This window comes from Heterodontus francisci, chromosome 9 (assembly GCF_036365525.1).
Source record: "Heterodontus francisci isolate sHetFra1 chromosome 9, sHetFra1.hap1, whole genome shotgun sequence".
Classification (NCBI taxonomy): Eukaryota; Metazoa; Chordata; class Chondrichthyes; order Heterodontiformes; family Heterodontidae; genus Heterodontus; species Heterodontus francisci.
The window spans coordinates 35,800,820-35,872,908 of NC_090379.1; the positions used below are offsets into that span (position 1 = coordinate 35,800,820).

Sequence of the window (72,089 nt, forward strand, 5' to 3'; positions counted from 1 at the left end):
CGAAGTCCAAAGTACTGAAAGTCCTCATCAGGGAACTCCTCCTTGCTGACGATGCTGCATTAACATCTCACACTGAAGAGTGTCTGCAGAGTCTCATCGACAGGTTTGCGGCTGCCTGCAATGAATTTGGCCTAACCATCAGCCTCAAGAAAACGAACATCATGGGACAGGACGTCGGAAATGCTCCATCCATCAATATCGGCGACCATGCTCTGGAAGTGGTTCAAGAGTTCACCTACCTAGGCTCAACTATCACCAGTAACCTGTCTCTTGATGCAGAAATCAACAAGCGCATGGGAAAGGCTTCCACTGCTATGTCCAGACTGGCCAAGAGAGTGTGGGAAAATGGTGCACTAACACAGAACACAAAAGTCCGAGTGTATCAAGCCTGTGTCCTCAGTACCTTGCTGTACGGCAGCGAGGCCTGGACAACGTATGTCAGCCAAGAGCGACGTCTCAATTCATTCCATCTTCGCTGCCTCCGGAGAATCCTTGGCATCAGGTGGCAGGACTGCATCTCCAACACAGAAGTCCTCGAGGCGGCCAACATCCCCAGCTTATACACACTACTGAGTCAGCGGCGCTTGAGATGGCTTGGCCATGTGAGCTGCATGGAAGATGGCAGGATCCCCAAAGACACATTGTACAGCGAGCTCGCCACTGGTATCAGACCTACCGGCCATCCATGTCTATGCTTTAAAGACGTCTGCAAACGCGACATGAAGTCCTGTGACATTGATCACAAGTCGTGGGAGTCAGTTGCCAGCGATCGTCAGAGCTGGCGGGCAGCCATAAAGGCGGAGCTAAAGTGTGGCGAGTCGAAGAGACTTAGCAGTTGGCAGGAAAAAAGACCGAAGCGCAAGGAGAGAGCCAACTGTGTAGCAGCCCCGACAACCAATTTTTTTCTGCAGCACCTGTGGAAGACTCTGTCACTCTAGCATTGGCCTTTATAGCCACTCCAGGCGCTGTTCCACACACCACTGACCACCTCTAGGCGCTTACCCATTGTCTCCCGAGACAGGGAACCAAAGAAGAAGAAGGATAATGATGCTTTTGGAAGAATGCAAGCACTTGACAAAATACAATGAACTATTAACTATTTCATATACTGGTAACTACATTTGTAATTCCGTTAACACCATTCTAAGTTTCATTCAATGATAACAGTGAAAGAAACTGGTACTTAGTGTAAATCCACACAATCTAAGTCATGCAGTACTAGCATTGGCTGCAGTACATAATGCTAATAAAATTCAGTTCCTAACATTTCAGCATGGATAGTTAGTTTCTAACATAGAATCGCAATTGCAAAAATACAATGTCTTCTAGAAGAGGATCAGTTGGAGTAATGAACAATTCAATTAGATTTGATGATTTGTTGGTTTTAGTTTCATTAAGAGTTGCCTTTGTTGTTATCATCTTTTCCCTATAATCTTTCTTAGCTGAATTGCTACTATTACTTCAGGCATTTAGACCTATGTAGCAAATAAATCCATTGTCATTAATGAGATGATTCAGGTAGAAAAACACTTGTAAAATTATAGATACCAAACTTTTAAATGTTCACCCGTGTACCCAGATCCTTTTGCTCTTCTATCCCATTCAGATTTTTTTTATTTTCTAAGGTGTAGGTGATGTTTCTGTTTTTCCCTACCGAAGAGAATCACCTTACATTTATCTATATAAAAGTTAATTTGCTACTTAACTGCCTTGACTGCGAGTTTTCTATTGTCGTCTTGAATTATGTTGCATTCTTCCTCAGTGTTAACTATACCCCACAGTTTAGTTTCATCTGCAATTTTTGCTATTAGTTGTTGTTCCTAAATACGAATCATTAATATGAATAATAGGGGTCCCAGCACTGATCATTGTGGAACACTACTTTCTACCTTCCTCCAATCTGAATAGCTACCCTTTACCCCTACACTCTGCTTTCTTTTATTTTAGCCAATTTGCTATCTGTTGAGTTATTTGTCCCCCAACTACGTATGCCCAAACCTTTTTTCATAAGCCTACTTTCTTGTACCATATAGAAAGCATTTGCTAAGAAGGGAAAGTGAGTGAAGGGGAAATGGAAGGTAAGTTACCAAAGGTATCGCAAATACCTCTTTGCACTACTCTTTAAACTTACTTGTACTTACATGTACTTGGATTGTCAAAAGACCTTCTATATGGTACAAGAAAGTAGGCTTATTATTCATATTAATGATTCGTATTTAGGAACAACAACTAATAGCAAAAATTGCAGATGAAACTAAACTGTGGGGTATAGTTAACACTGAGGAAGAATGCAACATAATTCAAGACGACAATAGAAAACTCACAGTCAAGGCAGTTAAGTAGCAAATTAACTTTTATATAGATAAATGTAAGGTGATGCTCTTCGGTAGGGAAAAACAGAAACATCACCTACACCTTAGAAAATAAAAAAAATCTGAATGGGATAGAAGAGCAAAAGGATCTGGGTACACGGGTGAACATTTAAAAGTTTGGTATCTATAATTTTACAAGTGTTTTTCTACCTGAATCATCTCATTAATGACAATGGATTTATTTGCTACATAGGTCTAAATGCCTGAAGTAATAGTAGCAATTCAGCTAAGAAAGATTATAGGGAAAAGATGATAACAACAAAGGCAACTCTTAATGAAACTAAAACCAACAAATCATCAAATCTAATTGAATTGTTCATTACTCCAACTGATCCTCTTCTAGAAGACATTGTATTTTTGCAATTGCGATTCTATGTTAGAAACTAACTATCCATGCTGAAATGTTAGGAACTGAATTTTATTAGCATTATGTACTGCAGCCAATGCTAGTACTGCATGACTTAGATTGTGTGGATTTACACTAAGTACCAGTTTCTTTCACTGTTATCATTGAATGAAACTTAGAATGGTGTTAACGGAATTACAAATGTAGTTACCAGTATATGAAATAGTTAATAGTTCATTGTATTTTGTCAAGTGCTTGCATTCTTCCAAAAGCATCATTATCCTTCTTCTTCTTTGGTTCCCTGTCTCGGGAGACAATGGGTAAGCGCCTAGAGGTGGTCAGTGGTGTGTGGAACAGCGCCTGGAGTGGCTATAAAGGCCAATGCTAGAGTGACAGAGTCTTCCACAGGTGCTGCAGAAAAAAATTGGTTGTCGGGGCTGCTACACAGTTGGCTCTCTCCTTGCGCTTCGGTCTTTTTTCCTGCCAACTGCTAAGTCTCTTCGACTCGCCACACTTTAGCTCCGCCTTTATGGCTGCCCGCCAGCTCTGACGATCGCTGGCAACTGACTCCCACGACTTGTGATCAATGTCACAGGACTTCATGTCGCGTTTGCAGACGTCTTTAAAGCATAGACATGGATGGCCGGTAGGTCTGATACCAGTGGCGAGCTCGCTGTACAATGTGTCTTTGGGGATCCTGCCATCTTCCATGCAGCTCACATGGCCAAGCCATCTCAAGCGCCGCTGACTCAGTAGTGTGTATAAGCTGGGGATGTTGGCCGCCTCGAGGACTTCTGTGTTGGAGATGCAGTCCTGCCACCTGATGCCAAGGATTCTCCGGAGGCAGCGAAGATGGAATGAATTGAGACGTCGCTCTTGGCTGACATACGTTGTCCAGGCCTCGCTGCCGTACAGCAAGGTACTGAGGACACAGGCTTGATACACTCGGACTTTTGTGTTCTGTGTTAGTGCACCATTTTCCCACACTCTCTTGGCCAGTCTGGACATAGCAGTGGAAGCCTTTCCCATGCGCTTGTTGATTTCTGCATCAAGAGACAGGTTACTGGTGATAGTTGAGCCTAGGTAGGTGAACTCTTGAACCACTTCCAGAGCATGGTCGCCGATATTGATGGATGGAGCATTTCCGACGTCCTGTCCCATGATGTTCGTTTTCTTGAGGCTGATGGTTAGGCCAAATTCATTGCAGGCAGCCGCAAACCTGTCGATGAGACTCTGCAGACACTCTTCAGTGTGAGATGTTAATGCAGCATCGTCAGCAAGGAGGAGTTCCCTGATGAGGACTTTCAGTACTTTGGACTTCGCTCTTAGATGGGCAAGGTTGAACAACCTGCCACCTGATCTTGTGTGGAGGAAAATTCCTTCTTCTGAAGACTTGAACGCATGAGAGCAGTAGGGAGAAGAAAATCCCAAACAGTCTAGGTGCGAGAACACAGCCCTGTTTCACACCATTCAGGATAGGAAAGGGGTCTGATGAGGTGCCGCTATGTTGAACTGTGCCTTTCATATTGTCATGGAATGAGGTGATGATACTTAGTAGCTTTGGTGGACATGCAATCTTTTTTAGTAGTCTGAAGAGACCAGGTCTGCTGACGAGGTCAAAGATTTGGTGAGATCAATGAAAGCAATGTAGAGGGGCATCTGTTGTTCGCGGCATTTCTCCTGTATCTGACGAAGGGAGAACAGCATGTCAATGGTCGATCTCTCTGCACGAAAGCCACACTGTGCCTCAGGGTAGATGCGCTCGGCCAGCTTCTGGAGCCTGTTTAAAGCGACTCGAGCAAAGACTTTCCCCACGAAGCTGAGCAGGGAGATTCCACGGTAGTTGTTGCAGTCACCGCGGTCACCTTTGTTTTTACAGAGGGTGATGATATTGGCATCGCGCATGTCCTGTGGTACTGCTCCCTCATCCCAGCACAGGCAAAGTAGTTCATGTAGTGCTGAGAGTATAGCAGGCTTGGCACTCTTGATTATTTCAGGGGTAATGCTGTCCTTCCCAGGGGCATTTCCGCTGGCTAGAGAATCAATGGCATCACTGAGTTCCGATTTTGTTGGCTGTACGTCCAGCTCATCGATGACTGGTAGAGGCTGGGCTGCATTGAGGGCAGTCTCAGTGATAACACTGTCTCTAATACACAGAATGACATATAACTTACAGCACAGAAAGAGGCCATTTGTTTATGCTGCCAATGAGGCTCCCCCCACTCTATTTATTTCCTTTCATCCTAAAAACTTATTCTCCTATTCCTTTCACTTTCATTTCTAATCTAGCTTCTCCTTAAATGCATCGGTGCTATTTGCCTCAACCACTCCATGAGGTAGTGACGGTCAGACAGATTGCATGGAAAAGCTGGTCATCACAAAAAAAACCTCACTCATCATAGTTGGCAGAAACACAAAAAGGTATATTTCAATGCATTGAGGTCACCTAGAGTTTATGATAGTAGATGAATGAGACACCTGGACAGATTGCACCATAATGACTTTGGTTAAAACCAGCTGCCATTTTTTATTATTACAGCGATGAGATGACATTTCCTTTCCTCCATACAGTGGTGATGAAGAATTTAAATTCTTCAGAGATTTCAGACATGTTGACATGGAACTCACCCAACCAATGTACTGTGATTGGTTGAAAACAAAGTTCTGTTCACTTTAACTTTGTTCTGTCATCCCACAGAATGTACGTATGGAAACCTAAAGTGCCGTACCCCTCCTTTCACACACACAAATGAAAATTCAGGCGATAAACATTGGGTAAGTTATAGCCGGTGGACTATTGAAGTTCAGGGTGTTGGTCGATAACAGCCTCTGCAATGCAATAACAGAAAGCCTGCCATTTATTTTTAGTCTTAGGTCATCCTATCACTACACACAACTATTTGGTTTCGTCGTCCTTTCACACATAGCTTCAGGACAAAGTGCCTGGCGCTCCAGTATCGATAATTTGCCCAATATGAAATCAAATTATCGGCTCAGCCAACCAGTTTCTAAAACGAGCTCCCAAGAAAACAAGCTCTTACCAGCAGTTGCATTGTCTCAATTGCAAGCTCTCCATATTCAAATGCAATAAAATGGATATTCACGTACAATAAAATGGGCATGCATATCCGTTCAAATAATAGCTTCAGGGGTTTCTCTAATAGTCGCTGTAATCTTCAAAGTGTTTCCTAGAACCCAACACCTATCTGATTCGCTTTTACGGTGGCATTTGTTTTAATCACAACTTACGATGGATGTTTGCAAGCATCAGATAGCAGCTACAGCCCACTTGTGTTGAACATTTATAGACATTTGTACACAGCTCACTTACTATCTGTCGCCATAATGTGGGCACCTTTGCAGGAGAGTGAGCCCAGCTGGTCCACCCAATGGAAATTCCTCAGTCAGATCCCAGGCACACACCACTTTCCACCAGCTTCTCTGAGCAGTAACACTGCGATCTCTGCAATGTCTCAAACTCCGCCTCCCACTCTAGTCAGCACCAATCCCTTCCATCTGCTCGCCTTTCTCTCTTCATTGATATTCTCGTGTGACGAATAGTAATACAAGGAATAAGGGCTGATTTTAGATGGTCATCTTACCCTTTAGTGAGCCACGGTTGCAGGAAACCCATTTCCCAGCAAAGGATAGCATTTACATCCATATGTACACAAAGCAACAGTGGATATACTTCAAAGCAATAAAGAGCTTTGCGATGTCCTGGGGATATGAAAGACATTAACTACAAGCCTTTTTATTCTAAACCCAATTAAAATTATTTGATTGTATTGTTGGATAAGTAGTATCTCACAGGCACTCGGTAACCAGAATTGCCATCTGTTGGTCGGCAATTTAAATGTATTCCATTCTCATACATGTTATTCACAGCAATAGTTCCGTTCCGAGACATGCATTGGCACCTGCATATTGTATTCATGAAACGTATGAGGACTCCCACACATTCCACGCTGCCTGACCTGCTGCATGTTTCCAGCATTTTCTTTTAACTCCTTTAATCATCATAAACTCCTCAAAAAATGTTTCATCCAGTGGTCGGAACCTGTTACTGCACCATTTCACTTCCCAGTTCCTGCAGGCGGTCTGAAAGCCTAATCATTCCCTTTACCATCCAATAAAAAGTACAGATTTAGGAAATGTGCAATACTCTATTTTTCAAAAACTATCCGCTATCCAGATTAGCTTTATATTTTAATATATTTTGCTGTCAGTTCAGATATATTTGAGATAGGAAGCTACCTCATGCCTGTAGTGCGGCTAAAGGTATCTTTGTATCCTTGAATGAACGTTGCCTTTAATTTCATCTGAATGATCAGCTGATGGTACAAGGACGAGGGGACAGAGATTTAGGGCTTTGGGCAAGAGATACGGGGAGATTTGAGGAAGAACTTTTTTATGCAGCGAGTGGTAGTGATCTGGAACTTGCTGTCTACCAGGGTGGTGGAAATAGAGATGATCAATGATTTCAAGAGGAAAGTAAATGGGCACTTGAGGGAAATAACTTTGCAGGACAATGGGGATAGAGCGGGGGAATGGGACTAATTGGATTGCTCTACAGAGAGCCAGCATGAATTTGATGGGCCGAATGGCCTCCATCTGTGTTCTATGATTAGCTGCTTCTTTTATGTACACAGTGGCTCACATCTACATCAGAATCTCTTAAGTGTCTTAGTGCACTCCTGCTGAGAAAGCCAACATGGATTTTTATAGTGAACATCAACGCAAGCTCGAGGAACAGCATCTCATCTACCGATTAGGCACACTTCAGCCTGCCGGACTGAACATTGAGTTCAATAATTTCAGAGCATGACAGCCCCCCATTTTACTTTCATTTTTAGTTAGTTTTTCTTCCTTTTTTCTTTTTTTACATTCTTTTTTACAATCCTTTTTTTTGCATTTATTTCATTTCATCTTAGTTTGTTCAGTTTGCTTACCCACTGTTTTTTTCAGGTTTGCACTTGCTGCTGTTCAATAATCCGTGTCTTTCCACCTAATCTGTACTAATGCTTTGTCTTTCAACACACCATTAACATATTGTTTGCCTTTGCTCTGTGACCTTTTGGTCAGCTATGTGGCCTGGTCCAATCTGCACCTTCTCCTTTGTTATCTCTTGCCCCACCCCACCTCACTTGCTTATAATCTGTGACTTTTCTAATATTTGTCAGTTCCGAAGAAGGGTCACTGACCCGAAACGTTAACTCTGCTTCTCTTGCCACAGATGCTGCCAGACCTGCTGAGTGATTCCAACATTTCTTGTTTTTGTTTCAGATTTCCAGCATCCGCAGTATTTTGCTTTTATTATTATGGATTTTTATAGGTAGGTCATGTCCAACAATCAATTGAATTTTTTGATAAGCATCTAAAGTAGTAGACAGGGGAATGTCTATGGATGTAGTTCATTTCGACTTCCAGGAGGCAGTTAGATTCCATATAACAGGCTGTAGCTAAAATGAAAGCTGAAGCAATTGAAGGCAAATTATTGACCTGGTGAGGAAATTGGTTAAGTGGTGGAAGACAGAGTGTAAGTGTGTAAGTGCTAATGGATATGTACCTGAATTGGAAGGAAGTGATTAGTACTGTCCCACAAGGAAGCTGGATCTTCAATTATTCCTTATATTTATGAATGACTTAGATAACACAGTAAAATGCTACATATCCAAGTTTGCTGATGACACAAAGATTGGTGGCATAGTAAGTAGTACAGACATAAGCGTAAAATTACAAAGAGACATTGGTAGATTAAATGAATGGGCAAAACCGTGGCATGGATTTCAACACAGATAAATGTGAGGTCATCCATTTTGGACCAAAAAAGGATAGCTCGGAGTATTATTTAAATGGTGAAAAGCTAGGGACAGAGGATGGCTGAAGAGATTTAAGGGTCCATGTTTGCAAATTAAAATGGAGTAGACAGGTACAAAATTTTTTTAAAAAGGCTAATAGAATGTTCATCTTCGTAAATAGAGGGCTAGAATATAATGTTAGGACCAGGTGAGAACGGTATCTAGGGGTCCCACTTAGCCTTCACCTGGTTTTATTGTAACAGAGTTTTGTTTTTAAACAGTGCTTTGAGCTCCCTCTTGGAAAGTGGTGAACAAGGATTCACCAATTATAAAGCAAAGAAATGAGCATAAACAGGCTTTCTTAGGCTTAAAGAAGAAAAGTGAAATTTTATTAAAACTTAAACTCTAATTTGGTTAACGCCAACGGATACACACCGCGCCCCACACTAGTATGCATATGCGATACACACATGCAAATAGGGACAGAAAAAATAATAATAAAATGGAGAAGTTGGAGGAGGTTTTTACTGTGCTTTGAGCTCTCTGTAGCCCTTGATTGTAGATGGTCTTTTCATCGTGGCCAAGTACTCTTCTTAAACCTTGTTCACTGTAGGAGACTTTTCTCTCTTGGAGTTCATTTGTCTTCAATGGGTCTTCAACTCCATAAGAGACGGGAGCAGACAGGAGAGAGATTTTCTCAATCGAGGAGCAAACAGCTTTCTGAGTTTTAAAACCCTGTGGCAAGTTCAAATTCAAAAAACTCCAACAGTTAGTCATGTGACTAAACTGGGCTGATCATGACAATCTATTTGGCCATTTTAGCAGTTAACATGGAATGCTAACCTCTCCACCTTCAACATCTGGTAATCAAAAGTCCATTGTGAATTAAATTAGAGCAGGGAGTGGCCCCTTTGTCCATTCCAAGTACTGTGTTACTATTGCAAATGTCTTTCCAGTCAGGGGCTTGGCAACCTCTTGTAATAACCTTTTTTTTCCAGCAGCAATTTTAAGTTTTAATGTTCATGTGGCGAAATAACACGTGCCTCATTCTTGGCAGGTGGGGGCCTGCATGACAATAAAGAGGAGGGAGTTTTGCTAAAGCTATACAAAGCCCTGGTTATCCCACATCTGGGAATACTGTGTACAGTTCTGGGCTTGGCTTGAGAAGGAGTGCAGTGCAAACTGAACAGAACGCTACCAAGGCTCCAAGGGTTAGATTACGATGAGAGATTGCATAAACCAGGCTTGTATTCCCTGGAGCATACAAGGTTAAGGGGTGATTTGATTGAGGTTTTTAGGATCTTGAGAGGAATTGATAGGGTCGAGAGAGATAAACTTTTTCCGCTTGTAGGGGAGTCTAGGACAGGGGTCATAACCTTAAAAGCAGAGCAAGGCCATTCAGGAGAGAAGTTAAGAAACACTTCTTCACGCAAAAGGGTGGTAGAAGTGTTGAACTCTAACATAAAATGCAGTAGATACTAACTCAGCTAATAATTTTAAATCGAGATCAATAAATGTTTGCTAGACAAAGTATAAAAGGATATAGAGCCAAGGCAGGTGGATGGAGTTAGGATAGAGCAGCCATGATCTCACTGAATGGCAGCAAGGGGCTGAATGGCCTACTTCTGTTCCTATAATTTCAGGAATGGCACAAATCCAGAGCTTGATTCTAGTACCTAGATATGTTGAGATAGGACCTAGCTTTTATTCTACAGTGTTTGCTATCTATGATAGAAAATGTTGTCCCACACCTAGAAAAAGCTGGTCCACAAGCCTTTGGGACAGCTGAGTCTTCAGTGACTTAGACGTAGAGAAGATTTTTCTACTGGTGGGGGAGTCCCATAACTAAGGATCATAAATATAAAATAGTCACCAAAAAATCCAATGCGAAATTCAGGAGAAACTTCATTATGCAGAGAATGATGAGAATGTGGAACTCTCTATCAGAAGGAATAATTATGCAAATAGCTTAGATGTATTTATGGGAAGACTAGATAAGCAGGAGGGAGAAAGGAATAGAGGGATATGTTTATGGGGTTAGATAAAGTAGGGTGTGAGGAGCATAAACACCAGCAAAAAACAAGTTGGGCTAAATAGCTTTTGTGCCATAAAATTCTATTTAATTCCCATGCAATATAAATTTCATGCTAGTATAATATGTTGAACAACTGCTCTGACAAATATTTTTCAGCAACATGATGTTTGATGTCTATTTCTATAACTGAAGCTAACAGCTCGCCAAGATCTCTGACTTCTTGTGCATCTCTGATTTCCATCGCTGTGCCATTGACAGCCGTGCCTTCAACTACCTAGGCTCAAAGCTCGGGTATTTCCTTCTTAAACCTCTGCCTCGGTACCATTCTCTCCTTTGAGAGGCTCCTTAAAATTTACCTCCTTGAGCAAGCTTTTTGTCACCGGTCCTAATATTTGTTTATGTGGTTCAATGTCAAATTTTGTTTGAATACACTCCTGTGAAGAGCCTTGGGACATTTTACTATGTTAAGAGCACTGTATAAATGTAAGTTGCTGTTGAATACTTTTAATTTATTGGGCACACACAGTATAGTAAATCCATTCTCACCAGGATTTTTAAGTTGGAAATACATGGGTCCATCAGTATATGAAAACAGAAAGACAAGTTGTTTTTTTTCCAGAAAAGACCTTCATCAGAACTGGATAGAATAATTTATTTGGTGTAGAGAAGGTTGGGTGAGTCAGATATAGCAGAGCCAAATCTGTTCTAAAATACATACTAAATTCCAGTTGAAGTGGTTGCTGTAGAAGCTGCACCCACTGCCAACCTCCCTCTCCATCTACAAGTGGAGGCTGTAGAAAAATGACAAGACAAAGAGAGCTAGGTTTAGGCTAGAATTTCACCAGAATTAACTGAAGTCTGTGAAAAAGGGGAATCCACTACCTGCAAGCGTTCTCAAACCAGGGAGTGACTGAGGCCACTGGTTCTGACTGTCCATAATCCTTTTTTGGAATATCGGCTTTGACTAATTTTTCTCCTGTGCTGTTTAAATCAGTTTTGCAAGCTATCTTTCAGAAGTTTCAGGCAGGGAAACTTTTTCTTCCCACCTTTCTGACATGGAGCCCTTACCATGGGCTCATTCTGCACTTTCCTGTATATCTCATGATGGAGGAAGAGGAAATGAGAAAGGCATACATGGCAAAGCTACACCAATGGAGAACAACTAAATGTCTCCCTTCCACCAGAACCTGCAGACCACACAGCTCCATCCAGAATGTCTCAGAAGGGGTGTGCTTAAGGAAGCAGCAGGAAAGGCAGGGGAATGGGACTAGGTGAGTTGCTCTTGCAGAGAGTCAGCACTCAAGCAAGGCCAAATGGCCTCCTTCTGTGCTGTAACCATTCTATGATTTCTGATATGTAAGGAGCCAGAAAAGGATATCTGTCCCACTGTAAACTGACCTCCAACCATCTTCTCAAAAATATAGAGCAAACTTTCGAGCAATGAATTTCATATCACAAAGTGGTTTTACACAAAGGGAGCTTTACTCTGTATCTAACCCCCCTGTTTTTTTTTTTTTTGTTTTTTTTTCTTTCTTTTTTTTTTAAATAAACAAAACTCAAATTAAAATGCCATTCTCGGCCCGGGCTGTACCTGTCCTGGGAGTGTTTGATGGGGACGTTTGATGGGGACAGTGTAGAGGGAGCTTTACTCTGTATCTAACCCCCCCGTGCTGTACCTGTCCTGGGAGTGTTTGATGGGGACAGTGTAGAGGGAGCTTTCCTCTGTATCTAACCCTGTGCTGTACCTGTCCTGGGGAGTGTTTGATGGGTGACAGTGTGGAGGGAGCTTTACTCTGTATCTAACCCCTGTATCAGTTAGTGATAATCAGCATGTTTTGACTAACCCAAGAATTTTTTTCACCCACCCTCCACACAGGAATCAGAAATGGATCCTAACTGGAGTTATATTGTCACCTTTGCATTGCTGTGAAGTGGCAACCACTTTGCAGTAACACAAAAGTGGCAAAACAACTGTTGGTTCTGCTCGACTAAACACAAAATTATTGCACCTAAATTTATCCTTCTACATACCTTGCCACACTATGTGTAGGAGTATTGCACTGAATAGCATTACAGCATTCAAAGGCATGTCACATCTGTTTAAATACCAACACTAATAAAACACAAAGAGACAAAGAACAGAAATCACAAACACATTAAATCATTTGGAAGCTAATCACAATTGCCATTATTTTAGAGAATGATTAAGAATCCAGATACACTCTTATGCATACACACACACAATGCTCAATTCTATATGCTTCAGCAAAGATGTACATTATAGGCGACCTCTTATTCCTATTTAAAAATACAAGTAATGCTATTAGGTATAATGGCATATAGCAGGAAAATATTTCTTTAAAATATCAGAAGATGTAGTAAATGAGATTTTTAAAGCAACAATATTTTTTATTTTTATTTATTTAGAGATACATCACTGAAACAGGCCCTTCGGCCCACCGAGTCTGTGCTGACCAACAACCACCCATTTATACTAATCCTACATTAACCCCATATTCTTACCACATCCCCACCACCTACCTACACTAGGGGCAATTTACAACGGCCAATTTACCTATCAACCTGCAAGTCTTTGGCTGTGGGAGGAAACCGGAGCACCCGGCGGAAACCCACGCAGACACGGGGAGAACTTGCAAATTCCGCACAGGTAGTACCCAGAACTGAACCCGGGTCGCTGGAGCTGTGAGGCTGCAGTGCTAACCACTGCGCCGCCCATATCTATTGTAACAATTTGCATGTTACATGAGGTGCAGCAAAGGGGCTGGAGATCTGTGCTGATTAAGTTCCTCTAATATATAGAAAGACATTGAAATATATCACTGTTCCTTCATTGTCACTGGGTCAAAATCGTAGAAGCCCCTACCTAACAGCACAATCAAACAGATTACAGCAGTTCAAGGCGGCTGCTCACCACCATCTTCTTGAGGGCAATTAGGGATGGGTAATTGCCAGTGACTCCCACATCCTATGATATGATGTCTCCATGGCCACAAATCACCAAAAGGTGAACTGCTGAATGGTAAATTCAGCCACAGGGAAGGCATGTGTTAGCTCAATGGCAAGATCAATGCAAGAGTCAACCCAGTATCCTCATGAATGCTGCTTCATGATTAGTTAAGGAATTTTATTACCAAAGGTACTAAAAGGTTTGTTACCATGCCATTTAACTACAATGACTTACTGAATAAACAGTAAATAGCAAACCATTATTAAAGTGTTTTCTGTGATGTACTGGAACAGCACCAGAATAATTACTCAGGTTTCGCTGTACTGTTCACAACCTCAGTGTCCTATTTTATCCAGAGCTGAATTTCTATCCTTATATCCACTCCATTACAAAGACCACTGACTTACACCTCTAACATTGCCCACTTCCACACCTACTTCAGCCTGTTACTGCAACCCTCATCCTTGCCTTTGTTTCTTGGCTCAACGATTCCTATACTTTTTTGGCCAGCCTCTCATCCAGTTCACCCAAAATCTCACTGCCCATATTTTATACTGCACCAAGTCCCACTCACCCATCACCTCTGTCCTCACTGGACTTCTTTGGGTCATGGTCACCCAGTGTCTCAAATTTAAAATTCTCATCCACATTTAATTTTTATTGATAGCCTCATCCCTTCATACCTCAGTAACCACCTTCTACTCCAGAATCAATCCCTCCCCAAATTCTCCATTTATCTGACTCTGGCCCCTTTTGCTTCCTTTACCATTTGTAGATGCACCTTCAGTGTCTAAACCTACACTCAGCAATTCCCACTCTCAATCCCTCTGTTTCTCCATCTCCCTCTCTTCCTTTAAACCCACCTCTTTGACTAAGCTTTAGGTCATTCTGCTTTGGCCCAGTGTCCATTTTTGGCTCTGTAAAGCACATTAGGGCATGCTAAAGATGCTATATAAATGCAAGTCATCATTGCCTTACTTAAGACAGACCTCCATGTTTATGCCAGGAACAAGAGCTACTACAGGTGCACCTCAACCTTCTGCATTAACCCATAATAGTCTGCACAGAATAGCAGCAGCTCAACTGTACAGTTATCACCCACACGGTGCTGTCACCTGAAATACTGTCCTTTGTCAACTGAAAATCTTAATGCAAGTTTAACCATCACTTGTTGCTCTAGTAGTCCTGGTGCATTCATTAAGCTATGGATATCCTCCAATATCCTAGTACAATTGTTCCAAATCTTTGCGCTTCCAGCAACCAATAGGGCCAAATTTAAAAGGCACCTGGTTTTGCTTCTGTGATCACCGACTGCACCTAGTTGTACCACTCAATATATAAATACACCAATTGAAAGTGGTTAAGGAAGATTACTTTATTAAATGCTGCTGGAAGAGGCAGAGGAAAATAGTTAAAAACTAAAATCCTATATGCTACAACATTCTCATTCAACTGCAAAAAAATCTTAGATAATTTAGGTTACAACATATAAAAAGATCAACTTTGTAAAAAAAGTACCTTGTCGGATCATCACAAAACTAATCTGTAAATGCTGCAAATGTAAACATTTTCAGAAATTCAAACTTAAGGAGGCAGTCAAAATTGTGCATTGAAATATTTGATAGTATAGGAATAGCAGGGACTAGAGTGAATTAGAACAGGATTAGGGTTTGAATCCAGAGCAAACAGATGGGATGGACAGCTCTGGTAACAGCAAAATTCTACAGCAGTCTCCATTCACTTCTCATTAAGCAGGAAAACACAGCACAATAACTACTTTAGTTCTGCACCAATAGTCAATCTAACTCAAAAAAGTTGGATTTAGGAAGAAAAATATCACACTAGCACTGTTGAAGATGCTCTTCCGACGCAGAGGTTGTTGCAGCATAGAACAGGGAGTTTTACTCTGCATCTGATTGTATGATAGTGTCTGATTAAGTGTCTTTAAGTGTCTGATGCGTTCAAAAGGAAAGTTCTATTTTTCCTAACCCACTATCTCTAACCTGATGGATATAATTCCATCCAACAAAAGTTCAAGAGGCTGTTAGCTTTTTTTAAAAAAAAGTCATGCATTCTGCTGATTTTATTAAAAGATGGCCATTCAATTTTGCTTCAGTCTCAAAAGTTTTACCACTTTGTGTGTTCCTTCTGTAGCACTTACAGCCACTAGAACCGGAAGGAAAATGAATTCTGTTGCAACATATAATTTCAAGTGAATTATTTACATTTTTCTTCAAGAGGTCAGTGCTAATTGCACTGACAAGAATACATCTCAGAAAGGTCTAAGTTTGACTTGTGGTCAGCCTTGAGTTGCCATTTCTGTGTCAGGGCAGTCCTATGGGGAGGTTGCTAATAAGTAGCCTTTGAACACAAAGCCAAGTTTCCCAACACTAATCATAACACAAGCAACTACATTTTGTAAGTAAGTATATGAATGTCAAGTGAGGATAGGATGGGCAATGACCTCTCACAATTATCTGCCAATACTCACTTTTCAGCATCGCATCTGAAAGATTACTTTAGCTAAATGACAGAGGACCACCACCAAACATGGAGCTGAAACCTAGGTGGAGAAGTGGGGATAGTGGAAACATGGCAAGACAAGCCACGTGTCTATCACTGTTAAAGACGCATTACAATCATGGCAACAGCTGCTCTCTGCAAAGACATCTAGCACAATTATTTTTTTTTTTAAACAAGTAATAAAAGTACAGTGGAATACAGTAGCAAATGGGTTGCAACAGCATTGGAAAATGTGTGCCATTTACATTATCTCAATATTACCAGCTCATCATGCAGCCCAATAACTACAGATTCAGTAGGTATAAATGTGCAATATTAATCTGAATTTTGACTAAAGCGATTGAAAATCAACATTTTGCATCACATATCTCATAATGACACACTGACTCCTACATAGCAAATTGTATGAAGGGGCTAGTACTTAGAAGAGGGATGTCATTTAAAAAATATTAAGCTGCTGATACTGATAATTTTTTTTTAAAATGTATGTCAGTGAGCTAGCCCACCTGCATGTGTTGAGGGTTAACTATAAGAGGTGGTAATACAGCTGAGCACAGCACTGTATGCAAAGGGTGGAACAACACTAAAGTGAGCAAAGATACAGGACTAAAAAGTGACCCTGTAGGGTCAGCTAGAATGACATTTTAGTTTTGATTTTGAAGTATCAGCTTGGAGACACTGGCTTGAAACACACTAAAAACAAAGTTACACACATCCAAAATAGAGGGCAGGATTATCCTGCAGGCTTCGGGACCCCAACGTTGGAACCAAATGGGTGTCCTCGAACCTGCAACTACTGTGAGTCAGACTGGGGGGTGGGGAGAGTTCCTTTCCAGGAGGTGGCATCCTAATTGGCTGCCTGGGGGGAGTTCCTTTCCAGGAGGTGGCATCCTAATTGGCTGCCTGGGGGGAGTTCCTTTCCAGGAGGTGGCATCCTAATTGGCTGCCTCTGCACTCACTATCCTATTAAGGACGACAGGTGGGCTCTCGATGCCACCGGCCCAATAACAGATCTAGAGCCTCGGTAGCCCCAAGAGAGATGGGCACTGCTTTGACAGGTAGGAGAACGTGGGGGTGCTTCAAAATAGAGGCGCCCTTGGAGAAGTAAAACAAATTAATTTTTTTTTGGGAGGGGTAAGGCGGCAGGCTCCGGGGAATGGAAGGGAAAGCACCTCCGGGGGGGGTGAAGGGGGGAGGATCATTGGGGCCATGAGGTGGCCTTTCCTTTCTGCAGCCCTGTCAATGACTCACTCATGTTGCTGCATGGAGGCCGCCTCCATTAAGCTGCAGCCTCCCAACGTGGCAGGGGGCTGTTCTGTCACCAGCAAATGATGGCAGGCCCTCCAGATCACCACTAATTGGGGGTTTAAATATTTAAAAAGACAGCCTGCCTCCACTCAGTAGGTGGCCAATCTGCATCCCAGCCCACCCCTGGGAAACTCTTCCCCAGCTGTGTGGAACATGTGGGGAAATGCACCCCCAGATCCAAGCCCCCCACCCCAGGACTGGGAAAATTCAGCCCAGAGTTTCTAAAAGCCTTGTATTAACCAGCTAGTAGAAATGCATTGATACGTATAATACTACAGAAACAGAAAAATAGAAATAACACTTTCCCAAAAGGTTAAAAGAGTATGCCAATCATACTCTTCTTATATTTAATACTGAACAGAAACAATGCACAACATACAGGGCTTATAAACAAATAAAGCACCTTTTTACAACTCAAAACTTGAACACAATTCAAGGCTTGTTGCCAAATGCCAACAGCGTTCAGAACCAGAAAACAAATGGAAATGGTATTTATCCATTTTCACCAAAGAAAAAGCGTAGCATTTTAATGTGCATTACTGAATCAGACAATCACTGTTTGCAGGCTTGGTGCTATGATCCATTTGGTTTTACAGAGGTTAGCTTTGCTTTTGGCCACACCACTGGAACTGCAGAGATTACTTGTAGGAGGTCATTCTTCTACATCCATTTCAACGCTGTTGTCGTCTCCTTTTGGACGGTGGAGAATCTGCAAACAGAACATAAAGCACCTGTGATCCAGCTAGAACAAATAATCTACTTAAATGCTATCAATTGACAGGTTGACTTCTATGTCTAAGTTTAGTTTGGTTTAGAGATACAGCACTGAAACAGGCCCTTCGGCCCGAGTCTGTGCCGACTATCAACCACCCATTTATACTAATTCTACACTAATCTCATATTCCTACCACATCCCCACCTGCCGACTTAGTAGTTGGCAGGAAAAAAGACAGAGGTGCAAGGGGAGAGCCAACTGTGCAACAGCCCCGACAAACAAATTTCTCTGCAGCACCTGTGGAAGAGCCCGTCACTCTAGAATTGGCCTTTATAGCCACTCCAGGCGCTGCTTCACAAACCACTGACTGCCTCCAGGCGCGTATCCATTGTCTCTCGAGATAAGGAGGCCCAAAAGAAAAGAAAAAGAAGACACTAATCTCGTATTCCTACCACATCCCCACCTGTCCCTATATTTCCCTACCACCTACCTATACTAGGGGCAATTGCTAATGGCCAATTTACCTATCAACCTGCAAGTCTTTGGCATGTGGGAGGAAACCGGAGCACCCGGAGGAAACCCACGCAGACACAGGGAGAACTTGCAAACTCCACACAGGCAGTACCCAAAATTGAACCCGGGTCGCTGGAGCTGTGAGGCTGCAGTGCTAACCACTGCGCCACTGTGCTTATTGCAGTGAAAACCATAAAAAGCTTATTTCCTAAATAAATAATCTCAGCAGTGACCTAACAATGTGTGCAGTCCTCCAGAATTGGATTTTCAGTACATAAACCCAAAATCACACATCCCTGAACAATTGTCATTGTGTGGGAAATAAACAAGTATATTTTTAGGGTTTCTGAACTCAAATTGAGGTGAACGTGTTGTAAGGTTAAAACAGAAGCCAATAAATGAAGAGCAGGTAACTGTCATTAAGGATACAGCAGCTAACCGACTGAAAAGAGCAGCACAATGGAGCACCAAGAATGGGGAAAGACAGACCCATCTGCTCACACACATCTTTTGGTAACTGGTGTCACAGCGGTGATCTGGGAGCAGATTTGCAGACTCTTTCAGCCAGGGATGGTAGGTAACTGAGATGGAGCAAACAAAACATACATGCCACATGTCCATATTTCCATGCTGAGCTATCTTGTATCCAGTACTAAACCAAGTATCAATGAAGTGCCACTTTGGCTCAGAAGGTTATGGATTCCATCAGAGACTTGGGCACTTAATCCAGGTTAACACTGCAGTGCAGTACTGAAGGAATGCGGCACTGTCGGAGGTGCCATCTTTCAGATGAGACGTAATACTGAGGCCCTGTCTGCCTCTCAGATAGATGTAAAAGATCACATGGCGCTACTCAAAGAGCAGTGAATTCCCCCTAGTGTTCGGGTCAAAATTTATTTCTCAACCAACATAAAGGGGAAAAAAAAAGAGATGATCCAGTCATTGCTGTTTGTGGGACCTCGCTGTGAAAAACTGGCTGCCATATTTCCCTATATTACAACAGTGGCTACACTTCAAAAATATTTCCTTGGCTGTGAAGTACTTTGGCATCTGATGTCGTGAATGGTACTTAACAGTCAAGTCTATTTTTTTTTTATTTGACAAGGAACAGCTCTGTAAACTACTGTATTGTTTTTGCTACTGCTTATTTGCTACTTTCAATAAACCTGCTCCATGGTTTATAGCTTAAGTCACTATCTGGTTGAATATTTATTCAGACACTTTCCAAGATTCAGAAGGTTCGCGAGAACAAAGAACAAAGATAATTACAGCACAGGAACAGGCCCTTCGGCCCTCCAAGCCTGCGCCGATCCAGATCCTCTCTCTAAACATGTCGCCTATTTTCTAAGGTTCTGTATCTCTTTTCTTCCTGCCCATTCATGTATCTGTCTAGATACATCTTAAAAGACTCCATCGTGCCCGCATCTACCACCTCCGCTGGCAATGCGTTCCAGGTGCCCACCACCCTCTGCGTAAAGAACTTTCCACGCATATCCCCCCGAAACTTTTCCCCTTTCACTTTGAACTCGTGTCCTCTAGTAATTGAAACCCCCACTCTGGGAAAAAGCCTCTTGCTATCCACCCTGTCTGTACCTCTCATGATTTTGTACACCTCAATCAGGTCCCCCCTCAACCTCCGTCTTTCTAATGAAAATAATCCTAATCTGCTCAACCTCTCTTCATAGCTAGCGCCCTCCATACCAGGCAACATCCTGGTGAACCTCCTCTGCACCCTCTCCAAAGCATCCACATCCTTTTGATAATGTGGCGACCAGAACTGTACGCAGTATTCCAAATGTGGCCGAACCAAAGTCCTATACAACTGTAACATGACCTGCCAACTCTTGTACTCAATGCCCCGTCCGATGAAGGAAAGCATGCCGTATGCCTTCTTGACCACTCTATTTACCTGCGTTGCCACCTTCAGGGAACAGTGGACCTGAACACCCAAATCTCTCTGGACATCAATTTTCCCCAGGACTTTTCCATTTACTGTATAGTTCACTCTTGAATTGGATCTTCCAAAATGCATCACCTCGCATTTGCCCTGATTGAACTCCATCTGCCATTTCTCTGCCCAACTCTCCAATCTATCTATATTCTGCTGTATTCTCGGACAGTCCCCTTCACTATCTGCTACTCCACCAATCTTAGTGTCGTCTGCAAATTTGCTAATCAGTCCACCTATACTTTCCTCCAAATCATTAATGTATATCACAAACAACAGTGGTCCCAGCACGGATCCCTGTGGAACACCACTGGTCACACGTCTCCATTTTGAGAAACTCCCTTCTACTGCTACTCTCTGTCTCCTGTTGCCCAGCCAGTTCTTTATCCATCTAGCTAGTACACCTTGGACCCCAAGCGCCTTCACTTTCTCCATCAGCCTGCCATGGGGAACCTTATCAAACGCCTTACTGAAGTCCATGCATATGACATCTACAGCCCTTCCCTCATCAATCAACTTTGTCACTTCCTCAAAGAATTCTATTAAGTTGGTAAGACATGACCTTCCCTGCACAAAACCATGTTGCCTATCACTGATGAGCCCATTTTCTTCCAAATGGGAATAGATCCTATCCCTCAGTATCTTCTCCAGCAGCTTCCCTACCACTGACGTCAGGCTCACCGGTCTATAATTACCTGGATTATCCCTGCTACCCTTCTTAAACAAGGGGACAACATTAGCAATTCTCCAGTCCTCCGGGACCTCACCCGTGTTTAAGGATGCTGCAAAGATATCTGTTAAGGCCCCAGCTATTTCCTCTCTCGCTTCCCTCAGTAACCTGGGATAGATCCCATCCGGACCTGGGGACTTGTCCACCTTAATGCCCTTTAGAATACCCAACACTTCCTCCCTCAGGACATATTCCGCACGCTAAATCCAGTTCCAAGAATGTCTATTCAACCCTTAAGCGTGGTATATCACCAGATATCGGGCATAAAAACACACAGCGGCTCCCAGAAAGCCAGGACTCTCTGGTGCTGAATATGAGAGAAATTGCTGAAGAAGAGCCTAAGAAATAATTCTTTTTTTGGTGGGGTGGGAGAAGAAAAGGAACATGAAAGTGGGGAAGAATGGTGAATACATAACAACGATACCAAACATGTACTTGTTCTCCTGATCTTCCCCCTCCGAAATAACATTCCATATCTTTCTTAGGGTCTGTACTTATTACTGGCATGCTGAGCTTGCTGGTCCTAGTTTCCAAGGTAACCACTCGATTTTCCTCAACTGCATTTTGTCAGACGATGTCTTACTTCAATGGAATCTTCAATGACTCCTTCTTTGGCCTCCTTATCTCGAGAGACAATGGGTAAGCGCCTGGAGGTGGTCAGTGGTGTGTGGAGCAGCGCCTGGAGTGGCTATAAAGGCCAATTCTAGAGTGACAGGCTCTTCCACAGGTGCTGCAGAAAAATTTGATTGTCGGGGCTGTTGCACAGTTGGCTCTTCCCTTGCGCCTCTGTCTTTTTTCCTGCCAACTAAGTCTCTTCGACTCGCCACACTCGCCACAGCCTTTATGGCTGCCCGCCAGCTCTGGCGATCGCTGGCAACTGACTCCCACGACTTGTGATCAACGTCACAGGATTTCATGTCACGTTTGCAGACGTCTTTAAAGCGGAGACATGGACGGCCGATGGGTCTGATACCAGTGGCGAGCTCGCTGTACAATGTGCCTTTGGGGATCCTGCCATCTTCCATGCGGCTCACATGGCAAAGCCATCTCAAGCGCCGCTGACTCAGTAGTGTGTATAAGCTGGGGATGTTGGCCGCCTCGAGGACTTCTGTGTTGGAGATACGGTCCTGCCACCTGATGCCAAGTATTCTCCGGAGGCAGCGAAGATGGAATGAATTGAGACGTCGCTCTTGGCTGACATACGTTGTCCAGGCCTCGCTGCCATAGAGCAAGGTACTGAGGACACAGGCTTGATACACTCGGACTTTTGTGTTCCGTGTCAGTGCGCCATTTTCCCACACTCTCTTGGCCAGTCTGGACATAGCAGTGGAAGCCTTTCCCATGCACTTGTTGATTTCTGCATCTTGAGACAGGTTACTGGTGACAGTTAAGCCTAAGTAGGTGAACTCTTGAACCACTTCCAGAGCGTGGTCACCAATATTGATTGATGGAGCATTTCTGACATCCTGCCCCATGATGTTCATTTTCTTGAGGCTGATGGTTAGGCCAAATTCATTGCAGGCAGCCGCAAACCTGTCGATGAGACTCTGCAGGCACTCTTCAGTGTGAGATGTTAAAGCAGCATCGTCAGCAAAGAGGAGTTCCCTGATGAGGACTTTCCGTACTTTGGACTTCGCTCTTAGACGGGCAAGGTTGAACAACCTGCCCCCTGATCTTGTGTGGAGGAAAATTCCTTCTTCCGAGGACTTGAACGCATGTGAAAGCAGTAGGGAGAAGAAAATCCCAAAAAGTGTGGGTGCGAAAACACAGCCCTGTTTCACGCCACTCAGGATAGGAAAGGGGTCTGATGAGGAGCCACCATGTTGAATTGTGCCTTTCATATTGTCATGGAATGAGGTGATGATACTTAGTAGCTTTGGTGGGCATCCAATCTTTCTTAGTAGTCTGAAGAGACCACGTCTGCTGACGAGGTCAAAGGCTTTGGTGAGATCAATGAAAGCAATGTAGAGGGGCATCTGTTGTTCACGGCATTTCTCCTGTATCTGACGAAGGGAGAACAGCATGTCAACGGTCGATCTCTCTGCACGAAAGCCACACTGTGCCTCAGCGTAGACGCGCTCGGCCAGCGTCTGGAGCCTGTTTAAAGCAACTCGAGCAAAGACTTTCCCCACTATGCTGAGCAGGGAGATTCCACGGTAGTTGTTGCAGTCACCGCGGTCACCTTTGTTTTTATAGAGGGCGATGATATTGGCATCGCACATGTCCTGAGGTACTGCTCCCTCGTCCCAGCACAGGCATAGCAGTTCATGTAGTGCTGAGAGTATAGCAGGCTTGGCACTCTTGATTATTTCAGGGGTAATGCTGTCCTTCCCAGGGGCTTTTCCACTAGCTAGAGAATCAATGGCATCACTGAGTTCCGATTTTGTTGGCTGTATGTCCAGCTCATACATGACTGGTAGAGGCTGGGCTGCATTGAGGGCAGTCTCAGTGACAACATTCTCCCTGGAGTACAGTTCTAGGTAGTGCTCAACCCAGCGGTCCATTTGTTTGCGTTGGTCAGTGATTATGTCCCCTGATTTAGATTTGAGGGGGGCGATCTTCTTGATGGTTGGCCCAAGAGCTCTCTTAATGCCATCATACATTCCTCTGATGTTTCCGGTGTCTGAGGCCTGCTGAATATGACTGCATAGGTGTTACCAGTAGTCGTTTGCACAGCGCCTGACTGTTCTTTGTGCACTGCTTCTGGCTGCTTTAAGTGCTGCGGATCTTAACTCGCTGGGGGCTTTCTTGTAGTTCAACAGTGCAATGCGCTTCGCGGCTATGACAGGTTCCAGCTCTTCATTATGAGGTTGAAACCAGTCTGCATTTCTCCTCGCACTTTTGCCGTAGGTGGTCAAAGCTGACTCATAGATGGCGTCTCTGATGTGGGCCCACTTGGTCTCAGCATCCCCTGTGGGAGTGTTTTGAAGGGCTGACACAAGTGAATGTAGAAATTTTTGTTGCAGCTGTGGGTGAGAAATTCTGTTCGTGTTGATGCGCGGGTGGCCCTTCTGCTTGGAATGATGCAACTTCTTTGGTCTGAGTCTAACCTTGCTGCACACCAGGGAGTGGTCGGTGTCGCAGTCCGCACTGTGGAAGCTGCGTGTCATTTGAACACTGTTTAAGGCAGCTCGCCTTGTGACAATGAGGTCTAGCTGGTGCCAACGACGCGATCTTGGGTGCCTCCATGAAACCTGGTGACAGGGTTTAGTGTGAAAGAACGAGTTGGTGATGCAGAGGTTATGATAGATACACAACTCAAAGCAGTCTCTGCCCGTTCTCATTCATCCTTCCAACGCCATAGCGCCCAAGGCAGGAGGGCCATGAGTCATGGTCGGCCCCAACCCTGGCATTAAAGTCCCCCAGCAGGAATAGGTGTTCGGGATGCTGCTAATGATGTTATGGAGTTCCTCGTAGAACTGGTCTTTAGCTTCAGGTGGGGAGCAGAGTGTTGGAGCATAGATGCCGAGTAGGTGTACTGGGCCAGAGGTGGTGAGCAGTCGGATGGACAGTATACGTTCCGAGCCATTTGAGGGAGGCTCTATCATGCTGAGCAGGGAGTTTCTGATGGCGAAGCCCACTCCATTATATAATAGCCCACTCCATGCTGTCTTGGTTCTTCAGGATCCCTGCCCTGACTATGACAGTACATAATTCAGTCACATCAACCAATTCTACAGCACGAAATGAGAATGGATATCAAAAACATCGCATGTACAGAAACCAAGACCCTAAAATGCTGCACTCCATTCAACAGTCTATACCGATTATTAGATTAGGATGTGATTTTCATCAGTATTGTAAAAAGTCATCATCCTATAAATTTATCACCAAAAAAAACAAAGGAAAGAGGTTAAGAGGAGTGACAGTTTTTTGTTAAAGTGTTGTTAGGATATAGCATGCCCAAACAGAAACTGGAAGCAAATTATAATAGGTTTTAAAAATGGCTAACTATTTGTTTAGAAAAGGGAGTCAAGTCCCAGTGTATGAAGAGAGACAAGGGATCAAATTTGTGAAGTGCTGACAATTATGAGAGTCACTGAATGTTGGCAAGATCCCACTGGATTGGAAACAAGTTATGAGGAAAATTGGGTATTTTAATATCTTACTCAATAGGGGACGCTACTGAACAGGATATTAAATGGAAAATGCTGTAAATACTCAGCAGGTCTGGCAGTACCTGTGGAGACAGCAACAGTGTTAACATTTCAGGTTGGTGACCTTTAATCAGAACTGGAAGTACCTCAAGATGCAGCAGTGTTTAAGCAAGGCAGGGAAACAGGGAAGAACAAAAAAGGAAGATCTGTGATCGGGTGGAAAGGAGAGGAGTGATTAAATGACAAAAAAGATGATGGTGCAAAACAAAAGGAGATGATAATGGGGCAAGTAAAGAAACAAAAGATGGGTCTAGAGATGTAAATGAGAATAGCAGAATCTTTGCCAGCAGCCGCTGTCCAAAAAATTGGGGACAAAGCTTAAGATTTGAAATTGATGAACTCAATGGCCCTTTGGAAGACTGAAAGGGAAGGGGAGGATGTGTTTGGTGGTGGTATCATGCTGGAGGTGGCAGAAAAGGTGGAGGATGATCCGTTGAATACGGAAGCCGGTGAGGTGGAAGGTAGGACAAAGGGAACCCGATCATAGTTCTTGGAGGGGAGGGCAGGAAGGGATGACAGATGATGTGTGGGAACTGGAACAGACACAGTCACCAGCCCTGTCAGCCACACAGTTATTGGCCTGAAAGGTTAACTCTGTTTATCTCTCCACAGATACTGCCAGATCTGCATCTGCAGTAATTTGCTCAGGATATTAAGTGGTACAGACAAGATAAACCCATGGCACTATAAGCAAGAAATAGTACTAGAAGTACTAATAAATAAATTTCCCAATCAAATTTGTAGTTGGCCTTTTTTTTTGTAAGCTGTTGAAATGACAGTTTAAAACAGGCATCAGGAAGAACTTCTTCATATATATTATTCGTAACTTCAACATTCACTCCCTTCACCAATGCACAGCGGTCGCAGTGTGTACCATCTACAAGATGCACTGCAGCAACGCACCAAGACTCCTTCGACAGCACCTTCCAAATCCGCGACCTCTACCACCTAGAAGGACAAGGGCAGCAGATGCATGGGAACACCACCACCTGCAAGTTCCCCTCCAAGCCACACACCATCCTGACTTGGAACTATATCGCCGTTCCTTCACTGTCGCTGGGTCAAAATCCTGGAACTCCCTAACAGCACTGTTGGTGTGCCTACACCCCAAGAACTGCTGCAGTTCAGGAAGGCAGCTCACCACAATTAGGGATGGGCAATAAATGCCAGCGACGTCCAGATCCCATGAACGAATAAACAAAAAGCGAGATTAACATTTTGAATGGTTTTTAGTTCTTTCAAGACTCAGTTGAATGACACAATCTGGAAAATGGATGAGAAAATCGATGACCTTACTCATCTGTTTTGGTTTTATTTTAATAAGACATTAGCAATGATCAGCCTCCAATTACTATCTCATGGGATTTTTTGTCAGTGAGGTCTGACACACATGGAGACCCAATCTGCGGAAACTAAACTACTGAGAAACCCACATAAAGAAGATTCCATTTTCTTGATATGAAGTGCACCTTGTTGTCTAATAGTGTCACCCTACTTATCTATACCAGACAACCCAAGTGGGCAAGGGTTACAGCTGGAGTTTAGCCAACTAAAATTCATGGAGCACTGACAAGCTCCCTTAAAGCTTGTTTGCCAGAACCACCCTACCTTATTAGGGCATTAGTTTGTAAGGTTATTCAGATGTAGTGAGAAGAATCCCAATCCACAGCAAGAGATCTATTCTGGAATTAGAACAGAGTCATTTGCCACCACCATCGTCAGTAGCGGAAAAATCTAAAAGTAATGCTCACTCGAAGGTCACGTAGATTTGCAGCAGTGACCAATGCTGAGCTTTAAACTTTTTAGCACAGCAACAGTACTGCTCTTTTTTTTTTGGAGAATGGCCATTTTCTGAACTTGAACAAATGAATGAGCATGCCACTGAATTATTAAAGAATAATGCATCAAAAAGGTAAGTTTGTTCTGCGACCCTTTGCCTGAGTATATAATCAACAAGTCATCCTGCTGAAATCCTAGCTAGAAACACCATTTATTCTTTTTGCTCTAGTATTCAAGAATTATCATGTATAAAACACAAGATATTAACCATCCCCCACCCCCAGAATCATTACACTAATACGACATATTCCAAGTAGGCAGTTCAACTATTCCCAACATCAAGTAGTAATTTTCAGATATAAAAACAGAAAATGTTGAAATACTCAGGTGGTCAGACTGTTTCTCTCTCCAGAGATGCTGAGTTAATGTTTCAAGTCAATGACCTTTTGTTCTGATTTCTAGCATTTGCAGTATTTTGCTTCAGTAACTTTCAGATGTTAATTAAAGCTATCTCATTCATATGATCTGCAAACGGTTGCTTACACTTAAGACTGGAGGATGAAGTTACTTGAAAACAAATATCTTTTTCTAGAGCTGCATCAAGAAAGATTTCTTATTGGTAGATCTGACTAAACCATGTATTGCAATCCTGACAACACTACAGAGGGCTCCACTCCTGAAAAGAATCTATGTTCTGCAACACACATGCACTATTTGAATACTTTGAAAATCACCTTTTTCACTGCTGTGCTTTTTCACTCTCGAGTTCCTACTTCTTGAGTATTTCTTCACTTGTCCCCAATCAGACCCAGATTCTGAAGATTCTATTTTTATTTGTCGATGCCGTCTGGATCTAGATGCCTTCATACAAAACATCATTTAAAAAAAAATTAATGACTTTTGCTTTTAACAAATAACAATCCAATTTCACAACATTGTTTTATATTCATGACAATGTAAAAGGACATGCACCAAGAAATTAAATCCTGAGCAAGTGTATTTAAACTTCAAGAATAGAAACCCAAGCAAATGATTTACCCGAGGCCAGTCTCTGGACCTTGTGCACCAACCCTACAGAAGTAGACAACATAAACAAGAACACACATATACAGGTGAAGATTGAGTGTTAAAAAGATAGATGTGGAAGTAGTGACGTAGTGGTAATGTCACTAACTGGGGAAATGGGTTCAAATCCCAGCACGGCAGCTGGTTGGAATTTAAATCTAATTAATAGAAATCTGGAATTGAAAGCTAGTCTCTCATGGTGCCATGAAACTATCGATTGTTGTAAAAACCCATCTGGTTCAGTTTAGAGAAGGAAATCTTCTGTCCTTACCTAGTCTGGCCTACATGTGACTCCAGATAGACAGCAATGTGACTGACTCTTAACTACCCTCTCAAATGGCATAGCAAGCCACTCAGCTGTCAGGGACAATTAGGAATGGGCAACAAATGTAGGCCTTGCCAGTGATATCCACATGCCATGAAAGAATTTTTTTTAAATGTTACAAATCAAAATCAATTCATGGACTGAAAATGGCTACATTTAGCCTGCAAAAATCCAGCAGGTATTTCCAGGAACTCAATGCTGCAAAGCTATTGGGGTAGAACTTAATCTAGTCCCATTTTTCGGCCAAAACGCAGCGCTTCAATCATCTCACAAACGAACAGCAGGGTTGCCAATGGCAGTTTGAGATATTCCTGGAGATTTAATCATGTGACATTTGACCTCATGACACCAAGCATGTGATGCTTAATCACATGACATTCACCTATAGTTTGCAAACATCATTGCATTTACCTTAGTTGACTGGTTTTATAGTGAGATGAATAATTTATAAATCAAAGAAATAACAAAAAAGAGTAGAAATATTTAAGGATAAGTAAATGTTCAAATAAAAAATACTTCTGTGAAATGTCTATAGTATCGACTACAATGAGAAACTCTAATATCACTGAAGAAAAACATCGATACAAGTAACTTCTTTTGTACAATTTTATGGCTTTTTACAATACACAGTAAGTTATAAAAATAATCAAACTAAAAGCAACCTAATTCACTACTGCACAGCCAAAACTGAAGCCCAGCTTCATGGAGGTGCAGCTTAGTCCTCAGAGAGAAACGCCAAAGCTGCCTGACTCCCAGAACAAAACACATTGTATAACAACAGTGCACATCACAGGCTGACATGAACTCTTCCTCCCTCCAATTTGTGTTGCTCTCCCTCTTCCCCATCAGTTTGTGTTTTGCTCTCTCCATCCCCCAGTTTGCGTTTCTTTCTCTCTCTCCTCCCTCCGCCCCCCCATGGCAGGATGCACGAGGTTTCCGGGGATTTTCGTTGACCTGGATATCATCCTTACAACTGGCAACGAAACAGTGTGCTCTGATTAGCCGAGACACAGGTACGGCTCAGTCAACAGAGTTTGGTTAAAAGTCATGACAGTCGGGATACTGAGCACGCACGATCCATGCATACAAGAACTGTTTTTCCAGAGTCACCAGCAGCACTGCTTGGGAGACTAATCGCTCATTTCAGCAGACTCGCAACGAAAAGCAGAAGGATTGGAAACCCTATGGAATGAAGAGACCCGAAGCTGGCCTAAAATTCAGCCTTGGGCCTCCTTCAAACGTTCTAGGTGAGTTGTCAGCACGATGGGCAGCTCACCCCTCTCCTGGATTGAATGTTTGACTATAATTTCCAGGAGGAAAGATAGAACAAGCAACAGGTAATGGAGGGAATGATAGGTGGGACTGTGGTCGGGGGAAAACAGTCCTGAAATTCCTGGCTCCGCAAGTAAACCTACCTGTCGTTGGCATCCACTGGGTTCGGTGGAGGCGGGGGGGGTGGGGGTTGAAAAATCCTAAATTGGTGTTTATTTTTGTACAGCAGTTCTTCAAAAGGCATTGGGTCACTAATTAGCATTTTCAAGGAGCCTAAAGCCTACTTTAGGCATTCACCCAGAACACAAAAAATGGGGTAGTGCGATCAACGCCTGAAAAGATTAGGTGCAAGCAGTCCTACAGCTAAATCAGTACACTTTGTGCCACCTTTAAACCCAAAAACACATACCGATTTTTTTTTTTTTAAATTCATTCCTGGGATGGGAGTGCCGTTGGCAAGGCCAGTATTTATTGCCCACCTCCAATTGACTTTGGAGAAAATGGTGATGAGCCGCCTTCTTGAACTGCTGCAGTCGTGTGGTGTAGGTACACCTACAATGCTTTTCTGTAGCAGTTTCTAATTTAACTGCTACACTATTTTGAGGCCGGTTAAGAGTCAACCACATTGTTGTTGGTGTGGAATCACATGTAGGCCGGACCACGTAAGGATGCCAGATTTCCTCCACTGAAGGACATTAATGAACCAGATGGGTTTTTACGATAATCCGGAAGTTTCAAGATCGATACTAATGACACCAGCATTTTATTCCAGATTTAATTAATTGAATGAATTTAATTTTCCCCAGCTGCTGTGGTGGGATTTGAAATCATCTCCCAAGCATTAGTCCAGGCCTCTGGATTACTAGTCCAGCAACATTACCACGATATTATCGTCCCCAAGCAATAATTTCTATCTGTAATACCTTTCTAGATAGGGAACAGTGTCTAAACATTTGGTGGAAAGTAAGAATCTCTGTCTTGTACTCTAGTCATGGAATTTGATGAAAAGTAATGGCTACAAATAATTGCAATCTGCACAAATGATCCTGAATGAATGGCACCATGCAAACGGTACACGCCCCATGGCAATGCCTCTACCAGAGTCCACTTGCCAACCAATCAGAATTCTCTTCTCATGCAGTATAAATTTGTTGCTTTCCCTTATATTGGTATTCTTGTGATTTTTCCTGATGAGTGCAAGACAAAAAGCTTCATCAAATTGTCTCTGTTTTCAGCAATACTCAGGTTCTGTACCACCAAATGACCATCTTTAAAAATTTTTTAATCTTCATTGTTCCTTCCCCCACCTAGCTTCAAACGGTCTCCGAAAAAGGGCACTTTACTAGGGTAAAGGTTCCTGGGCAGCAATAGTAACCCTCCACTGCCTTCCAGTAGTGACCAGTCTTCAAGTGCATGCCTTAATGGCGAGTATTAGCAGGATAATTTCTAATGAGTCATTAGATTCTGAGAACCATCACATCCAAGCCTAACCGTATCTCACTTGGTTCCTGCACAGGGTCAGAAATGCAGGGGTTAAATGAATATTCTTCAGAAGTGAGAATCCTGGTCAATGTTTCCTTTATCAAGGGACATGGAGGCTAAATTGTACTGCTCTACTTCTGCCTATTGACATCAGCTAACTCAGCAAAGGCCAGGGATCAAACGATACCAGGAGAAGCACTAACCCACCTAACAGCCTTTAATAAGAAACACATGTTAATGCCCTGGTCTAGAATCAAACTCAGGTCTTCTAAAGTGAAGTTTACACAACTACCTGTGAAGAATATCCCAGCAGTTTTCCATCCAGTAAAGTTAAACATTAGTTTTTGCAATCATTTCATATCAATCATCGGCAGTAAGAGATAACCAGGTAATTAATGAAAATGAATATTTGGTATACAGACCTTCACTGCGCAATTGTACGATTTTGACTTTATGTCTGCTAGAGTCTGAGCACGGCTGGAGCCCTGTAAAAAAACAAACACCCACTTTAACCAGTTTCTACATTAATTTGTATTCTTTAAGTACAAAAAGTAGTATTGCTAAATCACTCTGATGAAAGGTCACAGACCTGAAACGTTAACTCTGTTTCTCTCTCCACAGATGCTGCCTGACCTGAATATTTCCAGCACTTGGTTTTTATTTGCTAAATCAGTTCTTTTTGTTCAGTTATAATAGATTTTTCTATTTAAAAAATTAATAAACTCAAACATTTGGTTAATAATGCAAAAAAATTATAAGATTGTACTCTGTTTTGGTCCAACAACACTAGGAAGACTTTGAGTGTAACACTGGGAGATTGGGAGTTAGTACATGATCACTTTTATGGCACTGATTTCAGAAGGGAGATTTTGCCTTTAGATACAAATCAAGCCGTTATCCCAATAAAGGTACAATTATTTTTACTTCCATATCCCTCTCAAACAAATGTTACAATAAAACAATGTGATACAACAGTATTTTGTTCATGAGAAGAAGCTGATGTTGAAGGGGGAGCTTCATGCGGCAACTCTGTCTTCTATTGCAGCCTGGACACAGTTGTAGCTACAGTGACTTCATTTTAATGGAAAACACCTTAAATACGCTCATATAAAATACATACTTCATGTCTGTATTTACTTAAACATCTACCATCATTCAGCGATCAAGCACTCAATCAAAAAACACTCGCACACTGATTTTCATCTTACGATTTTAACAACAAATGCACAAAAAGATTAAAGTACAGATGCCTTGCAAATATGAGTACAGAAATCTCATGCCCAATGATGGTGTCTATTGCTCATTTTTGTGTTACTAATCAGGAATCTGGATTTCTAATTAGCCACATGTGGTTAATGTATTGGACAACACTGTTCTATTAAACTGCCCACAAAAGCTATGTTCTGGAAACCTTGGATGCTTAGTTAGCAGTGTTCCATCTACAAGAATATCAGTTTAGAATATCTCACGTTAATTACATGGCAAAGAGAAGGAAAGATTAAGTAATGCATACACCTCAATGAATACATCTTGCACCCCACCTCTCCCCCCCCACCCCCCGTTAAAAAAGTGAACTGTTTGCATCTATTCAAATTAGCATAGAATGGACATTCACATTTAGTAATAACCAACAGTGTATGAACAAGAAGACAGTCATCTCCAGAGCTTGGTTGCAGATTTGTTTTGATAGAAATCAATAAAAGCAGGGACAATTCTGATGGCATCTATCCTGCAAGAACTTTTCCCAGCCACTGGAGATGGCAAGGCAGCCTAATGTATAATGTGGCATTAAAGCAACTGCTCAAGTGGCAGTTCAGATTTTTAGCTGTCATTTAATCCACTGCACAATATGGACAGTTTCTACAGCACTAAGGATCTGAGTGAGTAGTGCAGAATCACTCAAAGGCATTTGCAATATAAATGAACCCAAGTCTCAGAGAAACAAATACTGCAGCCTGCAAAGGTAGCTTGGAAACCAATTGTTTGTCTTATGTGAATCTAATACTCTTTAGATATACTACATGCAAAACAGAACAGAATTTAGCAAGCTAAAAGCAATATTGTATTGATGACTTATGGGTTTAGCTCAACTCTTGCTGCAAATCTGTTCTAGTTTTTTGTTTTCACATTTATCAAGTGTCAGAATTATCAACTAATCCTTTAAAACCTCCACAGCTTCCAACTGTGAAAATACTAGAAATCTGATGCACTTATTAATTTCACTACTTTGTTCTTTTCCCTTCCCTTCATCCATTAAAGCTAAACTGCCAGACTTCAGATTTACTTCTGTGGAACACATATTGCCTGGAGGAGACTACACAGATAGGGAAGGGTGAGGCCATCGAGGGATTTTGAACAGAAGGATGAGAACGTTAAAATTAAGTCAATGGTGGACCGGGAGCCAATGTAGGTTCGCGAGCACATGGATGATGGGTGGGTGAATGGCCGAGTGGAATGTCCTTCCTATGGTATGTGGGAAGTCAGGAACGTTTCAAGTGGCCTTGATGAACACGTCTGCAAAAAGTGTCACCAGCTGCAGAAACTTGAGCTCTGGGCTTTGGAACTTGAGCAGCGGCTGGAGTCACTGTGTTGCACCCACGAGGCTGAGAACTATATGGATAGCACATTTAGATTAGATTAGATTAGATTAGATTAGAGATACAGCACTGAAACAGGCCCTTCGGCCCACCGAGTCTGTGCCGACCATCAACCACCCATTTATACTAATCCTACACTAATCCCATATCCCCACCTGTCCCTATATTTCCCTACCACCTACCTATACTAGTGACAATTTATAATGGCCAATTTACCTACCGACCTGCAAGTCTTCTGGCTTGTGGGAGGAACCCGGAGCACCCGGAGAAAACCCACGCAGACACAGGGAGAACTTGCAAACTCCACACAGGCAGTACCCAGAATCGAACCCGGGTCCCTGCAGCTGTGAGGCTGCAGTGCTAACCACTGCGCCACTGTCGCAGGGACCCGGGTTCGATTCTGGGTACTGCCTGTGTGGAGTTTGCAAGTTCTCCCTGTGTCTGCGTGGGTTTTCTCCGGGTGCTCCGGTTTCCTCCCACAAGCCAAAAAGACTTGCAGGTCGGTAGGTAAATTGGCCATTATAAATTGTCACTAGTATAGGTAGGTGGTAGGGAAATATAGGGACAGGTGGGGATATGGGATTAGTGTAGGATTAGTATAAATGGGTGGTTGATGGTCGGCACAGACTCGGTGGGCCGAAGGGCCTGTTTCAGTGCTGTATCTCTAACCTAATCTAATCTAATCTAAATGTGCTATCCATATAGTTCTCAGCCTCGTGGGTGCAACACAGTGACTCCAGCCGCTGCTCAAGTTCCAAAACCCAGAGCTCAAGTTTCTGCAGCTGGTGACACTTTTTGCAGACGTGTTCATCAAGGCCACTTGAAACGTTCCTGACTTCCCACATACCATAGGAAGGACATTCCACTCGGCCATTCACCCACCCATCATCCATGTGCTCGCGAACCTACATTGGCTCCCGGTCCACCATTGACTTAATTTTAACGTGGTCACACTGTAGGTTAGGAGCATGCAGGCAGAGAGGGAATGGGTGACCACCAGAAAGTCATGGAGGACCAGGCAGGTGGTGCAGGAGTCCTCTGAGTCTCTGTCGCTCACAAACAAGTTTTCCACTTTGGACGCTGGTGAGGGTGATGGTTCCTCAGAGGTGTGAAGAACAGCCAAGCTCAGGGCACCACAGGTGGCTCAGCTGCACGGGCAGGAAGGAAGAGGAGAAATAGTGGTAGGGGATTCAGTAGTTATGGGAACACACAGGCGTTTCTGTCTCCAGGATGGTGTGTTACCTCCCTAGTGCCAGGGTCAAAGATGTCACAGAGCGGCTGCAGGACATTCTTCTGGGGAAGGCGAACAGCAAGAGGTCGTGGTCCACATTGGTACTAACGACAAAGGTAGAAAGAGGGATGAGGTCCTGACAGCAGATTTTTAGGGAGCTAGGCAAGATATTAAAAAGCAGGAGCTCAGAAGTAGGAATGTCCGGATTATTCCCAGTTCCACACGCTAATGAGCATAGAAATTAGGAGGCGAGAGCTGATGAATATGTGGCTGGAGAGATGGTGCGGTAGGGAAGGCTTCAGATTCCAGGGTTATTGGAACTGGTTCTGGGGGTGGGGGCGGGGGGGGTGGGGGGCAGAGGTGGGACCTGTACAAGCCAGAAAGCTTGCACCTCAATAGGACCAGGACTAACATCCTTGCCGGGAGGATTGCTAGTGGTGTTGGACAGCGTTTAAATTAGTTTGGCGGGAGGGGGGTGGGGACCTAAGGGTAGACTCAGATGGGGCAAAATCAGAAATAGAAATGGAAGGCAGGAAATTAGTGAGTGAGTCTGGAAGACAGAGAAACAAAACGATAGAAAATTTTAAAAAAAAGTTTGACAGTGCTCAAGAGTATGTACAATGTAAGGTGTATAGCAAATAAAGCAGACGAGCTGAGGGCACAGATAGAAACGTGGCAGTATGATATCACAGCTATTAAAGAAACATGGATTAAAGAGGGGCAAAAATGGCAGCTGATCATTCCTGGTTACAGAGCTTTCAGACGAGAAAGAGAGGGGGATAAAAAGGGAAGGGTGTGGCAATTTTGGTTAGAGAAGCAACTACTGTTGTGAGGAGGGATGTTATGTTAGAAGGATCATCATGAATTGAGCTCAAGAACAAAAAAGGGGCAGTCACACTACTGAGAGTGTACTATAGACCCCCGAACAGTCAGAGGGGAAAGAAGAGCAAATATATAGGCAAATCTTTGATAATTGCAAAAACACTATGGCAGTAATAGTAGGGGATTTTAGCTACCCCAATATTAACTGGAATAGTTTTAGTGTGAAAGGAATGGAGGGAACAGAATTCTTAAGGTGCATTCAGGAGAACCTTTTTGGCCAGTGTGTAGCAAGTCCAACAAGAGAGCGCAAAGTTCTGTACTTGGTAATGAAGCTGGGCAGGAATAATGAGTGGGAGAGCATTTTGGTGGTAGTGATCTTTATTCAGTTAGTTTTAACATAATTATGGAAAAGGACAGAGACAGAACAGCAGTTACAGTTCTAAATTGGGGGAAGGCCAATTTTACTAAGCTGAGAAGTGATTTAGCAAAAGTGGACTGGAAACAGCTACTTGAAGGTAAATCAGTGTCACAGCAGTGGGAGGCAAAGGGGAGATTTGGGACTTCAGAGGAAACATGTACCCACAAAGAAAAAGAGTGGGATGGCCAAATTTAGAGCCCCCTAGATTTCAAGGAGCTTACAGGGTACGAAAAGGCAGAAAAGGAAAGCTTATATCAGACACCGAGAACTCAATACTACAGAAAGCCGAGCAGAGTACAGAAAGTGAAAGGGTGAAATCAAAAAAGAAATTAGGAAAGCCAACAGAGGGCATGAAAGAATATTGGTAAGTAAAATTAAGGAGAAGCCAAAAATGTTTTATCAATACATTAAGAGAAAGAGGATAACTAAGGAAAGAATAGGGCCCATAAAAGACCAAAAAGGTAACGTGTGTGGAGGCAGAAGACGTGGGTATAGTTCTTAATGAATACATTGCGTCTATCTTCACAAAAGAGGGGGATGATACAGAGATTGTAGTCAAGGAGCAGGAGTGTGAAATATTGAATGTGATAAACAAGGGGAGAGGAAGTATTAAGGGGATTCTTGATAGTGGATAAATCATCAGGGCCAAATGAAATGTACCCCAAGCTGTTAAAAGAAGCCAGGGAGGAAATAGCGGAAGGTCTGACCATCATTTTCCAATCCTCACTGGATACAGGTGTGGTGCCAGAGGAATGGAGCTCGGCTAATGTTGTACCTTTGTTTAAAAAGGGAGCGAGGGATAGACCAAATAATTGCAGGCCAGTCAGTCTAACCTCAGTAGTAGGCAAATTATTGGAATCAATTCTGAAACACAGGATAAACTGTCACTTAGAAGGCACAGATTAATCGAGGATAGTCAGCATGGATTTGTTAAGGGAAAGTCGTGTCTGACTAACCTGATTCAATTTTTTGAGCAAGTAACATGGAGGACTGATGAGAGTAGTGCAGTTGATCTGGTCTACATGGATTTTAGCAAGGCTTTTGACCAGCCCCACATGGCAGACTGGTTTAACAAAAAAGCTCATGGGATCCAGGAAAATTTAGCAAGCTGGATACAAAATTGGCTCAGGAGCAGGAAACAAAGGACAACTGTTGACGGGTGTTTTTGTGATGGAAGGTAGTTTCCAGTGGGGTTCTACAGGGCTCAGTGCTGGGTCCCCTGCTTTTTGTGGTATATATTAACGATTTGAACGTAAATGTAAGGGGAATGATCAAGATGTTTGCAGACAACACAAAAATTGCCCACGTGGTTGATAGTGAGGAGGATGGCTGTAGACTGCAGAAAGATATAAATCGACTGGTCAGGTGGGCAGAAAAATGGCGAATTGAATTTAACCCAGCGAAATGTGAGGTGATGCATTTTGGGAGGTCAAACAAGGCAAAGAAATACACAATAAATGGGAAGATATGGAGAGGTGTAGAGGAAGTGAGAGACCTTGGGCGTGTATGTCCACAGATCACTGAAGGTAGCAGGACAGATCGATAATGTGATGAAGAAGGCATATGGAATCCTTTCCTTTATTAGCTGAAGCATAAAATATATGAGTAGGGAGCTTATGCTGGAACTATATAAAACATTACTTAGGCCACAACTGGAGTCGTGAGCAGTTCTGGTCACCTCATACAGAAAGGATGTAATTGCACTAGAGAGGATACAGAGGAGATTAAAGAGGATGTTTCCAGGATTGGAAAATTGCAGCTATTAAGAGAGATTTGATAGGTTGAGATTGCTCTCCTTGGAACAGAGGAGGCTGAGGGGAGATTTGATTGAGATGTACAAAATTGGGAGGGACCTGGATAGAGTAGATGGGAAGGGCCTATTTACCTTAGCAGTGGGGTCAGTGACTGGGAGGCATAGACTTAAAGTCATTAGTACGAGGATTGGAGGAGAGATGAGGAAAACCTTTTTCACCCAGAGGGTGGTGGGGGTCTGGAACTCACTGCCTGAAAGGGTGGTAGAGGCAGAAAACTCAACTCATTTAAAAGGGGCCTGGATGTGCAATTGAAGTGCTGTAACCTGTAGGGCTATGGACCAAATGCTGGACAGTGGAACAGGGCTGATTTTTTTCCCGCCGGCACAGACACGATGGGCCAAGTGGCCACTTTCTGTGCCGTAAACTTTCTATGTTTCTGTGTTTCTAATGGGACTTGCTGCAAATGTTTTATCGCAAGTGTTTTATATTAAGTCCTGTAGAATGACATGAACTGTCCTAAATTCCCTCATATAAAACCACTCTCTATTCTTTACCATGTCAGCCTATAGGGTAACCCTTGGTCACACAACAAAGCCAAAACAATTTCAAAACTCCACAGGGGTGATGAGTGAACGGTACTTGGTGCGAGTTAAGACATGGGCAGCAGAGTTTGAGGAGCTCAGGGGAAAGGTGGGAGGCCAGCCATGAGAGCATTGTAATATCTGCAGCCGGAGGTAACAAAAGCATTAGTCAAAGTTTCAGCAGCAGATAGGTTAAGGCAGGGGAGAGGACAGGCAATATTATGAACATGGAATAGACAGTCTTTGCAATGTGAGAGGATATGGCATCAGAAGCTCAGCTCAGGGTCATGTAGAGCACCAAAGTTGTGAACAGTCAGACACTGGACAGACAATGGGAGTCGGTGGCTAGGGAACAGAATTTGTGGCGCTTGAAGACAACAAAAGGCATCTTAATGGAACCAACAGCAACGCATCAAAACTAAATGGACTCTTCCAACACTTCAACTGATCCACTTCTATAAAGAAGTTGGATTTTTGTATTTAAAATTCAAAGTTAGAAACTTAATTCTGCCAATGATGATGATTGTCCTCAGTACAACAGTCTCCAGCTACACCCTGTTGTAATGGTACTTAGTTTACACAAGAAGCATTCAGGCTTAGATTGCTTTATGGAATTGTTAACAACTATTATCTTGTTGTGAAGCTCAGTTTTAATATTGCTTTGAACTACAAGAGATTTAAGTAATTTATCAAGTGCATGATGGGAAGACTGATCCAAGTTTTAAACGGTGATGAAAGATCAAGCAGCAACATTTTTACAAAGTTAACAGAAGACTATCTCTGTATGCCTAAAAACTTCAAACACTTAGAATTAGACAGTTAGTGCAAAGGGAGCATACTTTACTACTACCCAAGAAACAAAATGCAGCCCTGCATCAGTGAATTTGCAGTACAACCTAGGAAAATCAAATATAATTCTGATCTACAGGTAAACTGTTAAAGATTAAAAGTATTGCAATAGTTGAAACTCAATTATATACATTGCAAAAGTATTTTCTTCTTACTACATAAAACTGGGCAGGTTTAAACAATGCACCGTGTGCTACTTTCATTTCCACATATGCAGCACAGCAAAGGTCCATGAATAATTCACTATCTTTATAACATTTCTATTGAGAGAAAGAAACTTTGGCAAAGCTAGACAATGCCAGAAATCAATGCATTACAGTCTCAGATTTACAAGTACCATTGAGCACACTTTTGTAATTGGAAATCAGAGTAATCTGAAATCTCAGCCCACACCATAGAGTCATAAACAGCACAAAAGGAAGCCATTCGTCCCATTGAGTTCATGCCAGCTCTCCACGGAGCTATGCAGTTAGTCCCACTCCCCCACTTGATCCCCGTAGCCCTGCAAGTCTATTTCCTTCAAGTGGCCATTCAATTTCCTTTTGAAGTCATGGTAGTCTCCGTTTCCATCACCATTGTGGGCAGCCAGTTCCAGGTCATTACCACCCGGTGCGTAAAAATGTTCTTCCTCATATTCCTCCTGCATCTCTTGCCCAAAACCTTCAATCTGTGTCCCCTAATCCTTGTACCATTAGTTAATGGGAACAGCTTTTCCTTGTCTAACTTATCTAAGCCTGTCATAGTTTTGTATACCTCTATTAAATCTCCCCACAATCTCCTTTGTTCTAAGGAGAACAACTGGAGTTTTTCCAACCTAACTGTGTGACTAAAATCCCCGAGTCCATTCTGGTAAATCTCTGCACCCTCTCCAAGACCCTCATATCCTTCTTGATATGTGGTGACCAGAATTGGGCGCAATATTCCAGTTGGGGCCTAACCAGAGCTTTATAAAGGTTCAGCATAACTTCCCTGCTTTTGTACTCATGAAGCCCAAGATCCCATAAGCTTTACTAACCATTCTCTCAACCTTCAAAGATATATGCACATGCACCCCCCGGTCCCTCTGTTCCTGCACACGGTTTAGAACTTTGCCATTAAGTATATTTTGCCTTTCCCTATTCCTTCTGCCAAAATACATCATCTCCCACTAGTCAGTATTAAATTCCATTTGCCACCTCTCTGCCCATTCTGCTCCTCTATGTCCTGTTGCAGGTAGTTCATATTACCCTGATGAATGGTCACTGACCTGAAACATCAACTCTGCTTCTCTCTCCACAGATGCTGCCAGACCTGCTGAGTATTTCCAGCATTTCTTGTTTTTATTTCAGATTTCCAGCCTCTGCAGTATTTTGCTTTTATCATATCACCCTCACTGTTTGCCTCACCTCCATGTTTGGTGTCATCGGCGATTTTTGAGATCCTATTCCATATTCCAAGATCCAAGTCATTTATATATAGCAAAAAAAAAAGTGGTCCCAACACTGACCCTTCGGGAACGCTACTGTCTATCATCCTCCATTCTGAGAAACAACCAATTACTATGATTCGCTGTTTTCTGTCCTTAAGACAATTTTTAATTCAATTGGACACTGACCCTCCTATTCCATGAGCCTCAATTTTGTTAACCAGCCTTTTATGTGGTACCTTATCAAACTTTAGTGGCACTCATCTCACCTTTTGCTTTTTAGATTCGTCATCTTCAGAGGCAGAGATTTCTGGTTGGTCAGTCAACTTTGCATTCTGCAAAAATTTGAGATAAGAGAACTGTATTATTTGTTTTCCTCAACTATTTAGAAATGGTCAATCTGAAATTCCTGAACATTTATATGACAAGATCAGATAGAATGCATCCAGTCAGAAAATTTGTCTTCCAAAATTAAAGAAAGATGAATCAGTACCGAAGCAAATGTGGATAAGACTATTGCTAAAATGTTAAAGTAGGAGTCAGAGAATTTGCAGATCCTGCCACCTGCTTGTATTTTACCAAATCACAACAATAAAGACATTCCAATGCTCCAAATGTTAGAAACCACCCAATGCACTAACCAGTTCCATAGATAGATTTACATAGACCTATCTGAGCATCAATGTGTAAGGAAAGACACTCCGTAAAGTGTACTGTCATGCAGGTCCACACCTGTCAAGAATGAGGCACATTAATTTTGCCACATGGAGATTAAATTTCAAATTGCTGCTGGGAAGAGAAGGCCTGTGCCAAAGGGTTTCCAGGCCCCTGACTGGAATGACATTTTTGCATATCAACAGACAGTGTTGGAACAAAAGAGCTATCCCCTGCTCCAATACAATCCTGACACAGACCTGGTCAAACCAGTTAGTCACATGACTAACCTGCTTGGCAGTCAAGGATTTTTTTTCTGAATTGTACAGTTTTGAACAGAGAGCCTGCAGAAAGCTGTTTGCTCCTGGATTGAAAAGACCTCTCCTGGCTGGCTCACCACAGCCTCTTCTGTCTGTTCCCATCTCTGTCTCACGGAACTCCAAAAACCGACTGAAGACACATAAACCCCGAGAGAGAAAAGTCTCCTACAGTGAAAAAGGTTAAAGAAAACTGGGCCCCAGCAAAAACCAAGATCGAACTACAATCAAGGACTCTACAGTGAGCTCGAAGAACCGTGACAACAACTCTTCAAATATTGCCTCAAACTTTTCCACTTTATTTTTCTTCTCTTTTCTGTCTCTAGCTGCACGTGTATCGTGTATGCATGCTAACCGTGGCCGTGTCGTATATTCGTAGGCGTCAACCAAATTAGAGTTTAAGTTTAATAAAATTTCACCTTTCTTCTTTAAACCTAAGAAAGCCGGTTTGTGCTCGTTTCTTTGCCTTATAATTGGAAAGCGGTGAACAAGGATTCACCAAGGGAGAGCTAAAAACACTGTTTAAAAATAAAACCCTGTTACAGTAAGACCAGGTGAAGGCTGAAAGGGAATCCTCTCTCACCTGGTCGTAACCGTACAGTGAAGCAGAATGCAGCCACAAATCCAAAATACAGGACCAGTGAATTCTATATTTGGCACTGCATCTACACGTTTTAACTGAGTGGCAATGTACCATCTTAAGGAATGCAAACGCATCGTTACATATGCTGATATTGTAGAAAAGTACTGCTTCAAAACAGAACAGATGATGTTCTTGTAATATTTTAATGAGCATTGACAATGTACAACCTTTGTATTCTGAGCAAATTAAATGGTTAAAAGTAGGTGCTAGCCTATAATTCATCAAGGTTACAATTCAAATTGATCCAATATAGCTTTCAGTATCTGAATTGCTACAAAAGCAGATTACAGGAGATATTAATCTTTCACCGATGCAGTATTCTTAGACCTTTCATGTTTTTTATTGTAAAGGCTGTGTTAGCAATAAGGGCGTAAATGTAGGCCTCAAGAGACCAAGAGCGAGGTCTTTTTCTGGAAAATATGCATGTGCATCGCATGGCAAGCATAGAATCGGATGCTGTCCCATGGTTGAATACTTGCCAACAATATGGCGATCCTCAGACATGAAGAATGTCATCAGCGGAAGTGCATCACAGGAGTCAAGACTCTCAGGAATGCAAAGAAAAGTGGAAGAAAAACAAACACACAGATGCAGCAGCTCCTTAAATCATGCAAAATTCAAATAGTTCAGATCTTTTTGTGACAGCAAAAGATTGGGATCTGTGCAACACGTGACCCAGAGCACAAGCAGATTGTCGGTACTGAATGCTAAACACAGAACAAGGTCTAGATTGCTACACTGCTTTTTTGGTTTAGGGAAAAAGCTTTATTCAATTCACATTTTTCTCTGTAGAAATTGATCAAAGTTTCACTGTAAGCACACCCAGACATTAATGACAGCATGAAGATCAGCTTGCGCTGCCTCAAATGCTTTAAGCACTTGACATCACCTCATTACTTTAAATGCCACATTTCATGCAACCTCTTGGCAGCTGACAGATGGCCCACTGCGATTATAGAAAGAACTCATCAATAATATTGTTAGCAATCGAACACTAGACTCAGTAGAGACTACTTTCACATAAATTATCAATCTCACGATGCATATAGTTTTCCAAATTTTTCTGCACTGTAAAGATATGCATCCGTTTCATCTTGTGCTAACAGGATACGCTACATCAAAAGCTCAGAACTGATTAAACCTCTGGTTTCAACATACCCAATATCATATCTATAAAGCATGAAGGTTCAACACTCCAGTTATATTGCAGAACTGCTTCTAGTGCCAAAATAAGAGATGTGACAAAGAAAAAAATCTAATCCTATTACTTTTTACTAAGTATTTTTTGACCTAAGTCCAACCCTATCCAAGGGCAACAAACCTTTTCCTGACCCACTCTATTTACCACCAATCACTGGAGGCAAGACTCATACTGGAGGCTATTTCAACCGTTGCTGCAGCCCTCCACTACCCTCACTTAAATGGTCACTCTTCATGTGGCAGCCCAGTTAATACCAGCAGGTTATTCAACTATGGGAAGAAAAACCCAGCAACCGAGCCTCATCCTATTTTCCCTGCATTTGATATTTCGACACATGCATCTGCCAGCAGGGATCACCAGATAGCTTTCATGACTGCTGTGATTTTTCCCTGCACTACCATAAAGACAGAGAGGCCAACTGCAGCACTTGATCATAATGTCAGATGAGATTATCAAGCTCAGTACACATTGGCAAATAAATCGGGGACTTTTCACGGGCATTATGGCTCAGCGGATAATGCGTCAATGAGCCATCAGGCAAATTCATATGCAATGATGTCATTACAAGGATCTGATGAACTGTACCAACAGGGAGACGAGGGGATAATTAAAAATAAGACCCTGTCAGGAAGGTCACGTGGCAACCCTACACAGCAGAATGGTACAGGAGTGGGGTGGGAACAAAAAAGAATTATTCTATTTTCTTTCTTACCTGTGCCCAAAGTCTTGGAATTGTTTTTAAAGTCACTGCCAAATTATACATGAATTGAGCTCTGCATCCACTAATGTTAAAGTTAACAAGCACAGCTAGAAATTCAGTCTACAGAGGCAATGTATTGTTTATTTCAATTAATTTCAATGCACCGGACACTGAATCACAAATATTGCCTCACATTGCATACTGTTCCACAATTAATTTTACCTTATTCGCTTTCCACTGTTGAAATTCCACCGTTATGTTCTTCAACTCAGACACAAAATCTCCACGAGTTAAACTCAACGCCTTGTCCAACTGGGTTTTGTTTGCAGAGATCATATGTTTCATTGTTTGATAGTGCTCATGGATATTCATAATTTCCTTTAAAAAGACATAGATTTAAGAAAAAAGTATTCTAATGCCACTGTTCAAAACAAAAATAAAAGCCCTTCTGCCAGTTTTTTTCCCCTTATCTAGGGCAAAGGTTGATAGGGCCCATCAATCTCAACCATGTTTTGTGTGTGAATGTGAAGACAGCACGAGACCAGTGTTATACTACAGGGATATTCAGAATTCAGTCACCACCGGTTTTCAACCTAAATCACTCGAGTATGATCTTACCTCCAAAACATCAACAGTAATGAGCTCAGAAACCAGATTAGACTTCTCCCGAAAGTTCTCATTAACAGCGTCATTGGGCATCTTTCTCCTCTTTTTATTGTAAGCCAGCTGAAAAATTAACAGCAAGTTCTCAGAAGTCAAGTGCTATCTTTATATAAAGGTAATTCATTCTTACTTAAATATGGGCACACAAAGAATTTATTGTCCAGTTTGAGAAAGAAACCAGTGAATGTAATAATATCACAATGACCTACACAAGGACATTGCAACCTGGAAATTACACCATACAATAAATGAAGACTTAGCACTTCCCCATCAACACGTGTTTTGTTATATTCATTCATGGGATCTGGGCGCCGCTGGCTAGGCCAACATTTATTGCCCATCCATAATTGCCCTGGAGGAGGTGGTGGTGAGCTGCCTTCTTGAACCACTGAAGTCCATGTGAGGTAGGTACACCCACAGTGCTGTTAGAAAGGGAGTTCCAGGATTTTGACCGAACGACAGTGAAGGAGCGACGATATAGTTCCAAGTCAGGATGGTGTGCGACTTGGAGGGGAACTTGCAGGTGGTGGTGTTCCCATGCATTTGCTACCCTTGTCCTTCTAGTTGGTAGAGATCACGGGTTTGGAAGGTACTGTCGAAGGAGCCTTGGTGCGTTGCTGCAGTGCATCTTGTAGATGGTACACACTGCTGCCACTGTGTGTCGGTGGTGGAGGGAGTGAATGTTTGTGGATGGAGTGCCAATCAAGCGGGCTGCTTTGTCCTGGATGGTGTCGAGCTTCTTGAGTGTTGTTGGAGCTGCACCCATCCAGGCAAGTGGACAGTATTCCATCACACTCCTGACTTGTGCCTTGTAGATGGAGGACAGGCTTTGGGGAGTCAGGAGGTGAGTTACTCACCGCAGTATTCCTAGCCTCTAACCCGCTCTTGTAGCCACGGTATTTATATGGCTAATCCAGTTCAGTTTCTGTTCAATGGTAGCCCCTAGGAAGTTGATAGTGGGGGATTCAGTGACAGTAATGCCATTGTATGTCATGGGGAGATGGTTAGATTCTCTCTCGTTGTAGATGATCATTGCCTGGCACTTGTGTGGCGCAAATGTTACTTGCCACTCATCAGCCCAAGCCTGGATATTGTCCAGGTCTTGCTGCATTTCTACCCAGACTGCTTCAGCATCTGAGGAGTCGCAAATGGTGCTGAACATCGTGCAATCATCAGTGAACATCCCCACTTCTGACCTTATAACTGAAGGAAGGTCCTTGATGAAACAGCTGAAGATGGTTGGGCCTAGGACACAACCCTGAGGAACTCTTGCAGTGATGTCCTGGAGCTCAGATGATTGACCTCCAACAACCACAACCACCTTTCTTTGCATTAGGCATGACTCCAACCAGCGGAGAGCTTTCCCCCGATTCCAATTGACTCCAGTTTTGCTAGGGCTCCTTGATGCCCTACTCGATAAAATGCTGCCTTGATGTCAAGGGCAGTTATTCTCATCTCACCTCTTGAGTTCAGCTCTTTTGTTTATGTTTGAACCAAAGCTGTAATGAGGTCAGGAGCTGAGTGGCCCTGGTGGAACCCAAAATGAGTGTCACCGAGCAGGTTATTGCTAAGCCAGTGCCGCTTGATGGCCCTGCTGATGACACCTTCCATCACTTTACTGATGATTGAGAGTAGACTGATGGGGCGATAACTGGCCGGGTTGGACTTGTCCTGCTTTTTGCGTACAGGACATACCTGGGCAATTTTCCACATTGCAGGGTAGATGCCAGTGTTGCAGCTGTACTGGAACAGCTTGACTAGGGGCGTGGCAAGTTCTGGAGCACAGGTCTTCAGTACTATTGCCAGAATATTGTCAGGGGCCATAGCCTTTGCAGTATCCAGTGCCTTCAGTTGTTTCTTGATATCACACGGAGTGAATCGAATTGGCTGAAGTCTGGCATCTGTGATGCTGGGGACTTCAGGAGGAGGCCGAGATGGATCATCAACTCAGCACTTCTGGCTGAAGACTGCTGCAAATGCTTCAGCCTTATCTTTCGCACTGATGTGCTGGGCTCCCCCATCATTGAGGATGGGGATATTTGTGGAGCCACCTCCTCCAGTTAGTTGTTTAATTGTCCACCACCACTCACGGCTGGATGTGGCAGGAGTGCAGAGCTTAGATCTGATCCGTTGGTTATGGGATTGCTTAGGTTTGTCTATTGCATGCTGCTTACACAGTTTGGCACGCAAGTAGTCCTCTGTTGTAGCTTCACCAGGTTGACACCTCATTTTGAGGTATGCCTGGTGCTGCTCCGAGCATGCCCTCCTGCACTCTTCATTGAACCAGGGTTGGTCTCCTGGCTTGATGGTAATGGTAGAGTGGAGAATATGCCAGGCCATGAGGTTATAGATTGTGGTTGATTGCGTGCTATTTTAATTAACAGATGAATCTGATGTGGGTTGATGCCTCTATTAAAATAGAGAAAGAAATTTGATGCATTACTTTAAATGTTCACACATTAATACTGCACAGAATTTGAGACAGAACCTCAGTCAAAATTGAATAATTAGCACTTACCAATGTTGGCATTGCTGTGAAATGGAAGGCTTTGTCATTTAGGAGTTTTTTCAGAACATACACAGCATCAAAATGTTCTGCATTCACCATTTCCTCTTGGCAACTTAGCACCTCACCCCAGTCCTTCAATGCCATCCTTATCTGTAGGTAATATAGACTTAACCGGTCATTATATGAACATCATTTAAGGTATTTAATTCAAAGTCCATCATGGCATTAAGGAGGGGAAAATTACCTGGGGCTTCCATTCATGACAGTTATGTGTCTGGGTATAAACTTATAGCTAGATTATGATGGCAAGGAGACAAAATTCAAATAAAATCAGGCTATGTGCAGCAAAATAGGAAAGAACAGTTGAACATATGGGGGACTACACAGAATGTACAGCACAGAAAGAGGCCATTCAGCCTAACTGACCCATAACAAGCTTCCTCGTAGCCTTCTTCATCTAACCTCATCAACACATCCTTTTATTCCTGTCTCCCTCTAGTGTTTATCTAGGTTTCTTTTAAATGCATCTGTGCTATTTGCCTCAAATACTCCTGTGGTAGGGAGTTCCACATTCTAAGTAGTCTCTGGGTAAAGTAGTTTCGTCCGAATTCCCTATTGGATTTATTAGTGACTATCTTATATTTCTGGCCCCTAGTTACGACCTTCCCCACAAGTGAAAAAATCTAAAGTATATTTGATAGCCATAGGAGGGGGGGAAATGTATGAATCTCCATGATATTTACAATTTTGGAATAATCAAACAGGTAACAAAAGAAATGATCACTCAACAAATTTTACTAGGATAATGTTGTGCTTACCTTTTCCTTAGGCTGACAAAGTTGTGTATTGTATAGTCCGTAAAGAAGGTACAAGCCTCCAAACCGGATCTGAAAACTGTAAGGGGGGAAAAAGTACTGACTTGCCAGTGCTAATGCTTCCCTGGTGAACTTCCTACCGTCAGTTATTCCCATTTTTCCACTGGAAAAGATCAAATGTGCTTATGTTAACACTTTACATATTTATATGGATTTCAATGTAATGTGCATGAAGCAATAAGTAGATCACAGAGCAGAGGGACACAGCAATCTCATGAGACGGGATGTTGTACTTCAAACTTACATGGCAACCTACATTCCTGGGCTGCCACTCAAGTCTTTTCCTTAGCCCTAGGAAATGGAGTTGTGGCTTTGAGAAACGACTTAAAAGCTACAACCTTAAATGCTATAGTTTGTTGCAAGATAGTTTGTTCTTAGTGCACTGCCATTGAGGTTTGTCACTGCTGAGTCCTTGGGAGCATTGTATTCAAACTTGAAGCTCTTGCCCTTTGTTTTAATAGTCCTAAACCAGTCACTAATATAAAGAGCAACAGAGTGTGAAAAAAATGTTGTAAAATTGCAAAGTCCTTTTTAACAACTTACTTTTATACAGCACGTTTAATGTAGCAAAACGTCCTAAGATGCTTCACAGGAGTATTATGGGAAAAAATCTGAAATTATTACCCATATTTATATTGCAGGAACAATGACATAAGAGGCGTGCACCATGTTTGCAATTACATATAAATGTATTTCAGAGATATCTGCACTCCTCCCAATTCCGGCCTCTCTAGCATACGTGATTTTAATTGCTCCACCATTGGCGGCTATGCCTTCAGTTTCCTAGGCCCTAGAGTCTGGTATTCCCTCCCTAAACCTCTCCTCCTCTTTCCTTCTTCAAAACATGTTTTAAAGCCTACCTGTTTGACCAAACTTTCTCATCTGCCTTAGTATTACCTTCTGTGGCTCAGTATCAAATTTTGTTTGATAACATTTCTGTGAAGTGCCTTGGGATGGTCTACTACATTAAAGGCGCTATATAAATGCAAGTTGTTATTGTTGAGAAGAACTGGAGTACCACTAATACTTGCAATTTTATTACCATTGATTCAGAGTACAAGCAGTACCACATCTGATGTGGTCTACAGCAGGGATTCTCAACAGGGGCTCCACGAAGAGAGTGGCACAAAAAATAAATTCCCATAAGAACATTGCTGAATGACATCTGGGTCTACTGTGGAAACCATCACCACAGGCTCATGATCATTGGTCCACCATGTTGCCAAGGAGACAGCATCCAGTCTCAGCAAGTGCACTCCGCTTGGCGCACTAGTAACAGGACAAGAGGAAAAGCAAGAGCTGGTACTGCCAACAACATCGTTAGTCTCAGCAACACTCTTATCAGCTCCAGTGGCACTTTACCAACATTAGCAACAGCCCACGAACATCAGTATAACTATCAACTTTGGCAGCAGTCTACTAACTTAAGTAGAGCTCTAACCAACGTCAGAAACAGTCTTAACTTCATAATAAATCTAGCAACCTCTGTGCCAACCAACCAACTTCAGCAACACTCTACCATCTTCAGCAGAACCCTACCAACCTCAGCCACAGTTTATTAGCTACAATGAAAGCCTATTAGCTCCATTAACACTCACCAAAGGAAAATCAGCAGAATCAAGATAAAATACAAAGAACAGAAAAAATTGTTGTAAACATTCACAATAAGTACCAGTTATGGATACATTTTTACTTTGATACCTCCACATCTTGACAGAATTGTTGCTCAGCACCAGCAACATGTTTCACTTCAAGTAAAAGAAAACTAATAAATATGTTTAATTGTATAACTTATTTTTATATAGAAAGAATACTTGTGTTGCGTTACAGTGAGTCCAAAGAATTTTTATAACATTGGGGGTGTGAGGGGGGGGGGGGGAAAAAAAAAAAGAGGGTGGGCTCAGAAGCAAAATGGTTGAGAACCCCTAGCTTACAACGTTTGTGCTTGCAGTGGAATTGAATTCCAAGAATGCTACAGTTGTGAGAGGAAGGGGTGTTGGGGAACAGAATAAGATCAAAAAATTGCTTGGTACTTCTACACACCTCGAATTACTACTTACACATCTGTGTGCTTTTAACGTTACATTGCGGCCTGGAACATTCCTGATGTTGTGTGGGGGAGGACAGACACAGTAGGTGCAGTAGGTTTCCTTTCCTGAACCAGTTGGTTTTATTTTTTACAACAATCCAGCAGCTTTTATGGTCACTTTCTGGTGCTAGCCCAAATTGCCAGATTCACAGAATTCAATTTCACAACTTTATGAAAGTGCTTCCATGTTTTACTTTTTTTTTGAGGACTCGTGTTTAAAAATTGTGGAAATTGATTCATTTGAAAGACTGGAGATTCCATAGATGCTGGACTAGGGTTCTTTTTTTAAAAAAAGGTCACTGGAAGGACTTGGGACTTTGTTTAAAAACAAACCCTTACTGGAAGTCACATATCTTAAGCTAAGTAAACAGCAGGAGCCTTGATGACTATGGGAGTTGTTTACAGAGAAGTGACATGTTAAGATTTATGGCGGTCAAGAGTTGGTTTCATTTTTGGATATTGTTTTGAGACAGTTGGGGGTAAGCCTACTGCGAGAGGGAAGCCATCAGCTCATACTTTTCCACCTCTTGAGAAACCCTGAGAATCTGGTGTTAGGACTAGAAAAACTGATGCAACATTTATCCTGAAAAGCCTGCCAGATTAATCCTCGATGTTGCCTGAAGAGAACTGCTCCAAAAAGATCCCAGTGACACCTGTCCATGTGCATCTGGACGCCAAACTAAAGGGCCAGCTGAGATCATTCCATATCTTATCCTTTTTTCTTCAAGAATTAGCAAGTATTTGGCCAAAGTATTTTTTTTTGTCTTTTTTGTAAAGTTAATCTGTGCAGAGAAAACTTTTTTTTCTTTAACCGGTGTATGTGTTGGGTTAATTTAGAAGGGAACTTTCATATTTCAACCTGCGTGTTAATAAGCTTTGTATCCTTTTTGAATAAGTCTTGTTTTATAATAAATTAATTTGTTGTTTATTAAAGAAATCTGGTTGATGGATTTTATTCTGAAACTGAAATAAATTATATAATTGGCCATATCGGTAACTGGGTAAAACATTTAAATATATGCTGTGACCCATGGAGAAGTGGAACTAGAGAAAGACAGTGCACTCAGTCGTAACAACTTATGATGAGGTTTGAATACTCGACCTCTGGATTGCTAGCCCAGTATAACCAACACATTTGTGCCCATAATTACTGCACTTTTTCTTGTTTGACGTATTTTAGGATACCCAAATGAATACCTATTTAATGAAGATAAATAAATACATACATTAACCATTTTATAAGAATGTCAAATCCCAACTTCATACTAGGTTAGTAGCAGAAGTTCGACGTTTTGGTGCTTTTAAATTTTAATTGCACAAAAACTATAATTTTCAATATACAAACACCTTCGAACTTTTGAGAAGATGGTTACTTGAATCTGCCTACTGTGGTTGGTGATAAAACTGTGCTCTTGGGCCTACCCTGAAGACCCAGTTGGTAAACACGGAGAGTAGTTGTGGCTGAGCCATTTAACGGTAAAGATTCCTGATTCAACAGCTGGTCTGTGCTGAGTTAGCTGATGGCAACTGGGTGGCAGCAAGAGCAGCTGACTTCAGGGTCTCTGATCTAGGCAGAACAAAAATCAGCCTGATCCCTACTGTAGTGCACTTGTTTGTGATCCAGGTCAGAACTGGATCAGGCTCAGGTATGATACACTTCATGGCTAAATAGACTCAATAGCCGCTGTGTCAGCTCGCACATGAATAAAGGTCATTTGGGCAAGATACCGGTGGGAAACTAACACCACAGAAGTGCAGCCCAGCAGCTACAGTCAATGCATTCAGAGGACAGAATTGTTCAAGCTCTTACTAAAAGATAGTGGAGAACTTCATGTCCCTCCAGATAGTGGAGAACTCTTCATACCGCACACTTTCAGTCTGCTGAAAGCGTAACAGCAGTCTCTCAAAATCAGTCTTCAAGCCAGCCGTCAATGACATGATTTCTGCAACGTCTTCAGTCACAGATAGCCTGTGGGCAAACAAAGATCAAACAAAATAAGATACATTTAAAGGCAGGAATAAAGCACTGAATATATTGTGTGTGTAAAATACAACTACTTAGTTACCCATGTTTCAAAATAACATGGTGGGATCTCACAGGATAAGCTTGCTGAACCACTGGGTAGCTGAGCTACACAGACCAGGAAGGTTCAATCACAGACTGTGCAAATCAGCATGTAACATCCAGGGCAGCTGTGAATGGTAAAAGCAGGGTTTGGGTGAGCCATTCAATTCAGAATGTTCCACATTCAATAGCTAGGCTGCATTAAGTTAGCTGACCTCAGTGCCCCTGAGTTAAGGAGAACAAAAATAAATTAACCTAGGTTTCCTACCAAGCAGCCATTGCTGGAAGTTAATGTCTTGACATTGGGTGACATGAAAATGTCTACTATTATTGCAGTATGATGAATCAACCAAATGCAGAATTTACACACACATAGCTTGTCCCTTAAGATCATGCTTCTTCACAATGTAGTCTGAGCATCACCACCAATTCAAAGAGGATTGTCATCCATCAAGAAAATCTCAATATACATTAAGTGGAAAATAAATAAAAGCAAAATACTGCGGATGCTGGAAATCTGAAATAAAAACAAGAAATGCGGGAACCACTCAGCAGGTCTGGCAGCATCTGTGGAAAGAGAAGCAGAGTTAACGTTTCGGGTCAGTGACCCTTCAAATAAAGATGGATATGGCCATGCTCTTCGATACTGGACACATTCTCAGATCTTTTTCTAAGCAATCCCACATCACCTCACTAACTGAGGTTACAGCCACAGAATGTGCTGGGAACTCATATTAAACTAACATGTAGACAGAACAATGTTATCAAGTGATGGGCCTTTGGCTTAAATCCCAATATTAGTCACTTTAAATGAAAGGCATAGCTTTCCCATCTTACCAACACTATTTTTAAATAAACACACTCCATTTTAGAGACAGGGATTTCCAATGTAAAAAATGTCAATAGTTGACGATTATCATGTCCGCAAATGACACCTTAATAGGACTGCCAATTCTAAACTGTGCAATGGGGTGTCATGGGTCACATGCATGTCATCCAACTGCACTTTTTAAAAAGCAAAATACTGCAAATGCTAGAAATCAGAAAGTGCTGGAAACATTCAGCAAATCACTCAACCTCCTTGGAAAGAACAGACAAGTTAGTGTTTCAGGTGCAGACCCTTCAAGATCCCAGTTTAAATAAGAGTCTCCGTGCAAAATTTTAACTTGCTTGTTATCTCCACCGATGCTAAGTAACCTGTGGTTTCTCCAAGCCTTTGTGCACCCAAAAAAAGTCAGCTCAAACCATCACATTTATTACCAGTCACCTCTGGCCACAACAAAATGCACACGTGCCCCTGTAGTTAAAGATAGCACAGTGAAAAACAGCTTCCACGTTTACCTTTAAGAAGTTATTTTAACTGTAAACTGAAGATTGCAACAGGGTTTTTTCTGGGTGGGTGAAGAGCTGGGAATGTGCAGGAATCAACATTACAGAACTCAGCAAACAGAAGCTCCCGCTGAACAGTGCTGATATTATGCAGAGTTTAACAGCGACATTTCCAGCTGTGGGCATCAAGAAGCTCTTTTAAATGTTCCTCAAGTAGAAACTGTACCAAGGACCCGGCCGCAGATTCACAAATGCGCTCCAAGCCTCCGATCACAGGTAGCAGCGTCACCCCGGGCCCACTGCCAGCAATATGACATGTAGTCCCGGTGAGTCCAAAACAACCTCGGGCCCGGATTCCTAGGAACGGCTATAGGAACCAAACTACGGCCCCTCGTCGAGACCAAAAAGTGGAAGCGCTGTTCTTTTTGTGGCCTACGGAGGAACTGCAGAGCAAGAAGAAAAAAGCAAACTGATCAATAGATATGTCAAATCAGTCAATGTAAAACAAAACTTAAATAATTTGAAGCAGGGCAAAGATTAATGAACACAATTTTTTTAGAAATAGGTAAAATAAATTGTAATAAAAACATCAGCTAACTTTTTTTATTTATTAAGAGGATGTGGGCGTTGGCAAGGCCGGCATTTGTTGCCCTTCCCTAAGACCCTTGAGAAGGTGGCCACCTTCTTGAACCGCTGCAGTCCGTGTGGCTTAAGTACGTTCACAGTGCTGTTTGGAGTTCCAGGATTTTGATCCAGTAACACTGAAGGAACGGCGATATAGGTTGAAGTCAGGATGGATGTGTGCATTGGAGGTGGTGGTGTCCCCATGCAACTGCTGCCCTTGTTCTTCTAGGTGGTGGAGATCACAGGTTTAGAATCTGCTGTCAAGGGAGCCTCAGCGAGTTGCTGCCGTGCATTTTTTAAGATAGTACACGCTGCTGCCACTGGTGGAATGAATGTTTAACGTGGTGGCTGGGGTGCCAATCAAGCAGGTTGCTTTGTCCTGGATGTGTTTTTAGAGCGGCACTTATCCAGACAAATGGAGAATATTCCATCATCATACTCCTGACTTGTGTCTTGTAGATGGTGCCAGGCTTTGGGGTATCAGGAGGTGAGTCACTCACCACAGAATACCCAGCCTCAGAGCTGCTCTCGTAGACACAGTACTTATGTGGCTGGTCTAATTAAGTTTCTAATCAATAGTGACCCTCAGGATGTTGATGGTGGGGGAGTCAGTGATGGTAATGCCATTGAATGCCACTGAATGGTATTTAGATTCTCTCTTCTTGGAGAGGGCCATTGCCTGGCATATGTGTGGCGCAGCTACTACTTGCAACTTATCAGCCCAAGCCTGAATGCTGCCCAGGTCTTGCTGCATGTGGGCATGGACTGCTTCATTATCTGTGCAGTTGCAAATGGAACTGAACACTGTGTAATCATCAGTGAACATCCATACTTCTGACCTTATGATGGTGAGAAGGTCATTGATGAAGCAGCTGAAGATAGTTGGGCCTAGGACACTACCTCGAGGAACTCCTGCAGCAATGTCCTGGGGCTGAGATGATTGGCCCCCAACAACTAAGGCCATCTTCCTTTATACTAGGTATAACTCCAACCAGTGGAGAGTTTCCCCCCTGATTCCCATTGATTTCAATTTTGATAGGGCTTCTTGATGCTACACTCAGTCAAGTGCTGTATTGACGTCAAGGGCAATCACTCTCACCTAACCTCTGGAATTCAGCTCTTTTATAGAATCATAGAATTGTTACAGTGCACAGAAGGAGGCCAATCGGCTCATCATGTCCACACTGGCTCTCTGAAACATCAATTCCCTCAGTCCCATTCCCCTGCCTTCTCCCCATAACCCTGCACATGCTTCCTTTTCATATAACTGTCTAATTCCCTTTTGAATGCTTCAATTGAACCTGCCTCCACCACTTTTTCAAGCAGCACATTCCAGACCTTAACCATTCGCTGCATGAAAAAGCTTTTCCTTTTGTCACTTTTGCTTCTCTTACCAAATACTTTAAATCTGTGCCCTCTCGTTCACAAAATTTTCATGAGTGGGAACAGTTTCTCTCTATCTACTCTGTTCAGACCCCTCATGATTTTGAAAACCTCTATCAAATCAAATTTTCCCCATGTTTGGACCCAGGCTATAATGAGGTCTGGAGCTGAGTGCTCCTGGTGGAACCCAAAATCGGCATCATTGAGCAGATTATTGGTAAGTGCCACTTGGTAACACTATTGACAACACCTACCATCACTTTGCTGATTATTGTAAGTAGACTGGTGAGGTGCTAATTAAGCAGATCTGTCAGGCAAGCCCCCTACCTGCCAAGACTTAGGCACACATTATTTCGCCACATGAACATTAAAACTTAAAATTGCAAGCCCCTGACTGGAAAGACATTTGCATAGTAACAGACAGTGTTGGAAACAAGGGGACCCAGTTGTTGCTTCCCCAATACACAGAAGAAGTGGTCTGACCGGTTTTAGTCACATGACTGACTGACTGACTTGGAGTTTTTTGAATTTGAACTTCCAACAGGGAAAGAAATCAGAACACTGTTTTCTCCTGGACTGAGAGCATCTCTCTCCTGTCTACTCTCATCTTGCTCTCATCAGCTTCGGAAACCATTGAAAACATATGACCCCCAAGAGAGAAAAGTCTCCTATAGTAAACAAGGTTGAAGAAGAATACTGGATCCCAACGAAAAGTAAGAGCTGTCTACAATCAAAGACTCTACGGCAAGTTGGAAACACAGAAACAGTAATAAAGAACCCCCTTTAGAGACTGCCTCAAACCTCTCCATTTTATTTTTTCTTCTCTATTCTGTCCCTATTTGCATGTGTGTATCGCATGTACATGCTAGCATTGGCGCATCGTATATCCGTAGGTGTTAACTGAATTAGAGTTTAAGTAAGTTTAATAAATTTCACTCTTCTTCTTTAAACCTAAGAGAAACCTGGTGTGCTCATTCCTTTGCCTTATAATTGGATAGCTGTAAACAAGGATTCACAAAGGGGCAGCTCAAAACACAGTGTGTTTAAAAATAAACCCTGTTACAATAAGACCAGGTGAAGACAGCAAAAGACCCCTAGACACCTTTCCCACCTGGTCGTAACAGAAATTTGGGTGCTAGAGTCTGGAATTTTACCCACAGACTAACGAGTGAAATTGGAAGTGCGAAGCCAAATTGTTCCCAATCAATAAGAGCAAATTCCAATACAGGTTTTCTTGTGGTTGTGTGTGATTGAAAACTAACACGTCTGCAACTGAAACTAGCAGCTCTCCAAGCCAGGGTGAAGTAACTTGGGATAAGTTAAAAGCACTGTCTATGGAGGAGTTGTGAAAAATGGCTGAGCAGTGTGGGATCACTGTACGTGGCAAGGCTAGGAAGTCTGAACTCCTAAGGCTAGGGTCCAACCATTTTTCCCTTGAATCTGAAGAAGCGGAAGCAGTCTTAGAAGGAGACCCAGAGAGGGTACTGCTAGCAAAGATACAATTGGAACAAAAGAAACTTGAATTAGAAGACAGGGAAAGAGAAAGGGAGAGACAGGAAAAAGAGAGAGAGAGAGAGACAGGAAATAGAGGGAGGAGAGGGAGAAAGAGTGAGCCTTCCAAAAGGAACGTGAAGAAACAGAAAGGCAGAAGAAAGAAAGAGAGAGGCGAGAGAGAGAAAGAGTATTCTGGAAAGAATCCAAAGAGAGGGAGCTGAAATAGCTTGAGTTAACTGGGGAGCGACAGAGTAAACCCAGCAAAAGCATAGCCAATATGGAGGAGCAGAATTCAGGGCTGGGTACAAAGTTGCTAAAACTCGCTTAATTAATTCCAAAATTCAATGAGGAAGATGTGGAAGTGTTTTTCGTGTCTTTTGAGAAACTGGCAAGGCAGCTAAACTGGCCAGCTGAGACCTAGTCTCTCTTATTGCAAAGCAAACTAACCGGAAAAGCCTGCAAGGTTTATTTGCCAGATGAGAGGTCATAAAATTATGAACTGCCCAAAAATGCTAACCTCGGGGCATATGAATTAGTAACCGAAGCCTATCGCCAAATGTTTGGTACCCTCAAAAAGCAAGCCAATCAAACTTATCTGGAGTTTGAAAGAAGTAAGCAGCTGGCTTTTAGCCAGTGGCTGAGGGCTTTAAAAATACAGCTCAGCTATGAGACTCTGAGAAATAATCCTGTTAGAGGAATTTAAAAACTCTCTCCCACTCTCAATAAAGACCCATGTAGAGGAGCAGCGGGTTCAGAGAGCCCGGCAAGCAGCCGTTCTGGCCAATGAGTTTGCTTTAATTTTTATGTCGGTTTCCCAGGGGAGAACTTCTAATCACCCCTAAAAATCAAAAAAGGAGAAAGGGTGGGAAGGTGACAGGAGCCCGGGCAGTTCTGGAAGAGAAAGGAAAGCAGGAGACACAGGGGTCCCTCCTTCAGCCAAAAAAGGAAGGTGCTGTGAGCAAGAGTGAGACCTGGAGATCTGTGTACTTTCATTGTAATAAGGCAGGGTATTTAAAAGCTGACTGCTGAAAACTAAAGGGGAAACTGGGTTTAATCAGGGCACACCCACTCAGTGAAGACAAGGGCCTAATGCAAAACACAGAACAAGCTGTGATTTTAACTGCAGTAAAAGTGCAAAACAGGAAGCTTACTATGGCTAGTGCAGGAAAAGCTAATAGGGTTCCTGAAGGTTATCAGGGTTTTGTATTTGAAGGGAAAGTAACCCCAAATCCAGTTGCAGCTCCTCACAGACCGCATGGATCGGTTGGAGCGGCAACTGGATGCACTTAGGAGCATGCAGGTGGCAGAGAGCGTCATAGACAGGAGTTTTAGAGAAGTGGTTACACCCAAGGTGCAGGCAGATAGATGGGTGACTGCGAGAAGGGGCAGGCAGTCAGTGCAGGAATCCCCTGTGGCTATCCTCCTCTCTAACAAGTATACCTTTTTGGATACTGTTGGGGGGGATGGCCTATCAGGGGAAAACAGCAGCAGCCAGAGCAGTGGCACCATGGCTGGCACTGTTGTTCAGCAGGGAGGGACAAAGCGCAGAAGAGCAATAGTCATAGGGGACTCTATAGTCAGGGGCACAGATAGGCGCTTCTGTGGGCGAGAAAGAGACTCCAGGATGGTATGTTGCCTCTCTGGTGCCAGGGTCAAGGATGTCTCTGAACGGACGGGGGGCATTCTGAAGGGGGAGGGTGAACAGCCAGAGGTTGTGGTACACATCGGTACCAATGACATAGGCAGGAAGAGTGATGAGGTCCTGCAGGGGGAGTTTAGGGAGTTAGGTAGAAAGTTAAAAGACAGGACCTCTAGGGTTGTAATCTCGGGATTACTCCCTGTGCCACGTGCCAGTGAGGCTAGAAATAGGAAGATAGTGCAGCTAAACACGTGGCTGAACAGCTGGTGTAGAAGGGAGGATTTCAGATATCTGGACCATTGGGATCTCTTCAGGGACAGATGGGACCTGTACAAGAAGGACGGGTTGCATCTCAACTGGAGGGGCACAAATATCCTGGCTGCGAGGTTTGCTAGCGTCACTCGGGAGGGTTTAAACTAGTGCGGTAGGGGGGTGGGAACCAGAGCAGTAGGACAGCAAGTGAAATAAATGAGGAGGAACAAGTAAATAAGGCCAGTAAGACTAAGAGGAAGAGCAGGCAGGGAGATGTTGCAGAGCACAGCGGGACTGGTGGTCTGAAGTGCATTTGTTTCAATGCAAGAAGTATAACAGGTAAGGCAGATGAACTTAGAGCTTGGATTAGTACTTGGAACTATGATGTTGTTGCTATTACAGAGACTTGGTTGAGGGAAGGACAGGATTGGCAGCTAAATGTTCCAGGATTTAGAATCTTCAGGCGGGATAGAGGGGGATGTAAAAGGGGTGGGGGAGTTGCATTTCTTGTTAAGGAGAATATCACAGCTGTACAGCGGGAGGACACCTCGGATGGGTCGTGCAGCGAGGCAATATGGGTGGAGCTCAGGAATAGGAAGGGTGCAGTCACGATGTTGGGGGTTTACTACAGGCCTCCCAACAGCCAGCAGGAGCTAGAGGAGCAGATATGTAGACAGATTTTGGAAAGATGTAAAGGTAACAGGGTTGTAGTGGTGGGTGATTTTAACTTCCCCTATATTGACTGGGACTCACTTAGTGCTAAGGGCTTGGATGGGGCAGAATTTGTAAGGAGCATCCAGGAGGGCTTCTTGAAACAATATGTAGATAGGCCAACTAGGGATGGGGCCGTACTGGACCTGGTATTAGGGAATGAGCCCGGCCAGGTGGTCGAAGTTTCAGTAGGGGAGCATTTCGGGAACAGTGACCATAATTCCATAAGTTTTAAGGTATTTGTGGATAAGGATAAGAGTAGTCCTCAGGTGAAGGTGCTAAATTGGGGGAAGGCTAATTATAACAATATTAGGTAGGAACTGAAGAATTTAGATTGGGGGCGGCTGTTTGAGGGTAAATCAACATCTGACATGTGGGAGTCTTTCAAATGTCAGTTGATTAGAATCCAGGACCAGCATCTTCCTGTGAGGAAGAAGGATAAGTTTGGCAAGTTTCGGGAACCTTGGATAACGCGGGATATTGTGAGCCTAGTCAAAAAGAAAAAGGAAGCATTCGTAAGGGCTGGAAGGCTAGGAACTGACGAATCCCTTGAGGAATATAAAGACAGTAGAAAGGAACTTAAACAAGCAGTCAGGAGGGCTAAAAGGGGTCATGAAAAGTCATTGGCAAACAGGATTAAGGAAAATCCCAAGGCTTTTTATACGTATATAAAGAGCGAGGGTAACTAGGGAAAGGGTTGGCCCGCTCAAGGACAGAGAAGGGAATCTATATTTGGAGCCAGAGGAAATGGGCGAGGTACTAAATGAGTACTTTGCATCAGTATTCACCAAAGAGAAGGACTTGGTGGATGATGAGCCTAGGGAAGGGAGTGTAGATAGTCTCAGTCATCTCATTATCAAAAAGGAGGAGGTGTTGGGTGTCTTGCAAAGCATTAAGGTAGATAAGTCCCCAGGGCCTGATGGGATCTACCCCAGAATACTGAGGGAGGCAAGGGAAGAAATTGCTGGGGCCTTGACAGAAATCTTTGCATCCTCATTGGCTACAGGTGAGGTCCCAGAGGACTGGAGAATAGCCAATGTTGTTCCTTTGTTTAAGAAGGGTAGCAAGGATAATCCAGGAAATTATAGGCCGGTGAGCCTTACGTCAGTGGTAGGGAAATTATTAGAGAGGATTTTTCGGGACAGTATTTACTCCCATTTGGAAACATACAAACTTATTAGCGAGAGGCAGCATGGTTTTGTGAAGGGGAGGTCGTGTCTCACTAATTTGATTGAGTTTTTTGAGGAAGTGACAAAGATGATTGATGAAGGAAGGGCAGTGGATGTTATCTATGTGGACTTCAGTAAAGCCTTTGACAAGGTCCCTCATGGCAGACTGGTACAAAAGGTGAAGTCACATGGGATCAGAGGGGAGCTGGCAAGATGGATACAGAACTGGCTCGGTCATAGAAGACAGAGGGTAGCAGTGGAAGGGTGCTTTTCTGAATGGAGGGATGAGACTAGTGGTGTTCCGCAGGGATCAGTGCTGGGACCTTTGCTCTTTGTAGTATATATAAATGATTTGGAGGAAAATGTAGCTGGTCTGATTAGTAAGTTTGCGGACGACACAAAGGTTGGAGGAGTCGCGGATAGTGATGAGGATTGTTAGAGGATACAGCAGGAAATAGATCGGTTGGAGACTTGGGCGGAGAAATGGCAGATGGAGCTTAATCTGGACAAATGTGAGGTAATGCATTTTGGAAGGTCTAATGCAGGTGGGAAGTATACAGTAAATGGCAGAACCCTTCGGAGTATTGACAGGCAGAGAGATTTGGGCGTACAGGTCCACAGGTCACTGAAAGTGGCAACGCAGGTGGATAAGGTAGTCAAGAAGGCATACGGCATGCTTGCCTTCATCGGTCGGGGCATAGAGTATAAAAATTGTCAAGTCATGCTGCAGCTGTACAGAACTTTAGTCAGGCCACACTTAGAATATTGCATGCAATTCTGGTCGCCACACTACCAGAAGGACATGGAGGCTTTGGAGAGGGTACAGAAGAGGTTTACCAGGATGTTGCCTGGTCTGGAGGGTATTAGCTATGAGGAGAGGTTGGATAAACTCGGATTGTTTTCACTGGAACGACGGAGGTGGAGGGGTGACATGATAGAGGTTTACAAAGTTATGAGCGGCATGGACAGAATGGATAGTCAGAAGCTTTTTCCCAGGGTGGAAGAGTCAGTTACTAGAGGACATAGGTTTAAGGTGAGAGGGGCAAAGTGTAGAGGGGATGTGCGAGGCAAGTTCTTTACACAGAGGGTGGTGAGTGCCTGGAACTTGCTGCCGGGGGAGATGGTGGAAGCAGGTGTGATAGCGACGTTTAAGAGGCATCTTGACAAATGCATGAATAGGATGGGAATAGAGAGATATGGTCCTCGGAAGTGCAGAAGGTTTTAGTTTAGGCAGGCATCAAGATTGGCGCAGGCTTGGAGGGCTGAATGGCCTGTTCCTGTGCTGTACTGTTCTTTGTTTGTTATATCCCTCAAGTGGGGTAAGCAAGTCCACAGTAATTCTCAGGACACAGGGGCCACCAGATCCCTTTTACCGGGAAAAGGCCTGACCTTTCCCCCAGAGAGTGCAGTGAACACCAAAATGGTGGTGAATGGTATTGGAGGGCAGTGTGTGCCTGTACCTGTACACCGGGTACACCTGGAGTGTGACTCCGTTTTGGGACCGGTAACTGCAGGGCTTGTCCCTAGTTTGCCTGTGGATGGGGTTGACCAGCTCCTAGGTTATGAAATGGCAAGGGTGAAGGTGGTAGCCCCCCAGTAGTGAAAGAAAGACCGCAGGTGGTCAGAGAGACAGGGCAGTGGCAGGAGATGGTCCCCTGCAGAGTCCCTGAATGTGTAGTGGATCAGACCATGATCAAACCAGCTCCCCCAGAGGAGACTGCATTGGCACTGCAGGCAAATGACCATGAGGGCTGCCTTTCCGAGACTTTCTTTGAAAAGTTAGGAGACCCAGGGAATGAATTAAATGGATTTTCCCTAGCTAAGGCTCAGAGAGCTGACCCAGTATTGCGAGAGTTAGCACAGGCTGCCCAGTCTGAAAGTGAAGCAGAGGGAGTCCCTGATTGCTACTATTTAAAGAATGAGGTACTAATGAGGAGATGAAGTTCTCCTCACAGACCTGAGGACAAGAAGTGGACAGTAGTTCACCAATTAGTTGTGCCGCAGAGGTACCGGGGAGAAATATTAAGAAGGGCCCACTAGACTACAGTGGCTGTACATGTCGGTATACGAAAGACCAAAGCCCACATAAGACAGCGGTTTGACTGGCCAGAACTCCACAAAGATGTGGTGGAGTACTGCAGGAGTTGCCACATGTGCCAGGTTGAGGGGAAACCCCAATCTACAATGAAACCTTCACCCCTAGGTCCTGTACCGGTGTTAGGAGGACCCTCCAGCAGAGGGCTGGTGAACTATAAGGGATCCCCACCGAAAACAAAAGGGGACCAGGCAGGCACATGGCTGGCAAAAGTTTAGAAAGAGAAGGGGAAAAGTGACCAAGAGGGAAAGTTAAAGGAAGTCCAGGAAGAATCCCAGATGAAAACCCCTACTGTCCGGTCAACCAATCCCGAAAAATGTGAAAAGTTAGACCCCACATTCTATGTAAATGCAGACTCTAGAATCACCCCAACAGAGTTGCTAACAGCATTTACAGGAACCTGCAGAGACAAAGAAAGACTTCTAGCGGGCACAAAAACCGTGAGGGTGATGCCTCACCTAATTGAAGTGTCACAGGAGAGTGCAGTCAATTCTACACCAATACCTGCAGGTGGGAGTGTCCCAGAGAACAAAGGGGAGAGTAACAGAGAATCCTCCCCCACAGTCAGAGGAAAAGGGAACCACCCATTCCCCGAAATCAAATGACTTTGCATGACTCAAAGACTTCAGGATAGACCCGCCCACTACTACTCTCCTGAGCAAAAAAAGGGGGACTTAAAAACAGCCCGGGCACTCAGAAAAGACCATTTTTAATTGGCTTGAAGATTGGTGAATGAATTGAAATGAATGAGAGAAATGCATGGTTTTTCTTTCTGTGTTTTATATTTCTCTCCAACCCTGTAACGAAATGCGCCATTTTTTTCCTGAGATCGCATTTCATTCCCCTGGGTGTGGAGGTGTCAGGCATGCCCCCCACCTGCCAAGACTGAGGCACACATTATTTCACCACATGAACAGTAAAACTTAAAATTGCAAGCCCCTGATTAGAAAGACATTTGCATAGTAATAGACAGTGTTGGAACAAGGGGACCCAGTCATTGCTTCTCCAGTACACAGAAGTGGTCAGACCAATTTGAGTCACATAACTGACTGATTGTTGGAGTTTTTTTGAATTTGAACTTCCAACAGGGAAAGAAATCAGAAAGCTGTTATTCTCCTGGACTGAGAACATCTCTTTCTATTTACTCTCATCTCGCTCTTAACAGCTTCAGAAACCATTGAAGACACATGAACCCCAAGAGAGAAAAGTATCTTACAGTGAACAAGGTTTAAGAAGAATACAGGGCCCCATCGAAAAGTAAGAGCTGTCTACAATCTCTAGAGAGTTGGAAACACAGAAACAGTAATAAGAAACTCCTTTTAGAGACTGCCTCAAACCTCTCCATTTTATTTTTTCTTCTCTTTTCTGTCCCTATTTGCATGTGTGTGTCACGTGTGCATGCTAGCTTTGGCGTGTTGTATTTCCGTAGGCCTTGACCGAAATAGAGTTTAAATTTAATAAATTTCATTTTTCTTCTTTAAACCTAAGAAAAACCTGGTGTGCTCATTTCTTTGTCTTATAATTGGAAAGCTGTAAACAAGGATTCACAAAGGGGGAGCTCAAAACACAGTGAGTTTAAAATTAAACCCTGTTACAATAAGACCGGGTGAAGACAGCAAAAGGCCCCTAAACACCTTTCCCTTTGGTCGTAACAACCTCTTTTTGTGGACAGGATAAAGCTGCGCAATTTTCTGCACTGTCATGCAGATGCCAGTATTGTAGCTGTAGTGGAACAGCTTGGCTAGAGGCACGACTGAATAAAAATTTAAATATAAATGAATCAAAGTAAATGCAAACGACAATAATAAAAAATAATCTGAGAAAAGGGAAATGTTGAAATGTGAAGCCAAAGTAAGAAATGCCCAAAATGACATAACCGAAAAATGTGATGTTCCCTTGTATTTCCATAGGGCTGGGCTTGTGCAAGATTCGGGAGGAAACTGAGAATAGGAGTTAAAGGCAGTTTCTTAGAATGGTTGGAAGCAAATAGCAATATCCTGACTGCCTCTGTTCACTATTTGCATCACTAATTTGGAAATAGAATGCAAGGGAGTGATGGTCAAATTTGCAGATAACACTAAAATGGGAAGTATAAGAAATAATTCTGAGCGCCAAAAAAAAAACTGCAAGCAGATTTTGATAATGTGTCTCCAAATAAATATACATTAGTTGGTATGGTAATATTTAGCTGCTTTTATTTCCTGACCCTCTAGAGCATTTCTGTTATGAATAACAAAAATAGTACTGGAGATGTTGGAATGTAATTGCTACTAGGTGCTTACTTCAATCTGGGGCCATCTAGTGTTCATGTAATAATGTGCAAGTACCATACATGTCAGGTAAAATTGTGGAATTCAATGTCAGCAAGTATGAGGTGGTACATTTTGATTAAAAATAGTGATATACTTTGATGTGAAACAGAAGAAGGAATTTAGGGGTTTGCATTCACAAGATCTTGCGAATAAGGCCACTTTTTAAAAAAAAACTAATGGCATACTGAGTTTTGTGGCAAGAGGCACAGAACATATTAAGTCAAGATAAAACATTAGGAAGACCACAGTTGGATTTGTTTTGGGCTCTATACTACAGGAGGCAAGAGAGAGATTCTAGCACAGATTCACTAGAATGCTACCTGATATGAACAAATAGAAATATGAAGGAAGACTTGAGAAATTGATGCTGTTTTTATTGGAGATTAAGGGATGATTTGATAGAAGTATTTAAAATAATGCAGGGATAAACAGAGAAAGAAAAAGACTGTTCCTAGATCTAGAAAAAAACTTAGACATAAGACTAAGTGTAAAAGATTTGAGACAGAATGCAAGACAAATGTTTTTACACAGAGGTTTGCAAGGTTGTTTTATGTACTACCAGAGTTGATGACAGAAGTAGAGACCATGTCAACGTTTAAGAATAAGTTAGATAGGTGGTTGAAGGACCGAGTGATAAAGCGATATGGTAACAGATTGGGAACATGGGGTAAAGACTACTGTTCATGTGGAAGATAAAAACCCACATAGACTGATTCAGCCAAACAACTTGTAATTTCTCTGTAATTCTATGTTGTAATTTCTCTGTAATTCTGCTTTGTAATTTCTGTGTAATTCGATGATAGCTGCTGAAGACATTGTATTTATTATGAGACTGCTATTGCTGCTGCTGCAATGTGTCTGAAGACTGCCTGCTTACCGTGCAGGATGATGGGTTGGATTTTCAATTAGGGAATGGGAACCCAACACCCAGATCATTTCCAAGTCCCAACCGCACACTGCATCTGCGTCACTAGTGTGACGCTATTTTAATATGCAAAGCCCCTAATTGGGCAGGAAGTGAGCTCAGCACGAAATTAGTGGTGGCGGGTGTTGCCTGGAGGCAGGAACTGGCTCTGGAGTGCAATGCTCAAAGGCAGACGGCAGCCATGTCTGGGTTTGCCATTGCCTTGCAGCTTGGAGCAGGCAGCAGCCTCACATCTGAACATACGAATTAGGAGCAGGAGTAGGCCACTTGGCCCTTCGAGCCTGCTCCACCATTCATGGCTGAACTGATTACTCCACATTTCCATCTAACCCCGATAAGCTTCCACCCCCTTGTTTATCAAGAATCTATCTATCTCTGCCTTAAAAAAATTCAAAGACTCTGCTTCCACTGCCTTTTGAGGAAGAGAATTCCAAAGACTCACAACCTTCTGACAGAAAACATTTCTCCTCATCTCTGTCTAAAATGAGCGACCCCTTATTTTTAAACAGTGACCCCTAGTTCTAGATTCGCCCACAAGGGGAAACATCCTTTCCACATCCACCCTGTCAAGACCCATCAGGATCTTATATATTTCAATCAAGTCGCCTCTTACTCTTCTAAATTCCAGTGGATACAAGCCTAGCCTGTCCAACCTTTCCTCATAATGTACTGCCTCCAACGCATTTACAACCTTCCTTAAATAAGGAGTCCAGTACTGTACACAGTACTCCAGATGTGGTCTCACCAATGCCCTGAATAGCTGAAGCATAACCTCCCTACTTTTGTATTCAATTTCCCCTCACGATGAACGATAACATTCTATTAGCTTTCCTAATTACGTGTTGTACTTGCAACTTTGTGCAGTTTGAATAACCCTTTTTTTCAACACTTTAATTCAGCAGCAACATCACATTATGGCTGCCCGCAGTGCTCCCGACAGGTGTGCACTAATATGCCTCAGACCATTCGCTCTTTCCATTTGCCACTTTGAAAATTTCCTTCTGACCCTCTCTAGCCCATTAACAAGCTCTTCAATGAGCTTAGTGGGCAGTTAATTGGAGGTGTGCAGGTTGCCGGCTTCCCCCCACTAAACACCCCCCCCTCGTTTTGCAGCGCATTCCGGAGGTGTCAGAAGACTGACATGCCTTCCAGGAGCATAATTTTCAAATTGCGTCTGCCCCCGACCTCGTCCTCCATGCCCACGGGTGTTTGAAAATCCAGCTGGATTCTGCTGTCCTTGTAAAGGATTTGAGACCCATCCCAGCAGTGGCAATCAAATGCGTACTGATATAACTTTTACAACATTTGTATAGTGGTCTAATTCTAATAACCATGCACAATATTTTCAAAACAGATGTGAGTACTACAAGAGAACAAGAGGGAATGGTAGACTGGCAGTTATGTTACTGGACCAGTAATCCAGAGACATGAGTTCAAACCTCCCCACAGCAGCTGAGGAATTTAAATTCAGTTAACAAATAAATCTGGAATAAAAAGCCACTATCAGTAATGGTGACCATGCATCTAAATTGTTGTAAAAATCCATCAGGTTCACTAGTGACCATTTGCCTGATTCCCCATATCCCTTGACTCCCTTGGAGTCCAAAAATCTATCAGTCGCAGCCTTGAATATACAATTGAGTATCAGCAGCCCTCTACGGTAGAGAATACCAAAGATTCACTACCCCTTTGAGTGAAGAAATTTCTCCTCATCTGACACCTTACCCTGAGACTATTATTAGAATTTAGAAATTTGCCGAGTGTATGTATGAGACCTCAGGGGGTGGTTATCTCTGCCCTTTTGCGAGTCACCCCAGGCCCAAATAAGGGCCGTAGGCTCAGCAAATGTCCAGTGGTGATGGCGGAAGAGTTAGAAACTACAGGGACAACAGCTGCTTACAGGTGGAGGATCCTTTGGAAAGAGGACTTGTGTTTCCTTTAAAGCACACATGTGGAAGCCAATGGGAAACCACCTCGCACATTTTCTCCCCAGTCATATTGCTCATTTCTCCTGGAAGTTAAAAAATGGGAGGTTCTTATGAGCAACTGAAGGGGAAAGGGTAGGACCATGACACATGGGGAGAAATGAGCAGAGGATCTGTCTTTGGGCAGGTCAACACTACAACTATATATATATATATATACAATTAGCCTGAAATAGGTAAAGGAATAGGTTAGTGCTGTAGGCTTTGTTTTCCTAGAAACTGCTCAAGGTGTCATTTCTCTAGAAGCAAATCAGTGAATGATTATTTTTAGGGGATGACAGCTGTACCTGGCCAAAAAAGGGGCCCTAGGATAGACAAGTCCTCTGCAGTAGCTCGAGAGTCAAGAAGCTCGACACCATCCAGGACAAAGCAGCCAGCTTGATTGGCACCCCATCCACAAGCAGTTCTGAAGGGTAATGATTCCCCTGGGGAGTACAGCCAGAGCCAAGCTTACGTCGCCACAGGTGGCTCAGCTGTATGGGCGGGGGTGAGGGGGTGGCAAGGGGTTGGTGTAGAGAGAAAGAAGGTCAAGAAAGCAATAGTTATGAGGGTTCACTAGTTAGGGGAACAGACAAACGTTTCTGTGATTCCAGGATGGTATGTTGCCTCCCTAGTGCCAGGGTCCAGCACGTCATTGAGTGACCATAGAACATCTTGGGGGGGGGGGGCGGGTGGAGAGGAGGGTGAAAAGTCAGAGGTTGTGGTCCATATCGGTGCCAATGCTATAGGCAGAAGAGGGATGGGGTCCTGCAGGCAGATTTTAGAAAGCAAGGCAAGGGATCAATAAGCAGGACCTCAAAATCAGTAGTCTCCAGATTGCTCCCGGTGCCACATGCTAGTGAGTGTAGAAATGGAAGAATAGAGCAGATGAACGTGTGGTAGGAGAGATGGTGCAGGAAGGAGGGCTTTAGCTTCCTGGGATATTGGGACTAGTTATGGGGGAGATGGGACCTGTACGGGCTGGACGGGTTGTACCTCAACAGAGCTGGGACCAATGACCTTACAGGTGGTTTGCTACTGCTGTTTCATAGAACATAGAACAGTACAGCACAGTACAGGTCCTTCGACCCACAATGTTGTGCCGAACCTTTAACCTACTCTAAGATCAAACTACCTACCTACCCTTCATTCTACTATCATCCATGTACCTATCCAAGAGTCGCTTAAATGTCCCTAATGTATCTGCTTCTACTACCACCGCTGGCAGCACATTCCATGCACCCACCACTCTCTGTGTAAAGAACCTACCTCTGACATCTCCCCGAATCCTTCCTCCAATCACCTTAAAATTATGCCCCCTGGTGATAGCCCTTTCCGCCCTGGGAAAAAGTCTCTGGCTATCCACTCTATCTATGCCTCTCATCATCTTGTACCCCTCTATCAAGTCACCTCTCATCCTTCTTCGCTCCAATGAGAAAAGCCCTAGCTCCCTCAATCTTTATTCGTAAGACATGCCCTCCAGTCCAGGCAGCATCCTGGTAAATCTCCTCTGCACCCTCTCTAAAGCTTCCACATCCTTCCTATAATGAGGCGACCAGAACTGAACACAATATTCCAAGTGTGGTCGAACCAGGGCCTTATAGAGCTGCAGCATAACCTCGCGGCTCTTAAACTCAATCCCCCTGTTAATGAAAGCCACACACCATACGCCTTCTTAACAACCCTATCAACTTGGGTGGCAACTTTGAGCTATCTATGGACATGGACCCCAAGATCCCTCTGTTCCTCCACACTACCAAGAATCCTGTCTTTAAGCCTGTATTCTGCATTCAAATTCGACCTTCCAAAATGAATCACTTCACACTTTTCCAGGTTGAACTCCATCTGCCACTTCTCAGCCCAGCTCTGCATCCTGTCAATGTCCCGTTGCAACCTACAACAGCCTTCCACACTATCCACAACTCCAGCAATCTTCGTGTCATCGGCAAACTTGCTAACCCAGTCTTCCACTTCCTCATCCAAGTCATTTATAAAAATCACAAAGAGCAGAGGTCCCAGAACACATCCCTGCGGAACACCACTGGTCACCGAGCTCCATGCTGAATACTTTCCATCTACTACCACCCTCTGTCTTCTATGGGCCAGCCAATTTTGTATCCAGACAGCCAACTTTCCCTGTATCCCATGCCTCCTCACTTTCTGAATGAGCCTACCATGGGGAACCTTATCAAACGCCTTGCTAAAATCCATATACACCACATCCACTGCTGTACCTTCATCAATGTGTTTTGTCACATCTTCAAAGAATTCAATAAGGCTTGTGAGGCATGACCTGCCCCTTACAAAGCCATGCTGTCTCTAATCAAACCATGCTTTTCCAAATAATCATAAATCCTGTCTCTCAGAATCCTCTCCAGTAATTTGCCCACTACTGACGTAAGACTGACTGGTCTATAATTCCCAGGGTTATCCCTATTCCCTTTATTGAACAAGGGAACAACATTTGCCACCCTCCAATCATCCGGTACTACTCCAGTGGACAGTGAGGACGCAAAAATCATCGCCAAAGGCGCGGCAATCTCTTCCCTCGCTTCCCGTAATATCCTTGGCTATATCCCGTCTGGCCCCGGGGACTTATCTGTCCTCATATCATTCAAAATTTCCAGCACATCCTCCCTCTTAACCTCAACCTGTTCAAGCATATCAGCCTGTTCCATGCTGTCCTCACAAACGACAAGGTCCCTCTCACTAGTGAATACTGAAGCAAAGTATTCATTTAGGACCTCCCCTACCTCCTCCGACTCCAGGCACAAGTTCCCTCCACTATCCCTGATCGGCCCTACTCTCACTCTGGCCATCCTCTTGTTCCTCACATAAGTGTAGAACGCCTTGGGATTTTCCTTAATCCTACCCGCCAAGACTTTTTCATGTCCCCTTCTAGCTCTCCTAAGTCCATTCTTCAGTTCCTTCCTGGCTACCTTGTAACCCTCTAGAGCCCTGTCTGATCCTTGCTTCCTCAACCTTAAGTAAGCTTCCTTCTTCCTCTTGACTAGCTGTTTCACATCTCTTGTCATCCAAGGTTCCTTCACCCTACCATCCCTTCCTTGCCTCATCGGGACAAACCTATCCAGCAGTCGCAGCAAGTGCTCCCTAAACAACCTCCACATTTCTGTCATGCAATTCCCTGAGAACATCTGTTCCCAATTAATGTTCCCCAGTTCCTGCCTAATAGCATTGTAATTCCCCCTCCCCCAATTAAATATTTTCCCTTCCCGTCTGCTCCTGTCCCTCTCCATGACTATAGTAAAGGTCAGGGAGTTGTGATCACTATCACCGAAATGCTCTCCCACCGAGAGATCTGCCACCTGGCCTGGTTCGTTGCCAAGCACCAAGTCCAACATAGCCTCCCCTCTAGTTGGCCTATCTACATATTGAGTCAGGAATCCTTCCTGGACATACCTGACAAAAACTGCTCCATCCAAACTATTTGCACTAAGGAGGTTCCAATCAATATTAGGG

General features: G+C 43.1%; 1 protein-coding gene across 1 annotated transcript; it reads right to left on the minus strand.

The window, feature by feature from the left end:
- Positions 1–14,872: 14,872 nt before the first annotated feature.
- On the minus strand, positions 14,873–54,437 carry snapc1b (small nuclear RNA activating complex, polypeptide 1b). Its single transcript, XM_068038779.1, has 10 exons — positions 54,054–54,437; positions 52,458–52,616; positions 48,502–48,661; positions 47,693–47,833; positions 45,130–45,237; positions 44,734–44,889; positions 41,266–41,331; positions 31,762–31,824; positions 27,930–28,056; positions 14,873–18,062 (listed from the first exon to the last, which is right to left on the minus strand). The coding sequence occupies exons 2-10, from the start codon at positions 52,583–52,585 to the stop codon at positions 18,025–18,027; spliced, it is 987 nt and encodes a 328-aa protein (XP_067894880.1). The 5' UTR covers positions 52,586–52,616; positions 54,054–54,437; the 3' UTR covers positions 14,873–18,024.
- Between the last annotated feature and the right edge of the window lie 17,652 nt (positions 54,438–72,089).

Coding starts and splice junctions, on each gene's coding strand:
- snapc1b (XM_068038779.1), bottom strand. CDS start 52,585: ATGTCATTGACGGCTGGCTTGAAGACTGATTTTGAGAGACTGCTGTTA. Junction 48,662..52,457: donor AAGTTCTCCACTATCTTTTA/GTAAGAGCTTGA, acceptor GATCTTTTCCAG/TGGAAAAATGGGAATAACTG. Junction 44,890..45,129: donor TTACTGTTGATGTTTTGGAG/GTAAGATCATAC, acceptor GTCTTTTTAAAG/GAAATTATGAATATCCATGA.